General features: G+C 41.1%; 3 protein-coding genes across 5 annotated transcripts in view; 1 reads left to right on the plus strand and 2 right to left on the minus strand.

Moving 5' to 3' along the window:
- Positions 1-18,375: 18,375 nt before the first annotated feature.
- On the minus strand, positions 18,376-51,967 carry map2k6 (mitogen-activated protein kinase kinase 6). Of its 2 annotated transcripts, XM_038735290.1 has the most exons (12): positions 51,618-51,967; positions 39,272-39,335; positions 38,325-38,373; positions 37,584-37,697; positions 36,504-36,623; positions 34,573-34,689; positions 34,382-34,433; positions 32,832-32,959; positions 30,589-30,666; positions 28,655-28,794; positions 26,318-26,363; positions 18,376-26,073 (listed from the first exon to the last, which is right to left on the minus strand). In XM_038735290.1, the coding sequence occupies exons 1-12, from the start codon at positions 51,706-51,708 to the stop codon at positions 25,996-25,998; spliced, it is 1,077 nt and encodes a 358-aa protein (XP_038591218.1). In that variant the 5' UTR covers positions 51,709-51,967; the 3' UTR covers positions 18,376-25,995. The 2 variants fall into 2 exon arrangements, with proteins under 2 accessions (XP_038591218.1, XP_038591219.1); XM_038735291.1 differs by lacking the exons at positions 38,325-38,373; positions 39,272-39,335; positions 51,618-51,967 and adding an exon at positions 37,927-38,255.
- Positions 51,968-54,478: 2,511 nt separating this feature from the next.
- Positions 54,479-57,480, minus strand: LOC119915649 (BTB/POZ domain-containing protein 17). 2 transcript variants are annotated; one of them, XM_038735289.1, is made up of 3 exons: positions 57,179-57,480; positions 56,709-57,000; positions 54,479-55,575 (listed from the first exon to the last, which is right to left on the minus strand). In XM_038735289.1, the coding sequence occupies exons 2-3, from the start codon at positions 56,996-56,998 to the stop codon at positions 54,501-54,503; spliced, it is 1,365 nt and encodes a 454-aa protein (XP_038591217.1). In that variant the 5' UTR covers positions 56,999-57,000; positions 57,179-57,480; the 3' UTR covers positions 54,479-54,500. The 2 variants fall into 2 exon arrangements, with proteins under 2 accessions (XP_038591217.1, XP_038591216.1); XM_038735288.1 differs by having other exon boundaries at positions 57,116-57,479.
- A 13,420-nt stretch (positions 57,481-70,900) lies between these two features.
- The window catches only part of gpr142 (G protein-coupled receptor 142), a 3,084-nt gene continuing 1,895 nt past the window's right edge, over positions 70,901-72,089 (plus strand). Inside the window, exon 1 of the mRNA XM_038735292.1 lies at positions 70,901-71,057. Coding sequence (XP_038591220.1) covers positions 70,919-71,057 — 139 coding nt within the window. The 5' untranslated portion in view covers positions 70,901-70,918. The remainder of the gene's footprint in view (positions 71,058-72,089) is intronic.

A 72,089-nucleotide genomic window follows, 5' to 3' on the forward strand; every position in this document is an offset into this window, starting at 1 on the left:
ATCTAACAGCGATGTACAATCACCCAGCGGTAACTGGGCTCTACATGCACCCACCTCCCTGCACACCATCTCTGCTCTACTACTAACAAATACCACGGGCAGGTGTAGCTGAAACACGAGGAACAGCATAATGTGTGTGATCTTGAGGCAGCAAGTTTCCTCTCTGTCAGAATATGCTCTCCCTCATTTAACATTACGGCTAAACACGCATAAACTAGCCTCATTACGGTCGAACAACTAGACAACGTGAGCATAGCAGCTAGAGCTGACAGACGAGGAGGGTGGTTCGCTGGCACCACTGTGGTCACTAAACCTTTCAAATCACAGCCTGCAGGTGGATGCTGAGGTTGAAGGCACTGCGTGGCAGAGCCCGGCTCCTTCACTGGTTTGAATGGAACCAACAGGGTGCAAACACACAGAGCTCCCACAGAAACTAGAGCCAGTAAGATATGGGATTTATGAGATCGATACTGATGCAGATTTTAAAGGGGAAAAATTACAGACCCATTTCAGACATGACGGCTGAGATAGCCTAGTGAATATTTTTTATTTTAATAATAGACCTTTTCTATTCGGTTTTTGCACTGATATGACTACGCAAAGGTACTTTATCTTTAACATGTTAAACATTTAATTTTTTTCCATGTAAGAGTTCATTATAACTGATCATATAGTTTACATATAAAATATTGATCTGAAAAGTACAAGTCACTAAAGTTTTGGAGTAAAAAGCACAATATTTCCCTCTGAAATGTAGTAGAGTGGAAGTATAAAGCAGCAGCAAATGCCATGGAAATACCGAAACAAAGTATAAGTACCATCTTAATTGTATTATGTAAGAGGTGGTGTTATGCTAATTTTCAGGTTCAAAATCTTATTTAGGGGTTGTACCAGAACAGGTTTACATGGTTTAACTTTCAAAAAACACCATATTTTTCCTCATACTGCACATTGCTGCAGCTCCTCTTTTCACCCTGTGTGTTGAACGCTCTGCTCTTGAGCTACAGAGTGATGCATCTTACTTGTACAAAATCTTTGTTGGGAGTTGCACATGCGCAGTTCCCAGGTAAGGACTACTAGCCAATCAGAAGCAGAGAAGGGCGGGTCGTAAGAAACAAGGTAGGTAAATCAAAGCCGCTTCAGACTGCGACCGTAACCTAGCAGATGGTATAAGTTACTCACAAGTCCACAACATCATTGTTCCACATCTCACCATCAGGACTAAACGTTGAACTGTTGCAGGTGTTCTGACGATCTATGCTGCCTTGCCTTGCAAATCGATAGAGTCGACTCTACTCGGACCTGTTCCGTTTTGCATTGCAGATAGTACCCTGAGATAGAACGTAGCTTGTAATCATAGTGACGCCACACACAACTACCGCAACGTAATGTTCAATGCAACACACACACCAGCGATCCACACAGTTTCTCTTTTTTAAGTTAAAACGTTTCAACCTTCCTCAGGATGTAAAGACAGATAAGCGGTATGAAAAGCTTCCAGCTGTGTTTTCCTCTGCCGTTGTTGCTGCAGCGGTCTGTGTGACGGCGGGAGCAGAGGGCTCTGTGAGCGGGCGGCTGGCCGGCCTCACACACTCCTCCCGCGGGTTGGCGCAGGCTTCCCCCGCAGCCATCACTTCTCGTAAACTGTAAAACTTTCTGTTGCTGGCCTCGGTCTGCTGCACACAGTGATGATGCAGTGAATAGTGAATATTCTCTCTGACCAATCAGCAGTCTGTTGTGTTTTCACATTACAGTTTAGTATCCCTCAGCTCGCTTGGAACCTCGACGGAGGAAAAAGTACCCGGAAGCAGGTACAGGTGCAACATTTCTACAATGGAAAACCAAACAAAGGCGAGTCGAGCCAAAGGGCCTCCGCTCAGACTAGCTTGGTTTGAGGGCGTGCCTGACCCCCGCTAGCCGCTTGGCAAGCTTTATGACGCGGTTTCATTGTGATGTCACCAGTAAAGGAAGTGAAGGGCTGGATTACAAACGAGCTGTTTTCAAGCAGTTCAGAGCAGAGCTTTCTGTGAGAGATGGGAACTCCCTTTGGGCTGGACTTTAGGCTTTTTCACTTTGCAAACCTGTTACATGCACAAAAAAGATATATAACTCAATAAAGGAGAGGGGAAAAGCCAAAATACCAACTCTTTAAATGACAATACTTGAGTAAATGTGCTTAGTTACACTCCACCACTGCTCTCTACTAAACTATTCTCTACTCTATCAAGCTAGCCACAAGATTCAAATGCTTTTTTGTTGCTTATCAAAACATGTCATCTTTAGCAATCTTTCACTGTTAATGCACAACATTAACGAGTATGATAAGCTCGTTGTCAGAGAGCACACTTAATTCCACAAACTAGTTAGCAACTTACAGGGCTCCAGAATAACTTTTTTCCACCAGTAGCACTGGTACTCACAACTTAACATTTTTAGAACGCCAACACAAAATTTAGCACCACTTAAACTGACATGCAACTCTCTGGAGCCCTAAGCTATATTCTGCGTGTGTGGCCCTTCTACCTGACCCATGAGCCATGTAAACAATTTGCCATTGCCACACAGCTACACCTGATATCCCAGTACTCCCACTGCAGTCCTCCCTCCTTCAAAACCGCTCCATCTTACAGTCTAAGAATAAGTAGACATACCCATAGCAAAATGCAGTATAAACAAGTAGGGCTGGGCAATAAAACAATAAGGATAATTATCGCAATTTAATTTTCCTCAATAACAATATAATAAATGTTCAGTGTATCGTCAATAAATATTAGCTTTAATTCATTTGAATCAAACAAATTAGCACCTAAGATTTCTATTAAAATATTTATTTTGTTGAAAAAAGAGGCCTGAAAAAACTTTAACTAATCATATTTGTTGAAAAAGATAGTTTTGAATGTTCTACCTCAGACTTCTTAAGTGATCCACTGTTTGGCATCAAGTGTTTGTCACATTCTGACCATAAAGAAAAGTTTAACCACATTATTAACCATCTGGTTTCTTCAATTTTCACTCAGAAGCAAAAATCTGCCTATAAACTTGAAAGAAATAATGATTTGACATATATCATGATAATTATCGATATCGAATGATATGAAATGTTTTTTTCGTGATAAACAATTTTGCCATATCGCCCAGCCCTATAAACAAGCAAAATTTAATAAACAATTTTCTGTAGAATCTTAAGATAGGTAATTATTAACATTAATAAAGAGAAGAGATAAGAGATAAGTTTTAGAAAACATAAAATGCAGTAATTTAATAAAATGTAACACTAAGCGTTGGCTCTGCGGCCTGGTAATTATTCCAGTCAATCAATTCATTTTAAATATACTTAATCAATAGTCAATGTCAATCCATTGCTTTCCATCTTGCAATTAGTAATTGCTGATTCCCCACAATTCACTCTCACCTTGTTTTTTTAAATATCTTTTCGTGACCAGAAGTTTAGTTCCACCTTATCCTCTCATCAAAGTTGTAAACACTGACATGAAGCGGTTGCCATGGACAACTTGCCTACTGGGCCACAAACACACAAACAGAAAAATATTCTCCCTCCCTCCTGGTGTTTCACATGATGATGATTATAAAACAGAAGTTAACCAACAAAAAACTAAAATATTTGAAAGTCACATTGGTGCGCCGCAGTCTCCAGAAATGGTTGCTAAGTGCGACTACACGGCAGTCTGGAGCCACCATCGTCTGTTTAGCTGTCACGCACTCTGCAACACGTGCTGCAGACAGCGCTGACAGAGCTCCTTAAACAAGGGAGAACGATACATTGAGAAACTCATGGACATGTTACTAAAGCAGCCATTCTGGTTCACTGGTTACTGACTAAAAACAACAAACACCGGCCAAAGCAAGGGCTGTTTTTGATATAAATGTGCGGCATGAAATACTATTTGAGCATCAACGGTTTGCAGCAGAATTCAAGTGCAGCAACAAACAACAGGGCCAGTTTTGTCAGCTTCAATACATCATTTCTTTTAACCCGCATACACATAAGCAAACACTAAGCAAAGCAGGGCAGAGATTGGGGGCTGATGACAATAATAAATCAGAGTTGGAGTGGCTGAGAAAACCACCTGATGTCATACAAAATGCTTGGCGACATTCATGGTTACTGTGTTCATTTGAATGGCCATGATAATTTATATACTAATACATATGAACGCCTGTTTAACGTTTATATGTAAATTAATACTCTGCCAAACGTCAAATTAGAGCAAGCTTGAGTTAGACAAAATATTTAATAATCTAGATCTATAATTAAATCACACATCCTGTTGTACTACTGGCCTGTGTGTGTGTCACTGTACAGTGGCAGCAATTGCAGGTACCTTAAGAACTTTAGCTGGAGCTGGCTGGACTGAACTCTCTGTGGCCTGAAGTCTTTGGTCACTTTGATTAAGTGGGATACTCAAAACTCCCTAATCAGGTTGTTTCCCCATTATAGACTAATACATATTAATGATCAACAACAGACAAACCTCTTTCCTACCACAACTGCTTATAATGCCTGATTTTAGGGCGTGTTGCAGCCTCCTCAGCACCAGTACTTCCCACGTCAATGCCCATCTTTGTGGAATCTGCTAGCCGTTTGTCTGCTGTACAGCTCAGACAGCTGAGGTGGATAAATTTGATTGATTTTAATGCAAACAATAACAATCTCTTCACCAGTGTTGATAATCATGATCACTACATGGATGTGAGCTTCAGCTGCATCAGGAGCATTTTAATCTAAAGAAAAGTAAACCAAGATGCCACATAAATCCATCCCAATGTCCCCGATGGGTGTTTCTCTCAGCTAAAAATAAACTGTGTTGGTAAAAAGGTGAACACTTATCCTATGCATGACGAAAGCCATGTGTTTCTCCCAGAATCACAGGAAATGATCATACAAATGGGCTTTGCTAGGCAACAGTCATGTAGACATACAGCCAATAAACAACACCAGCTGATGCAACTCTGCAGCAAACCAATAGAAAACAATCTACCACAAAACCATTTCAGTCCACAACAAACAACATAGTCTAGCCAGCAGATGGTTAGACAACAAAAAAAACCTGCAGACGTTCAATCCAGCAGAGCTTACTGATAATGAAGAACACACTGCAGACAACAGGATCAGCATCTTTACCTTAAACCGTTTGGAAAGAGAAGCCCGTAGTTGGCATCCACTGCACAATCAGGAAAACGTCTGGACTGAAGTGGCGTTTGAGGCCGACAGGTGAGGCGACCTGCGGCCAGGTGAGGCGACCTGCGGCTGATGAAGAGCAGCGGCCGCAGCAGGAAGAGGCTCCAAACATCAGAGTCATTCCTCCATTAAATCGTCACATTGATAAGGGGTTTGCTTGTTTATTACATGATAGGTGTGAATCAACAAGTCTGTGTCGAGCAGCTTGAATTCAGCGGGCTAAACGAGTGGGCGGGGCGCGAGCGGGTTAAATACCGCACCTGATTCCAAAACGTGCGTTTGATTTATGTTCCGGGTACAGCAGGATGTCAAGTCGCTGGATGGGTTCACTCCATTTGTGGAGGAACAACTAATGGTTTCTGTCATCCATTCATCTGGCAATTATTTTATCGCTAAGTCGATTAGTTTATTTTTTAAGATATGAAATGTGAGCGAATAGTGAAATCAGTGCTCATGGCCAGGGGCGGACTGGTTACTGTGTACAGGGGTCAGGAGTTTTTCTATTCAGTTTTATTTTATAATCTGGTCTGTGTGTCTGACTGGGCCAAACCAATACTTTCAATAGGCTATGGAGGGGGTGTAGAGCGGCCCCTCCCAACGTGGACTGATCTTCGTTTTTGATGAAATCTGATTGGCTCAACAGGGCCGATCAAAGAAGTTTACTTTCCATTTGGAGCGAGTTTAATGTCCTAAACGTTATGTCGGGACTGAAGTCAGCTCTGGGTTGTGTGATAAGCTCAACAGAGACGGTAAAAAATGTGCCAAATTAACCCGAGGAATCTCTGTAGGTCTTTATGTATATCAGCTGTGGAGGTGATGCGCAGGGACAGGGTGATGATGACCCCAGTCATGTTGATGAAGAGGGAGAGAAGAGACAGGAGGAGCAGCAGGAGGAGGAGAAGGTAAATGGAACCAGACAAAACAGTGACAGGTACAGGGGCAGTGTGTTGTTAGAATTTGATGTATTTATAGCTGTACAATCAGTAAAAGCAGAGGGTCCAGCACAGGGGAAGCTGAGCCAGGGATAGACCTACTCAAAGATAAAGATGAGGGATTTGATTTTTATGCACACACACACACACACACTGCTCTATTTTATTGGAATGCATTGTAGTTTTTAAGTATATTTAATTATTTTAGCCCTCTGACTTGCCCCCACCTGGTCTTGTTCAGTGCAGAGCTGCCTTGCTTATACAAACTGAAGAGGCAGGTGTCATCCTGAAGTTTCTTGAAGGCCTTCAGTATAATCTGATACAACAAAAACACTAATAGGCATTAAAGTAACTGCAAAAAATATTTATGCCCGCCCCCAATAGGGCGCTCGCATTAAAGGCCTCTCCGTCTCAAAGTCCCGGGCTGAATTTCAGTCCCAGTACATCCCTGCTCATCGCAATTATTCAGTTATTATTGAAATTGCTTGTTTTGTCCGACCAACGACCAACAGTCCAAAATACAAAATTTAAAGCAGTAGCCTACGCCCTCACATTTGAGAAGCTGGAACCAGAAAAAGATCTGAAATGATAGTGATTATTTGCTGATTCATTTTGTGGATCAACTAAGTCATTGCTCTACCAGTCTAGTGGAGGCTAACTGCTACCTAAGATAGAAAAAAAGGATACAGTATTATAGCCTACTAATAAAATTCTATTTTGTAGGCTTATTCTCCATCTTAGTCGCCCCCAGGGAACAATGACCGAGCTAATTAGACACGTCCTGAATTAAATTCATGCTGGTGATGTAGGACATTCTGTAATGCTTTAATTTCGAAAATGTCTTTTCGAAATAGGGGCAGCCATATTGTTATCCAGTCTGTAGTGATGACAGAAGAGCTACTGTAACACATGTGCAGAATCTCAATGCCTTTACCTCCCAGTGCTGCAGCACATACACATGCACGTTTACTGTATGTACATAACTCACTTTTATGAATATTTTGAGGAGAGGAAAGTAAAGTGATTGCATGTGAACCCAGAGTTCTTGTTGCCCCCAGTGCGATTTCAGACAGCTGCAGCATCCAGCTACAAACTGAATGCTAAACGTGAACTAATGATTGATGATAGAGAGAAAGAGGGAACAACAGGGGGTGAACCTGGTATGTGTTGTGTGTGTGCCCTCCTCTCTCTCTTTAGGGCATGCCACAAGATGGTTAATAACAGCTGAACCCGTCAGTGCCAATTGCCCAAGCAAAAGCCACAGGGGTGGTTCCAAGGGACGTGGCCTTTGCTGGGGGTGCGGCACATGTTTGGCATCAGGACACATCACGTAGGCACAGCACCGTAGGGGCACCTACGCCTACTTTGGACCAGACAGACAGGACTGTACACGTCTGAGCCGACACTCAGGAATAGACAAGCTTAGAGGGCGGCTTTAGGATTCAAAGAGCTGAGGTATTACAGACCTGGGCCAGTATTTAATTAAACTTCTAGCAGTGAAATGTCTGCGGTTATAATATATAAAGCCGCACTCCGCTGATTTTAACCATGAAGATGATCTGACTCATCATGAGGAATAAGGTCATCACGGTTATTTCATCTTGACCTTAGAGACACCAAATAGCACAGAACTTTTTCTAAAGGAAGTCTGCATTACAAAATAGGCACATGGAGTTTGAAAGATGTGTGCATTTACCTGTAACGTCTACCCAAGGTCGACTCACACTACGAACTAAAAGTCAGGATGGCTCTGTCACCTCTGCATCAGTTTTAACCGTTCTTTCTTAAATTGTTCTTTTGCAAGAACAGAACATCTTGGAAGTGCGATACTAAATCGCTGGAATGTATGAAACTAAAATTCTGGTTATATTTTTCACATTGCATCTTTAAGGATGATGACTGTAAGTTAAAATCATTGACTTTGACTCGCAGACATCAGAGTTAGCAATCTGTTATTTAAAGCAATATTTATAACTGCTGTATGTTAGTCCAGGCTTGCCCTTCTTCTCCTTGTCATTTACAAGAAGAATGGCACGTTTTTTATTAATTTAGTAAGGGAATACCCGGTTAGCTAGACTGTGAACTGTTTGCAGTGGGTGTGCAGCACTTTTGTGTTTGCTGTGTTGTGACTGGGCTGATTTTAGTGAATGTGATGTGGTTGGTCATTATTAGGTTTGGTTTTTTTTTTAAAGCTGGTAACACAGAGACGAGGAAAGATGGATGGAAGGGAGAGAGAGAGACAGTGACATTAATAAAATTATCTTAATAATTAAATCTTGGAGTACTGTCTGTCTGATCTTACTCAGCGAGGTGCTCTACCCAAGAAACCAATTATTTCTGATTTCTCTGTTACAAAGAAAGGGTGGTGTTTTGCAGCTGCTCCTTCTTTCTTAGCTTTGGTGGGATGTTTCTTTCTTTCTTTGCAAACAATATGAATAAAGCTGGCATTGATTTTGTCTGCAATTTCTTCCCTTGCACCTTCAGCGTGGTTCTGAATTCCCCTTATTATCAGTTTGCTCTGATGTATGGTACTTTGTCCACAAACAGCAGACTTTCCTTCCCGTTCCAGATTAGTTTAGTTTTGTTTTCTTATCAGGCAATTTCCCATAATTGAATCCCTATTTCTATAATTAGGGGTTACTTGTAAATTTCATGTGATTTGTTTCGGGTGACATTAAAGATTTCACACAAATGTCTTGGAAAAATGACGATTATTTTAGGTTTCTGCAGGATGTAATCCCTCTCAGAAAGAGTAGGTTAAAGCCATGAGGTAGTGCCTCGAGACAGAAAACCAAACACAGTGAAGCTGCTTATAGCTACTTTACTGATGATTTTAAATACGTCAACATTAGTTTTATTCAAAGCTTAATTTAAAACCCTGCTGTTCTCCTGTGCCTTTGGTTGAACGGTTACTTAAATGCACTTTTATTTCCTTACTGCACCGCACGTGATTGATCATGTGATCACTTGCGAGCTGCTCTTTTAAGTTACCCATACAATTTGCTGTGAGTAAAGACCTTTTTGGCTTCTTAAATTTAATCCTTGATAAATACAGGTCATGGGGCAAAAACTGGTAACAGAGAGGTGCTCAGAGGCGCATTTGTCCAGATCTCATGAGGAATGAAATCATCCTGCACTTATTATTTCGATTTTGATGAGCCTCGTCAGATCACTGTCGAGCCTGATGTGTCCAGCCAGGGATGTGGAGGCTCAGGTGCGGCAGGCGATGAGCCAGGAACATGCCTTGTCAATCCTGCTGCCCTGTTGCATCATAGAATTTATTCAATAATTTCATATTGTGCAGTAACATGATCTTTTGAGTCTAATAAGCTATCCGTGCTGCACATCAGGAGGGGCCTCATCGTGTGTGTGTGCAGGAATGTGCCTGCTAAAATGAAAAACATGATTTTTCCGTTGAGGAGTTCGAGGGCCTCTATAGGAGCTCACTGTATAGACAGAGAGGCAGCCTTCTGGGGAGAAATTGTATTTTCCTGAGGGCACCTTATAGTTTCCACCTGTGTTTAGTTGTGGGCAGGTTCACATGTCAGAAGGGTTACATTCTCAGTTTCCCTCCATGCCCCGCTCCGCTCTCCCTGCCCTCTCTCTCTGGTTGTTTTGTGGCGTTGGGAGGCAGGAGCAGGAAGCATTTGTTGAGCACAGGATGTCCCCCAAACGCAGCGCTCCCACTCAGCTAATAACTTTAACACTTCTTCTTCCCCTCTGCCGTGCACACAAACGGGACATATTCATTTCCTCTTTGGCAGTCACTTCCTCTGTGGTCAGCAGACACACGTTTACTCCAAGTGTGTGAGGTCAGACTACTCAAGTATAGCCATGCCATCTTATGCAAGCTGTATCTCCCTGTAGACAAGAAAGTTATGTATTTTCCAACTGTGTTCTGTTTTTATTTGGATTTTATTGTTTTAACCCCCAAATATCGGAAATTTTGAGATTTCAAACATGACTTCAAAATTATATGCCAGGTATTTTCTTACACTAATTAATGGGATTCATAAGTGTGGTAATGCTCTTTTGTCTCTTTTGGAAACAAGAAATTAATAGTTTGGGAGATTGGTTGCGTCGTCAGACAAAGCCTGGTGAAGCGGGGAAGGTTGGATCAGAAGAGGGGGAGAGTTATGTATTTTTTGTGTTTGCTAAACAGAGGATGGTCTGAAAATTATTGGGAGAGTAAGGGGTCTTTATCCTTTCCCCATAAATATATTTTTATTAACCTTTTCTTGCAGAACTTACCTTAAAAAAATATTGAAAAGATACATCAAAATAATTAGATTACAAACATTACTTTTGTAGGGGCCATGGGCAGGGTCAGAAATTAGCACCTGCCACCCAGCAAATGTGGCTAAATTGTTGGCAGTGGCGGTAAAATCATCATGGCCATGTACCACTTTGGCAGACAAGGAAAACATAACAGTGGTTTGTTACTGTTCCTGGTGGCCAAATCTGAATGACCATCGTTGGTATCTTCCCCTGAGGCCAAGAGGTAACTGAACAAGCCTTTCCTCTTGGCCTCAGGGGGACCATAACGAGTGTTTCAGAACTGAAGAAGTCTCTTGGATGAGGGAGTTTCTTCAACCAAGTCCAGTTGCCCTTGACTTCTTGGGATAACTATGACCTGGATGACTGAGAACCTTCACAGACAGCTTGGCCACCTTTTGGAGGACCCATTAATTGGTTAAGCGGTTTTGAGCACTGACAATTTACACTGTGGTGATCTTCAAGTTCTTGTGTGCTTTGTGTTTTCTTTGAAACACCGGGTTGTTGGGATTGTTAAGTAAGGTGGAGTGATTGTCATGTGCTGAAAGACATGGCTTCTTTGTGCACGCAAACATGCATGTTATGTTGAACATTGAATGACAACATTATTTACACTAAATGATGCCTAACTGAGCTGAATGTTAACCCTTCATTTAGTGTATACATTTTAAAAGAGGCAGATAAAACTTCTGAGAGGCAAGACGATATAAATGACTTGCCTGCCACAGTAGCAGGTAGTGAAAAAAGTTAATTTCAGATCCTGGCCGTGGGTCATGAAGGACAACAATCACGTCTCTGTCTCAGGGCTTCATTTTCTAGATGCTAGTTGGAACAATATCTCAGTTTTGATAAACAGCAAAGGTTGATCTTTAGAGTTAGTCATCTCTCATGTTGAGATAACCTATAACATAGTTCAACAATAAGCCAATCTGTTCTAATGGGCGAAGTGAAAATATTGCTGAAGCCCCTTAGGAGCCACAGAGCTGCCGCCTGTGTCCTACTCACTTGTTCAGTGACAACGGTAATAACAATTACCACGGTCACTGAATAAGTTCATTAGTAGCTCTTTGTTCAAAAATAGAGAGCAGCTGGAATGCTCCGTAAACAGGATGCACTTTTTGTTGTGTTTATATAATTTTGGCAGTTGCTAATTCCACTCCTGGGATTTTTGCACAGTCCCTAATGAGGGACATTGCCTCTTTTGTATCTCTGATCACAAGGACTAATAACTGTTCTTTAGGTGTAAGAAAAGTGGATAAAACAACTGAAGAAATACATGACATGAATGAATGCACGCACGCTGTGTTTGAATGAGCAGCTGGTTTTTTTCCCCCACTTCTTTGTAGGCTTAATCACATGAAGGAAGGAATAAAACAAACTGTAGCAGGAAGCATGTGAGCCACTGTACGTGATTCCAACACTACAATATTATGGGATTTTTTTAGTTTTTATTCTAGGGATTTCCCACTCTTTCAGAACTTCCCAAAAGGGAGCGGCATAACTATACTAGAACATGACATAAATCTTAGCCAGAGTCAGCAGTTATATTTTCACATTCAAGACAGAATAAGATGTGTTACAGGATCTGATAAGCTCCCAGAGCGACAGTTTGAATAAAGAGGATGAATGAATGGGAAATGACTTGTATGTAGATGAGCAGAGGCGAACGACAAGGAAATACCCCTCACCCGCCTCCCGCTCTTGGTCCCCCAGTCCTATCACACAGGCATGATTCATCTCTTTCCCACTTTCTACAGAGAGCAGCAGGAAAACAGCATAAACACTTCTGGTATGGGGGGAGGAGGGGGGTTAACAGGATGTTGTTTGAGTTTTAGATCCTGTTTTCTTCCCTTTTCCCAAGAAGCTACTCTAACGCAGGTGCGCACGCAGCCCCCCCTCCTCATCTCCACCTTCACGCCTGCCCTCCTGTGCTCTCGCCCCCTCCACACGTCTGCCCAAATAAGTATATCCCTTCCTCCTGTTGGTGGCAGCTCTGACCCTCACAAAGCCTTTTATTGTTGCCAGGACTTTTTGGCTTTGCTGACCTATTAGCAGCCTGAGGAGCTTAAGAGAGCTCAGAGATTTTCGTGAGGACTTTTTCTCTTTTAACAGGATGAAAACATCCACATGTCAGTCATGTCACACAGTTGCAAAGCCTGAGGCCTGAGTGGCTTGCTATCATGCTCCAAAGCTGTGATCCCAGAGAAGAAAGTAAGGGTCAAGTAAGGCTTTGCAGAATGATATTTACAGTTAGAAGCTGCGGGGCTCCAGAGGTAAAATATGCATTGAGGCCCCACATGTCTGCAGGCACTCCCTTTTTTTCTCAATAAAGTATATCAACATAAAGATTGTGTTGCTGGACATGACAGGATGTAGTGGCTGGTTTTGGTTACTCAGAAGCATAAATGTCAAAAGTTTAATGAACATAAAAACTCCCTGCTCGAGAAAGTCCAGTGCTGAACCCAAACCTCACATCCCCCCCTGAACAAACTGCGGGGCTGCATTTCATTATAAATCATTCTCCAGTTTTTAAGTGCGCTGCTCAGAAGAGTTTCCATGAGATCATCAGCTGTCAGTATGGGAAGCCAGTCGCTTATATTCTGAAATTCAAACCAGTGCACACGGCAGCAACATGGCAGGAATATCCCGCTGGGGTCGAAACCTGCACAGGAATACTATGTCTGTGAACAGCGAAAGAGGCTTCATGGGGAAAAAATATAAAGTGTGTGTGAAGGTGGAGTCAAGAAGTTTTTTTTTACCTTGAGGGGAAAAATGCTTAAAAAGGAAGTCACAGCAGCAGGAAAGCAACACATCCCCACAGCAAATGTTTATTGAATTAACAGGTGTGGCTGCTGTTTGTTCACGAAGGCCCAATCTGTAACCAAACATCAAAAGCTGAGTGTGAAGTTAATTTTACCAATTTTTTTTCACATGAATGAAAACAGAACGTATCTTTTCTAGTGATCATGTTGTACAAATACAGTACAATCAATCTGCACGTAAACTGGATGTCTTCATGACACCAATGATACAGACTAAATGTTCACTGTGACAAATTAAACTACCCAAGCATGAGTGGAAGCCCACGGCTCCCCGGAAAGGCTGGAAAAAAACATTTTAAAATATTAAACTGTACAGCATGCATTTGAAAATGGTTGGCAAAAAGTTTGTAGTTAAGCTCACAACTTGCTAAAAACGTGAAAAGTATCAAAATGAACAGAAATTAAATAATTAAATGGATATCTAAAAATGTGTCTCCCTTTTGCTTGATCTGTGATTTAAAGTTATTGGTCGAAGATGTGAGTTTTTGTCTATATTTACATGGTTTTAATGCACAGAAATGTGTTTTCATGTAAGGTCTTAAGAATATCAAACAAAATTTTGCCTTTAATATAACTTATAGCTTTTAGACCCTTTTCTGAAGATGTGGCGACCTGTCCAGGGTGTACCCCGCCTTTCACCCGATGTCAGCTGGGATTGGCTCCAGTCCCCCGCGGCCCTGTACACAGAATAAGCGGTTGACGATGGATGGATGGATACAACCTTTAATGTAAATAACTGTCAAAACATAATCTTTTCACTCACTGGAAAACAGCTAAAAGTAATTTGTGTGCAGCGGCAATCGTGCAACCATGCTACATATATCATTCATATGTTGACATGTTCTGAATTTGACACAGTTTTCTGCATTTTCTTAAAATGTGCATTTATTTGCATGTTTAATGAGAAATCCAAGAAAATCCAATGTTCTCACTCCCGACTCTACACAAATTGACGCTTGGTCAAGGCCCTTTGGCGTCGCTTTTTAATGACCTGGGTATCCCTTTTTTGCGTCATTTATTGATGTTTAGGGCTCCGTAGTCAAGTTAGCAATACTTAGCAACAATAAATATACAACTCTCCGGTAAAGTTAGCAACAATAAATATACAGCTCTCCGGTAAAGTTAGCTACAATAAATATGCAAGGTCAGGTTAGACTTTCAAAATAAAACGCCAGCGTTTTGAAACATTGCCATTTTGAAACGTTTGGCGCGTTATTAAAGTCGTGAAATGTTGCAGTTTGGTTATGTTTAGACACAAAATGTACTTGGTTGGGTTTATCATGGTTTGGGTTAAAATAACTATGTACGTCAGTTAACACATAAGTTAACTAACATCACGTCAATTTACGTTACTTTAACTAATAACCTAAATAAAAATATTTAATGTTAACTTTTTGTTTCATACGGGACACGAACCCCGGGCTTCTGGTTCAAAGTCGGGGGTTCTGTCCCTCCATCCACTCCAACCACCTCCTTCCTTAGTCTTTTCTGTTAAATATATACCTGTCTTTACCGTCAAAAACTGACACCACAGGGTTTCCCCCTCTACGTTGAACTATGACGGTAAAGGGATCCCCAATGACGACTATAGCTCTTGACCATGCGTCTGGAACGTCTCAGAGAAGCTCATCTGCATGCTCGTCGTCCTCATCGGGGTCTCGACCTGACTGCAACTTCGCACAGCCATTGAAGAGGAGTGGACCAACACTCCACAGGGCACAATCACCAACCTGATCAACTCTATGCGAAGGGGATGTGTTGCACTACATGAGGCAAATGGTGGTCACACCAGATACTGACTGGTTTCCGGACCCTCCCGGACCCCCATCAATACAGTGAAACTGCACATTTTCGAGTGGCCTTTTATTGTGGCCAGCCTAAGGCCTTTTATTGTGGCCAGCCTAAGGCACACCTGTGCAATACCCATGCTGTCTGATCAGCATCTTGATATGCCACACCTGTGAGGAGAATGGATTATCTGGGCAAAGGAGAAGTGATCACTAACACAGATTTAGACAGATTTGTGAACAATATTTGAGAGAAATGGGCCTTTTGTGTACATAGAGAAAGTCTTAGATCTTTTGTGTACATAGAGAAAGTCTTAGATCTTTGAGGTCAGCTCATGATGAATGGGGGCAAAACCAAAAGTGTTAAGTTTATAATTTTATTTAGTGTAGAAAGGATTAGAAACACAAAATGATGACTTAAATTAAGTTACATCTGTGAATACTCCTACTGTGGGCCTTTAGTACACAAATTAAAGTGTTTAACAGTGTGACAGACTTCCCCTGCTCACGCTAAGGTAAAGGCATCTCTGAAAGCGCTCTGCAGTGAAAGAGGAAACCCAAATAACGTTGGTGGACCAAGGAGAAAACACATTGTTGGAAGAAAAGCAACCAGTTGCAGTGTTGTTAAAAATAAACAGAACAGCATTCCAGTGACACCGGATAGCGTTGGGCATTTGGAAGAAGCCTGGAATCTCCTTGAGAGGTGGCCTGATTTACACAAATTTACCAAGTTCAGGGAGTGTGAAGTTGGCTGATGGACGATCCTTCAGTCCTCGTATATAATAAACACAAAGGTGTCACATGTCGGGACTTTACTCTCTAAGAATGCAGGATGGGGTTTTCCTAACTGTAGGATGACCTTTGCTCCCCGAGGTCAGAGAGATGGTTGTGAAAGGAAGGAAGACGGTGTGTGGTTTTAAAAGTCTAAGAACTGACTTCAGGGGAGGAGGGATGTGCGTCAAAACACGCTGTATGTCAGAGCAGGTGGTGTGAGAGAAACGAGGGGTAACAGGTAATTTGCTTTGTTGTGCGTCTCCTCACACACTCGTCCAATCATCTCTTAGCACACTGTTTAGGTTTTCTTGGGTTTGTTTTGCTTTTCTTAGCCCCTCTCTCATCTTGCTTTTGTTTGCCAGAGCACGCAGGAGATTCTGTGTTTTTATTGTCTATTATTTTGCACGCGACATCCTCACACTGTACGTGCACGGAAGTTCAACGGGTCCAGTTCCCAGTTCCCTGCTCTACGTGACATTTCTCTGGGCTCCAAAGGAGAATTTACTACCCAAACACATCAGCCCCAGGCCATGAATGCAATGAAAAGACAGAAAGACAAACACGAAGAAAAAAGAAAGAAAAAGAGAGAACTCAGCCACTCGATATGGTGATTCGCAGAGACGCCTAGACAAGCTTCGAACGGGCTGAATTTGGTTAAAAAAACAACTTCAATGACGTGTTGCTAGGACCTGCTTCACATTAAAATATAGCCATTTAAATGTTAAGTTAAGAATGAAAACAATGTAGCTTCCTAATACAAAAAAAGTAGACTCTCAATGCTTCAGTTTCTAAATGAAGTGGATCCTTGGTATCTTCTACCAAGGAACATTTTGAAACATAAAAATCAAACAATCACGCCACTTCACACGGTGATTGGCCAGTTGTGTGCTGAGGTGGGAAAGTAGGCAGGGTTTGACATCTTCTCTCACATTTACATTTTTCACCAAACTATTCTGTCACTTTTCACTTGCACAGCCAAGGGGGTAAGCCACAGTTGGAACAGTGAAGCCGACCAAAGCCTGCATTGAGGGCTCCATCCAGAATTTGACATACAGTACATGACAACAATGACGACAACATCGATTAAAAATACAGGGTCAGACACATGGGTAAATAAATACCACAACATTAAAAGTTCAAGTTCAAGTACGCCTTATGTGCAGACGTTACCTATTCTTTACAGAGTTAAGCAGAGAAATAGCAGAGGGTACGAAGGACAGTTTAACCAGAAAGGCAGCATCTTAAATTCTGCATACAGGGGGGTGAAGACTATCAGACATGATGCATTCTGCCTTTTTAAGCACGTTTGTTGTACAGTTCAGTTAGTTTAATCTGCTGAATCCCGATGATTTTGCTGTTAACTTTATTTACCATAAGTAATGTGTTTTTCCGTTTTAAACTAAGAGAAGCACACCAGCAAATACATGAAAAAGTAAAGGACTCAATAAAAGATTTATAAAACAATGTCATCAGGGATGTTTAGATTATAAACTCTGTTAAGAGTTTAATAAAAACTATCCGGCTATCGGTGACGTTAGGCGGGCTGATTAAACAGTGATGATCCGAGTCAGACAAACACACTGAGCCAAGAAACTTTTTGTTGGTGTAGTTATGCAATTACGGTGTTTCTGCGGTTGCTAAACGTTATTAAACTATAGACAGTATATTACTGGACAAAGCCACCTCGCTGATTTGAATGGAGAGCAGTGAAGCCAGTTTTGGACCAATAAAAATACTACTACAGGGCTACTTCTAAAACTGGCTTCACTGCTCTCCATTCAAATCTGCGGGGTGGCTTTGTCCAGTAATATACTGTCTATGTGCACAACGATGGAGTGTAATGCTACATTCATGTGCAATACACTCCATCCGTCATTGCCCGAGTTCGGAAGTCGTTTTTCCAACTTCGGTGTGTTCATGTGCTTTAAGACAGAATATGGAAATAACTTGGATGCTACTGTAAAGATGTGTTGGATTAGCATTATCATTGTCATCCAACTACGCTGAAACAGTTTAAAGCTTTCTATCACAAAGTTATCAGAGTGATTTTTTTGTCCCACAGTTGTTTCTGCACCAGTACATTACCTGATGCCACTAAAATATTGCTTGTACTGCTAATAAATAACTTTTCTAAGTAATCTACTTCACTCTACATGGACAGCAAACTAACAGTTATAACCTAATATCATATTACAAATTACACCTTAGCAAATATGTATGTACAATATGTGATTTTGCACCATTTTGCAACTCGTGTAGCAGAATTTTCTCCAACTTTCCGAGTTGTTGTTCCCGCTTCAGGGGCTGTATATGTGAATTTTCCAATTATTCTGACACCACATGAATGCATCAACACCTTTGAGGCCTGTTAGAAAATGTGGTGCTGTAATCCTCATTTGAGTGTTTGAGTCAAAAACACAGAGACATTCAAAGAGTTCTTTCATCTTTAGACATAGTTGGACGCCATCTTGTACGTCCCACTTCATTTAAAGCTTACTGAACCCTTTAGTCTTTTTACCCTTTGGTCTCCTCCCTCTTAAAAAAAAAAAAAAAGACAAGCTGAAACAACAGAGCAGACACGGACCTTATTGTGTAAAAATACCTCTTTTTTTATTGAATTTCCATCATTACAATTGCACATAATCAGTTTGAGCAATCTAAAATATTTATAGAAATTCAGTGAGCTCTAAATGAACAGTCATCAGTCTTTAGCAGAGGCTTTAGAGATGTGTAAATATACTGAGAACTTCACTTCCCATGGGGCAAGGAGCTGTAGCCAAGGTAACCCCCCACCCCCACCCTCCAAACCCACCCAAAAGCAATGAAAGACCCTCTTCCATGTACAGTAGCATCTCTGGATACGTCTTATTCTGGGGGGAAAAAAAAGGTGCTGCCCTGACGCAAATCCCCACCCCGAATAAAAGAACACAACACGGCAACATCAGAAGTCACATACAGCTGTGTATACCAGCAGTTTACCACCTGCAACAGAGAAACAGAAAGCTCCACGGTTCACAAGTTATGTCGTAGTATTCACTCTCCAGAAGTGCGATAGATGGGGAAAAACAAAGAAACCTCAGCAAGGTACACACAAACAACAGCGTCACACTCAATATAATCAGTTTTTTAAAGGGCTGGAAGTGATATACATGGGCTTATTGATATTTTTCATTCATCCGCTGACACATTTTGAGTATGAGGAAGAAGATGAGCAATATTTCCTCCGATTCTCTCCCAGCATCAAATCTGTAAAACTTTTTTAAAAAATAGTGGCGTCTTGTTCCAGTAAAAGCTGCTCGCCTACTGGATGTTACCAACGAATCATCCAGAAATACCAGCCTGTTGTTGGGCGCTCAGATAAACGTAGAGGTTAAGAGGGGAATCATGATGGGATGTGACAATAATCACCCTCGAAAGACAGTTTCCACTCGGACGTCCTGCCCCCGTTAAACCCCAGCGACAGAATTTTACTCAGCAGGTGAGCACGAGCCACAAATAGACAAGAGGACGGGAATTCCCACATGCAAGCAGACAGACAATATGCGAATGCTCATCCAGAAAACTCAAAGTCGGATTCGTATGAAAAGCAGACACCCCCCACAAAAAAAGAAAAGACCTCATCTTGATGCAGGTTTAGAGGAGGAAGGAGGCTGATGACTGTTTTATCTGTGTGAGGGATGTGACCTGCTTCATTATCTCCCCAGAGAGGAACAGCAGGTTAAAGATAGCACTGCCGTCTGGACAGCACACTGACTGGGACAGACAAGTGCACACATACACACACGTAATGTGATGAGTGATTGGACTCAACTATTTCCTCATTACAGCTTACTGAAATCTGAATATGAGTCACCTGTGACCAGAAGTATCAGTGCTTTTTGCTGAGCAGAAGAAATAAACAACAGGTGTGGAGTTATGAGGTTCTGAGTGCAGCTTTGGGATACTGAGCATTCAATATTTAGTGAGTTACTACCTGACGTAATGACACTAGGAAATGGTTTTCCAAGGAGGAAAAAAAAAATACTCCTTTAAAAAAATATTACTTACAGAACCATTAATCGGTGGATACTGTAAATTCTCAAACAACAGCATGTTGGTGGGTACTGGATAACAGCCAGGAAAAAACTACACTAACAACCCCTTTACTAATAGCTTTCTACATTTAGCACAAACAGCATTAGTACCCTCAGTAGGGAGTAGTGGCAGTAATATTATATATATATTTATTCATTAAGTTCGTATACGAGATATTAATGTACTTCTTCAAAGGTTTCTATGTTCTCTGAAGTTTTCCTGGAGCTACCTCACAGTCATCCTCCATTTTTGATTTTGTCCAGCTGTGAGTAGCTCCTCTATCTCCCCTGCGGATTACACTGTCAGAGAATAGTGTCATCAAACTACACTCAAAAGCTACGATAAATGTATAAACAAGCTGACATCTCTGAGTACACTTAATTTTCTCACTTCTTCAGTGTGGTTGCAAAATAAAATAAAAAATGACTACAAAACCTTTCAGTATGTTACCATGTGCAGTCGACTGATGTAAATCAAACTGCGAATTGGGAGAGTTGCTGCCAATTAAACAAATTCAAATTCATAAGAGAAACCAAACTGTCCCAAATTGTTTATATATTATCTTTTTGTTTAGTGTTATAAAGTAGAAGTAGTAGAGATACTTTCAATCTGAGTAGCTCATGCTCCTCCTCTACGCACTGCCACGTGGGACAACATATATTTACCTTTATCCGTTTTCTGAAATAAAATAAACCTTCTTAAACCTACTTAAAAAGAGTATGTACTGGAGGATGAAACTGACACAGCTACTGATTCTTTCATGCTGATGGATTCAGCATTGCAGCACCTTCATGTTCAAGGTACCCGGTGGAGTTTTGAGCAATGTATTTAGTGCTTCCCAGTTTTGTTTGAACCTTGTGTGCACAAAAACATGACGAGATGAAAGTAAACATGAATGCAAACTATACGATTTTTCAAATCAAAAAAATAAATAAAATCGGTAAATGTTTTATGAGGAAAAAAATGCACTAAACGCGCTCGTTAAACCTAAAGGATGCACACAATGTGTTTTGGTGACAGACACTCCAGGGGCTTCCTTTAAACTGCTGTTAGTGGACACTTCCAGCAAATGTTTCACAATAAAAGCTTAAATGAGAAGTTTACGGACTCTGGCCTCTAAACCTTTGGAAGGTAAATGGCATCAACAAACTAATGCAAATAAACTTAAATATAACCTGTGTCAAATAAAAAGCCTCTTCAGGTGAGGAAAATACAGCTACTTTTTGAGAATTTACAGTACTGCGATTTTATTAACGAGTCAGAACCTCATAATTGCAGTCAGTCTCAGGACAGTGCAAAACATCACAGCACCGTGCAGTGTGTCCCAGAACAAAAACAGCGTTTAAGCATCATTGATAAAGACAGAGATGTGTTTAAATGTAAATGTTCACCACAGAAATGCTACAAAAGCACTGCTACTACACCATGCATGTGATAATGAATGAAAGCGGAGCATGCAGTTATTTTTAACAGGTGGGATGTCAGAGTGTCTGGACTAGTTCTCTCCTGGATGCTCATCAAGCAGCAGGAGGTCTGCACACACTGTCCCCCGCCTCTAAGACTCCCCGTCCCCGGGTCCACCTGAGCCCACGCTCTTTTGCTCCGGCTCTTTGATCACATTCGCTAAATTGGTGAAAATTGTGCTCATTATCTGATGAACAAAGAGGACTCCTCAGGGACTCGCCAGCGTCTTTTCTAGAGAAAGAACTGAGCACGCCGGACGAACACAATAGATCAGGACAGACCTGTGACAGGCCACGCTGCACGTAAACAACATTTTCACCCTGCAGGAGAAAAGTGTGAATTTGAATTTGGCCAATTTCATCAGGCAATAAAACACGGAGGGCAATTAGAGTTTCTCAAGAGTATACTTCCGTCCTTGGCACAGAGATGTACTAATGAGGGAGCTCTTAATGTCGTCATTATAGTGGCTGGCAGTGTGTTTTGTCTTCCACCTAGCCTCTGACTCACCTTCATTACAAAGGAAGAGTTAGGTAAGTGGCAAATGAGAAGCAAGTAGGAGTAAAAATTCAATTTTATCCACCGTGTGTCACCTGCTTTCAACAGAGCAGGCTGCGGTGAAATTTTTGGTCACTGTGATGAGAGGAACTAATGGAGGAGAGGGACAGTTTAGTGCAGCAAATAAAGAGAGGACAAAGCTGTATGAGTCGCACCTTTGGCTGTTAGTAGCACTTTTAAAAGAATCTATCTGGAGGACAGTAAGCTAAAGGCTGGGTGACTTGAGCCCAGCAAGGAGCAGATAATGGTGTGAAGGGTGCTACAAAACAGGAAACTCCCTGGTTTAAATGAGAGACTGGACTGTACTGGACTAAGTAAAGCGGCAGACAAACAAAATCAGCCAGTAGCTGGTTAACATAGATGAACATTTTGAAGCCGAAGAGCCAGATTTTTTTCTCAGCAGTTGATGAAGACCAAACAGAGCAACAAAAAAAAGAGACTGAATATTGGATTAACATTCAGGCAGCCAGAAACAGGACCCAAATTCAATGCTAACCTTATATTCTGGATGTGTAAATAGGCATATATAACAATTTTATACGTTGCTAATAAGGTAATTATGTGTTTACAGCTTGTTCCGCTGCTCCCAAGTGGCCAAAAACAATTAATTCAGATTTAAATGCTCGCATCTTGCGCGTGTTCTGACTGAACTAAACTAAACTGACCTTGTTATTTAACCCTTGTGATAAATTTGAACATATTGTTTTCAAGGAATTGAATGATTTTCCCCAGTGCTTGCAGTTCATCAAAGTCATGTGGGCTTCACAGTGGGTACCAAAGGTTAAAAAGAAGTACTGTCAATTAATGCCACAGCAGATTCCAGTCCTTTTTGTCTTCAAGAGGTGGTATTATGCTTTTTGCACAGTTATAACTTTATGGATGAAAGATACTTTTGTTACAGATTAATAACTCACCACTCTGAAACTCCAGTCCATGTACGAATTTGAACCTGAAAATGAGCATAATACCACCTCTTTAGATCACAGATTGTGCCTTAAAGCAACAATCAAACAATCTGAGCACAGCTAAAGCCACTGAAACTGAGCTAAGATAGACTGAAGACGGACACAAATACAAAAAATATCAAGTCATTACCCTGCAACAAAACATTTATAGGCAAGAAGATGATGTAAATTCTCCAACTGTAACAATATCCCGCCATCCTGCCACATACAGTATTTCAAGTTTCCCATTTTGTCATTAGAGCAGTACTTGCATTACAACTAAAGGTGTCAGCTGAGCTCTATGTAGGCACCCCGAAGCCATCAGAAACCACCACGTGAAAAAAAAAAGAACCAAGGCAACAAGAGAGATGAGTACAAACGTGTAGAAGGAAAATACCGACGATCTGGAGCTCCATCTACAATGAGAAACACAAAACAATGAAGGCAAACAGGAAGTGGAATTATGATGCCATGCAGAGTGTGAAGAGGGAGGAAGCTGGTATGATGGGAGAGGCAGAGATCCCTGCATCATCATCATCACTACAACATCTTATTATCCTTAGTTGTTTTTCTATAGAGAGGCACACAGAAGGCTTGCAAGTTACAGTTCAAAAGCATTTACGTGTTTGAGCCAAGAAGAACACGACAAAAAACATCCACAGCCCACACACAAGAAAAGTCTCTAATGCATCGCTCAAGTTTTCAGAGGGAAAACAGCAGTTATAATAAATAAGAAAAACTGCAGTAAATATGTCTGGGGAAAAAACCCTGGATCTAAATAATAACAATAATTAATATAATAATAGTAATAATAATAGTAATAATATCCAGTTCTTTTCATGTTGAACATGGAGTGGAGAGGGTTGTGATTGGCTCAGTATAGACAACTAGGAGAATATGGGCAATCTTCTCCCACAACTGACCATAATGTCAAAACATACCTCACTTAAAAAGGTTTGTGTCAAGTAAGGCTGCAGGATTGAGCGGATTTAAATTGCCATTTTCGCCTCATACCTCTGTGCAATCTCATTACACTTGTGTATTTGCAGGGCGGCCTGCTGCATCAAACTAAGCGCTTCTAATTTTTCCACATGATGGACTTTCTGTGAAACACAAAGTCAATCAAAAGTAATGTCCAGACAGATGAGTAAATCTGCGACTGCATCTGTGACTTCCCGAAAGAGAAAATCCAACAATCACACCCACTTCACTCTGTCATAGGCCAGGACTCTCTTTTCATTCTTCACAAATACTCCCTCCACCATTCATGTGAACGAGTGTAGCATTTTTTAATGCCTTTGAGGAGACACTGTCCGTAAGCGTATGCCATTAGCAATTCAGCCAAGCAATTCGCCTTCTTGCCTTCAAGCGTGGCTGTTTGAGACAGCTATAAACACTTTTGTCTTCGGACGTTGCCAGATAACATGTTGGCCTGGTCACGCCACAATTAATTTGCTCACCAAATATGTGGTGGCTTTGACGGTCAAGACAGTTTGCATGTTGGTCTACGGCACAAATCAAATCAAAGTTCAACAGGGTTGAACACTGCAGGCAAATCTACTGATTGCTGTGAAAATCTCAATGTCTGAAATGCTGGTGTGATCGAGTCCTAAAGGGACAACACGCAGTTCTGTTTATACCACGCTGGGGTCTGCAGTGGTGGATGTGGATATTTGTTGCCACATTCGTTGTACAGTGACCATAATGGCCCTGGACAAACACAGATGAATATTTATTATTGTTAGAATCTAGGAATATAAAAAATAAATAAATGTATCTAACCAAAGTTACCCATCTGAAACACAAAATACAATTTTATGGTACCAAGGCTACGAAAACTACAGGAAAACCCCTGCCTGTGAGCCACAAACCACTGGGAGGCAGGAGGTTGTGATTCGATTGTCTGTTTGACCGGGCCCTAACATGCTGACAACATAAGCCAGACAAACAACAATCCAATAGACAAACAAAAAGAAAAAGAAATTAATGTCCCCAACCAAGACAAAAACTTTATAACCATTTGAAAAAAAAACAAAAAAAGCCTCACGTTCCTTTGTGAGGAACTGTTTCAGGTGAGCACATGCATGTGTCAAGCAGTGTTCGGACAAAGTACATACTGCATCCAAACACTACAATTAAGTACAAAACGAAGGTACCAAGGCCACGAAATCTACCCGATAATCCTGCCGCCTGACCACGTGAAATATAAATAACGGGAGGTTCATTCAGAGCATCACTATAACTGAACAAAGCTCTCACAGGCACAATGAGACTGCACAGGAAAAAATCCTAAGAATCACGAGAGAAAATCATTGTCTCTGAACACAAAAATTGCAATTCTCATTTCATCCAAAATCGTGCAGCCCTACGAACACACACATATCATGCACCAGCTCACACACACAGTACAAACGCACTTACACACACTCACAGGCAGCCAGAGCCCAAAACGCGTAGTAGACCTCTGTTGTGATCAAGGGAAAGCAGTTGAAGTGCGGTACCTATTTCTGACCACTAGGAGGGCCTTAAAGCGAGGCCCTACATATGCAGGACTACAACTGTTCCTCTCTGGCCATCTGAGCCCGTTTTCACCTCAGTGATATATTCTGTACATGCAATCAATTAATAAACCGATGCAACACTTGCTTTGAGTATACAAACATTTAGATTACACATATATAGCATTACATCATTCATCTGTTTATATAATCTGCACCTCTTTTCACTTCTGGCTTTCAGCAAAAAGAAAAAAAAAAAACACCTTGAGTTTGACCATCATGACAGGTTTCACGTCACACACGGTCAACTCGCTGACTAGTGAAAACCATGTTTGAGAAGTAGGCGGCGCACAGAGGTTGGACTAACCAAAGGGAGTTTTTGCATACAGACATCTTAAATTATTCCAGATTATTTGTGAGGCAGCCGTCTCCCCCACCCCTCCCATGTCAGGTACTATACAGGGGACATGGAGGCCAGGTGGGGGTGGGGACAAACTCCCCCGTCCTGCTTCCTCAGCTTCTCCTCTGGGCTCCGTCTGTCTGTTTCTGGAGGGACAGGTGTGTGTGTGTGTGTGTGTGTAGGGGGGGGGGGGGGGGGGCTGCGATTGGTGCTTTTTGTTTGTTGTATATTTCTTTCCTTTTTAACGGATCTCCCCTCCCTCTCAGCCACTCAGTCCCCCAAGATGACTTTCACAAAGCTAGCCACGTCGGTTTCTTTGGCCTCATGGGAGGTGAAGAAGGGATGTTGCTGAGGAGGAAAATGACATGCAAATACAAATCATTAGAACAACCGATTGATGTACTGAAGCATCACAGCTTATCTACTCATCTGTGATGGAGAAGACTTTCAGCCCAATGGAAATAATGGTGTTAGTGCGCCCTCCAGTGTCTGATTGACAGTATTACAAGGTGCATGCAGGTAATGCTTCTAATCTGAAGAAAACAGTAATGATTTATAAGTAAATGAAGAATTTAAGAAATTCAACACCCACCATGAGTTCTGTGTAAGTCGGCCGCTCTTTGGAAACTTTCTTTAAGCTGCAGAAGCAAAAAGCAACACGAACATGAATTCACAACAAATGTATTCACTCTTCATGTACTGGACTGATTTCCCAAGCCTTCGGTCCCAAAGCTCGGCTTTTCTTTCAGCAATTGCTTCACCGGGTTTAACAGATCAGTGACTTTGATATGAGATTCGTTTTATTTCTCAGGAAGAACATCAAACAACGAAAGCACGAGTGGACTTGCAGTAACTGAAAAAACACACAGCCAAACATCATACCATGCAACAAAAAAAAAAAGAAGCCATTCATATCAGATATGTGTCTGCAAAAAACAGCGCCGTTACCTGTGAAATATTGGCTCTCAGGTAACCAAATGCGTTCATTTGACAATATTTCGATCCCAACAGCCTGGTTTTCCCACCATACAACAGTCATAACATCACAGATATACTTGTACAGCTACAGTCTGAGCTGGGGGTCTCAGTACAGGTCCGCTGGAGCAGATGGGGGCACCTGAACAGTCTAGTTACTCCTGCCGAGTTCAGGATGGAAACTCAAACTTTCACAAGTGAGTTCTCACAAGTCTGAATCTAAAAGCAGTCTGGAGTTTTTACTTTTTCCTCATTACAGCTGGAGTAGGTAATGTGTCTGTGTCTGTCACAGGTCTACCTGTGCACACTCTGCCGTGCACTCACCGTGCATGAACATGTGTTTTGGGCGAGTGGCTCTGGAGGGAGGCCTGAAGGGAGGGGTGGGATTTTTAAATGTTTTTTAATTTTCTAAATCTAGCTGTATCTTGCTGCTTTCTCTAACGTTGCCTGCCCCAGCTTTAAGAACACTCAAAGTTCTCAGAATCTGTGGAGAAAGCAACTCACAACAATGTGCTTTAACCATGCTGATGGGACATAAAAAACACTCCCTTACCACAAGATGAATTTCTGCATGGGTAAGTAGGCAACTGCCACTTCAGTACAAAACTAAAACAAGCAGCAGGAAATGAAACCTGACATAAAGGCTCCCTCAGAAACACCGGCCCCATTTAAAGTAACTTGACCAGATATAATTTACGCTTGATAATTGCTAAAAATAACTTTTATATATAACTGTTTATTTTCAACAATAACAGCTAAGCTAGGTCACTAACAGCACAAACAAAATGATTCCTCGCATGGCCGGAGAATGAGCGACTTTTATTAAACTTTTTATTGTCTTCATCTCACGCCGCTCCCTCACCCATCCAGATCCTTCAATTGTGGAACTAATCAGGGATCAGATAAAAGCTATGACGGCATGTTACGCCTTCTGAATGATAGTATGTGATGAAACTGGTGAAGCTGCTTTCTTCCTGTCACTTTTCTCACGCTACACTTTTCAGTGTAGTTTCAGCTGCCGTTACAACAGGACCCTGTGAGTGACTTCCACAGACCGCTATCTAACGTGGTTACACTTGGCAGGAGTAAAGATGCATCCTGGATCTAGACATCTTGGTGAGATAAAAGCATTTACATCAGTTTTCTGTTTGTCTCAATGCTTCTAGGTTGCCTTTACGTGTGGCTTTTATGATCCCAGACAGAAAACAGTAAACGCAGTTACACACTGAGAGCTGACCTGAAGGCTTGAGCTACAACGTGTGGTATTAAATACTGAACACAACAGGCGCGCTGAAACAATTAAATCAATTAATCGATAATTTATTCAACAGAAAATTACAATTTCGATGACTTTAATCACGCCAGTTTATCTTCTCAAATCGGAAAATTTGCTACGATTAAAATCACTGTAAACTGAAAACCTCTGGATCTGAACAAAGTCATGTGCTGAGGAAGACCGTGAGATGAAAGCTGGGGGAAAAAAACTAGTGACCTAATTTAGGATTGTTTGTAAGTGAATATCTTTGTGCTTTGAATTGTTGGTCTGACAAAACAAGCAATTTTAAGATTTCGCCTTGGACTCTAGGATCAATTTTAAAAAGTTTGTTATTTTAACCATTCTTTATGAATCAATTTTAGAATAAAGAGTCCCTGTGCATCCTGACAGAACAGGCCTTTGTCCTCGCAACAACAGCGACAACAAAAGAATGCCGTAAAGAACTTAATCTGATAAAGGGGGAAATTAACTGAAGCCCACTCCGCTGGGATCAACACACACTTTTGTCAGATTTACTGTGGGCACAGCCAGTCTGCTGGCTTCTCGCCTGAAGACATCAGACTTGAGTGGGTTATTTGAGTGGAGAAAATAAAAACAGCAACAATGTGGAACTGAACATTTTCTGAGTTGTTGTTCTGGCTGGCGAAAATGGGACAAAACAACAGAAAAAATACGTACCACAGAGAGGAGAAGTCCACAAACTCTGGGGAGAAGTTGTCGGCAGGAAGCTGGGGTGAAGGTTCTTCCACCACCTGCTTCAGCTGCTGGAAGGGCGTGCCCCATGAGTCGTACGGGAAGCGCAGGATGGCGAGCTCGATCTGACACACAGAGATAGAGGTCACTGGTATCTAATCCCATCATGTTTTCATGGAACATGACAGACGTGGTATTCACCACCCTGTATATGTGACACTAACACTATCCAGGTTTTGATCACTTCCAACGTGCAGACACGTCTTTCACTCGCTGTCGTTTCTGTACAGAGTTACCTGCAGTAGCACATAAATCCACTTTGTCATATGGGCGCCTGGATTTAATTTCTCCATCTGATCACCAGCAAAGAAGGACGAGTGTAACAGTACAATTTATCCTCTGCATTACAGCTGAGAGACTTTCATTTTCCTTTCAGCTCGTAGATCATTCCCGTATTTATCCTCATATTTTTTGCTTTACTTACAAACATCTCACATAACGCGACTCACCTGCACAGCTATCAGAAACCTGGATAGGAGTAAATCAGTCGAGTAACTAATCAGCAATTTTGAAAATCAATTAATCTTTTAAGTCATTTATAAAAGCAAAAACACATCTTCTCCAACGTGAGGATGTGCTGCTTTTCTCTGACGCCGCTGTAAATTAAATATCTTTGACATTTGGACTGTTGGTCGAACAAAACAACACATTTGAAGTCACGTTCGGCTTTGGGAATGTGTAATGATCATTTTCACTACTCTTTGGACATTTTATTGACTTAATTAATTAAAAATAATCCGTCCCACGTCCTCAAACGCATACTGTACATAGTCTTTCTCCACTAATCCACCAGATGCGACACCCAACTGCACCTGTCTTACCTCATCTGCTCTGCAGTTACCTGGACTACTCCGCCCACTGTCCCATCTGTTACCACTTTCCCTGCAGATACTGGACCATTTCCACTGGGCTTATTCTACAGTAGCTGAGTGAGCAAATAAAATGATGTTTATTTTGATGTTTTCATCCTGATTGCATAATTCCAAAATTATTCCAAATAGATATTTTCTCTACGGCTAACATTAGCCTTATGTTAGGCTTGATTGGTGCAGTGTGTAGTTCTCCCGGCCCGCAGTCTTATTCACGTTTCTGAAATCAGAATATATTTACATTAACATAACTCACAACCTGCATACGAGTCCTCATGTACACCCGCTCAGCGACTTCAAAATGTCTTTTGATGTTTCACCTATTGCCCTTTCACAAATGATTAATTTATTGTAATCGATGTTACTGCAAAACCCAAGACATTAATGATAACAGCTGACGTTACAGACCAAAATCTCATCAAACTGCAGTTATTTCAGCCTCCGTTGTTCAGGTGGCACTTAAGTAGAGCTCTTGAGGAGTAACAGATACTCCAAAAATCAACCCAAATTCACCCAGAGTGAGTTTTATTCGACACACTGATTGCTCACTCTGTCTTTGTTCAGTTCAGTTAAAACTCCCTCACACAGAATTCATAACGCAACGGTTTCAAAATCTGAACTTTCCCTTTCACCTTTATGATTTACAACCCTCTCTTCTACCCACCATTATCATTCAAATTAGACTTGGAACATTTGCTTCTCATCTGAATGATGCCACAGATTGCTGAATCACTGAAGCCAAAATATTCTCTGATCTGAGTTGAAAATGTGCAAAGAGAAAGCTATGAATAATTAACAACTCATAATAAACGTCTAGACACTAATTTGTCTAGAGCCATGCCTCATAAAACGCCAGATTTCTTTTTTCATTATGAATCATTTTTACCCCTCAGGAACTTTTATGTTTTGAGACATTTAGAAAAACTTTTAAGATATAAAGTTTGCAATATAAATTCACACTGAAATGAGGAGCAATTGAAGCTGATTTACCATTGTGATTCCTAAACTCCAGATGTCAGACTTGACGTTGTAGCCCTTCTGGTTCGTCTCGGGGTTGATCCTCTCCGGCTGCGGGACAGAAGGCCAGACGATGTCACTTATAACAGCGGTTGTCAAGGACGACCTGCATCGCAAACGTCTTGTGCACACACAGACCGCTATGTTCCGTGAACGCTAACCTGGCCCTAAAAGTCATTCAGCCAATCAGCAGCGGCAGCAGCAGAGCAGACGTGGTTAAACTGTAGCCGGCTCGTTAAATGTGTGGATGATAATGAGAAACAGAGAGGTGAACCTGTTCAGCCGTCTACTGATGAGCAGAATACTCAGATATAAAAAGGCTTTTCATGTACAGTGTGTGTGGCGGCTGCACTAATCAGAAGGTCGGTGGTTCGATCCCCGGCTCCTTCAGTCTGCATGACAAAGTGCTCTCGGGCAAAACACTGAACGGCTGTGATTGTAAATGTTATTTTCTTGGCACTTTGCAATGACATGTAGTGTAAAGTGCTTTGAGTAGAAACTACAAAAGTACAGTTCATTTACCATTTATACTCGTGGTCTAATCAAAAACAGAGCTGTGATGTGCAAACTGGATCTTGGACCACATTCCAAGGTTAAACTACTGCCTTTTACCGTCCTATTATCTGAATAAAAAGGTAAAGAACTCTTTAAGTCAAACTGAAATTACATTGCATGTTTTCCGTCTGCTAAAACTAATGAAACATCTCTTTAATGACATGTCTTCTGCTCTCTTTTGAGAAAAAACACTAAGATTCTACAGTCATGAGCTGTGAAATCAACACACAGAGTAAACAAACAGTTGATTATTTTGCAGATAAGGAGCAAATTAGCATTTCATTTGGACTTCTCTGTCCATCCAATTTAAGTCCAACATTCAGTCTCTGAATTAGCTCAGATTTTTTATCTCTACCAGCTGCTGGTAGAAATATTGTCTCTTTAGCTGCTTAATGCTTCACTATGTTCACCACCAGCTTTTTGTTTTGTCTTTTCAGAAAACAGCTGCTGCAGCCAAAAACAACCACAATTCATCCAGTAAAGTTATTCCTTGAGGTATTTATTTCTGTACTGATGTAGTGGACCGACCTACTGACAGTTGTTTCTCAAGATGGAAAAGTTATTTGACTATAGCCACCCACATGAGCTTTTGAATTACATTTACATTTGTTTATTTAGCCGACGCTTTTATCCAAAGCGACTTACAATTGCTATACATGTAAGAGGTTGCACGCCTCTGGAGCAAAGAGGGGTTAAGTGTCTTGCTCAGGGACACATTGGTGGATGGGTCATGAACCCAGGTCCCTCACGCCAAAGGCATGTGTCTTATCCATTGTTCCATCGTCACCTGAATGAATGTCTCAAGCGCAACCAGCTTGAGGTTGTACCGCATAGTCCTGACTGGAACTTGCGACCTCGGGTATGGGAGGTGGACCCGCTAACAGGGAGGCTAAAACCCATGGGGGCTGGCGACAGTCTTGTGTTGCCCCTTAGCTTGCTGAACGAGCCGCAAGGGCTGGACGATATGGCCAAAAATGTTATCACGATAAAAAAGTTTAATATCTTCCGATATCGATAATTATCACGATAAGTATCAAATCTTTATTTCTTTCGAGAAAGAAGAAACCTGATGGTTAATTGTGGTTTAAACTCTTTTTTTATGGTCAACACTTGGAGTTCACTTCATAAATCTGAGGTAGAACATGCACGAGTAAAAGCTTTTAAATAAAACCTTTTTCAGTCCTTTTTCCTCAACAAAATAAACATCTTAATAAAAAAAAAAAAAAGTCCTAATTCGTGAATGATTCAAGTGAATAAAATCAAACATTTGTTGAATATTTTTTGAACATCTGTTATTTTGTTATTGAAAAAAAGTTTCTCACAACAATTTTTGTTATTGTTTTATTGTCCAGCCGTACGAGCTACCAAACAAAAACCCACCAGGTGAAAACTGCACTGCTAGATAGGTAATTAGCTAGTTAGTACAGCGAGTATCTTAAAAACGCACCCACTTATCTAAAACAACTGATAAGTCAGTTTAGATGCCAGATGGGTCGTCATTCTTTAGCCGGTAAGTTGGAAGTGTGAGTAAGTTGCTAAAGACCTTGTTTTTTCCTTTCACTTCAGTTTTGTCATTTCAGTTTCAGGGTGGTCAGTTTAATGACAACACACTGAATCCCATAAGCACTTCAAATCTTCGCATTTAGTCACTTCCTGCTTACCGCCATGTAGGGTTTGCAGCCGGCGTCCATGGTTTTAGCCACGGAGTCGACCAGGTAGCCGCTGATGCCAAAGTCGCACATCTTCACCTGGCCCTGAGTGTTGATCAGCACGTTGGAGGGCTTCACATCTAAACCAAAAGAGAAAGATGACACGACATTCAGCTGTTTTAGCATGTGTGCAGACAACTTCTTGGTTTTCCTCAGTCATACTTATGAAACGGCGCTGTGGTCGCTGGTGAAGACAGATGGTGTGAATCTTTGTATTACAACGGTCACATGAAGCGTTGATGCAACAAGAGCCGCACAGTGGTCATAGCCAGGCCACAGACGTTTGACACAGGAAGGATTAACCCTTTCAAGATCATAACAGTGTGTATAGTAGTTTAGATTTCTGGATGTATTTATTTCTATCTAGGTAGTTATTTATTTCTATATGGTATGTAAATCGGCCCTGCGATGGACTTGCGACCTGTCCAGGGTGGACCCCGCCTTTCGCCAGATGTAAGCTAGGATTGGCTCCAGCCCCCCACTACCCTGTACGCAGGATAAGCGGTTGACGATGGATGGATGGTATGTAAATCAATAAGTAAGTTGCTTGAGTTGTGAACCCCAAATCTGCATTAAATGTCAATGTCACATTTTCACTGGTTGATTATGCCACTTAAAGGAAAATTTAAGGACAGCGAATTACAATTGAGTCTGATTTTCGTAGGTTTGACCATAATTTCTATCAGCTGTGATTAAATTGTGCTCACCAAGCTTAATTTAGACGTAAAATGGAAAGAAAAACTGTGTGCACAGCTTCAGTCAGTAGAGGCCAAGGAGACAGTCTGTAAATTGTATTAATACTCTTTTTAGAGTGCAGCAGTATAAACTGTAACCCATTGGCATATTATCGCCTTTAAACTTTGGTTTCTTTAGTAAGAAAAAAAAAAAATATCTCTTTTATTTTATCTTGACATTTTATCCTCTTATTAAGTTGATACCAAACAGCTGCCTATTTACATCTCCAGCAGACACAGACTAACATTCGTCGGGAGTCATGTTTCTGTCCACGTGATGAATGTCCAATATTCACTCTATTTTAGTTCTGGTTTAGTTTCCACCAACTCACACAATTCACAAAATATCTGCTTTTTAAACTGATAAGATCGCTGAGAGAGAACCAAAACAAGGCGGGAAAGAAGGTCAAAAAAATGAGCTGAAAGACTCTAAAACAGGTAGAGCTGGAGGGGACTGCAGAGTCGGATGCTTATAACCCGTGAATTCATCACACTGTTCATTCAAACCTACATTGCACAGCTTTAAATGGAGATTAATGTGAAAAATCTGCACTGCTTAACATCTAAACACCAATGTTACAGACAAAAATAAATGCAGGCTTGATGTTCACTGTAGATTTTAACATCATAAGCAAACGGAAAGGAAACCAATGGCTGTCAGAAAGAAAGAAAGAAAGAAACTCAGTGCAGCTGAGTGATGATGCATCACAGTAGTGGATATTGACACTGTCTCTGAGAGGTTTAATGGGTTTCCACTCAGGCTCTTACCTCTGTGTATGACTTGCAGATTGCTGTGCAGATGCTCCAAAGCTTTTACTATCTGTAATAACATAGGCCATTAATAAGCAAATGAGAGTTACATAACAAATATCTGTCATTAAGCTAACACGAGCTTAGCATTCACAGGAAGTATGTCGTTTGGAACTGATTTCTAATTGTTCACATTATGCTGAACCCACCGAGACGGCGATCTTTCCCAGGATGTCCTCGGGGATGACCATGCCCTTCTCGATCACCTGCTTGTAGAACTTGTCGAGGGAGGTGTCCATCAGCTCCATGCAGATCCAGACGTCGCCCTGGCAACAGACAGCCCGAATTTGGAAAGAGATCAGGAAAAATGGCAACAAACAAAGCACCAGGACGCATTCCAGACAGACAGGAAGCGGCAGATTTTCCAGCGTTTGAGCCACGACGAGGAAATCCTGAACATCCACTCACTGCTGTAGGAAGTTATCTGCATCCGTAAATCTTCACAAGTGTTTGTCGTTAGGACACACTGGTGGTTCTAGTTTTGCTGCACGTGAACAATGGGTGCAGATTTGGACGATTTAGTCTAACTGATCCGGCTTGTCACAGATACATCAGTCTAATGAAATATATCTAATATATGTGGCAATAGATGCTCTTTAGGCTGCGTTTTCACACACCGTCAGGAGGGTTGGACATCATTCGACATCTCTTTCAACAAAACTAAATGTTTCTGAAAAAAAACGATTTAAATTAGAATCTGTCTGATCCAAGAAAGCTAACTTTTAGTACTTGAGAGTACCGATTTCAGCCGGTACTAAAATGTATTGAGGTTTGATTCACCATCGGCATTGCTCACAGCTTCAGGGCTTTTTATGCAACAACTGAAAGGTGCCTAACAAAACTGTAATCAAAACATTTAAATACTGTATAAAGTTAATGAGGTTCGGGAGCAGGGACACACCTCTACCACACCTCCAATCACCTGTCAAGGCTACATACACCACTCCGCTCAGCCTGCCCTGCTTGTTTTAGATTACTCGATGCAAGACAGACAACGATCCACGCTCAGCAGCACACGCTTAACAGCACGCTTGTTTCAGATCGCTCGACAAGTAGTGCGAGAATAACATGACCGCGACACAGACACCTGTCGCTCTCTCTGCTGTCTCTGTCCTCATCGCTCAGAGACACTTTGCTCTGTTTGACTGTCTCTCTGCTGCAGGATGCATAATTCCCTCTGAAGCGGCTGTGAGCTGCACTTTATCAGAGGTGCTGTAGTTTAGATTTGTGTGGATATGTGGTGAGATTTATTTCTGATCACAAGTGTTTGCAGTTTTTCTACCTCTGATGAAGAGCAGTGCTCTCAACTCATCCAGTACAGCCCCAGATGGGCTCTGTGTCTGTCAGACGGTCTAAAGGGGATAACCACTAGCATATCAGCAGAGCAATATTGCAGCGTAATGCACAGCAGAGGGGCAGCTAGATTTTGTTCAAATATAATGACTTCATTCTCATCAGATAACAATTTTATTCTCGTAATATTTCGACTTTAGTCTCAAAACATTATTCTGCCAATGTCAGAGATCACAGATCTGTGCGAGAGATTCTGAATGTGCAGAAAGTTTTGGACATGAGCAGAAAACCTGCTGAAACACAGGAGCTGTTAAAATACAGTCGCTTCTAACTGAATTCAAATTGATTAAGCTAATTTATCACTGAGGCGAAAAGGTGCCACATGCACATGTAAGAGGTTACTTCAGGCATGCCTGCATGTACAGGAATGTATACTCAGCAGGGATGAAATTAAATGTGAAAAGTTGATATACAGGAGAAACATATCTGACAGCAATACAAAATGCCTGAGAGCCTTACTGCATCCTGACTTTTGTGTTTCCTTTTATATAAATAAAGACATTCCATCAATAAATTGGTGCAGAAATTACCAGAATGCAGGAAATTAAGTGTTTAAAGCCCAAATTCTGAAAGCAGGTGAAAATATTCAACTAGATTTCTGGGCTGGGCTAAACCCCCAGTGTTTCAAGAGCCTGGAAAGGCCCCTGTGATTCACAGCCCTCTAGTTCAGGCTCTAGTTAGACTAGTTGGCCCGTACCTGTGCAGCCTTGTAAGTGTAACTTGTTACCTCTCTGAATAGTGCTCCGTAGAAAGTGACTGTGTAGAAACAGTCCACCGTCCTCATGGAGATGTCCAGGTCCATGAGCAGCCTCTTCTGCTCCTGCGTGTTCACTGTGGCCCGAATCCGCTGATCGAGGACGACAGGAAATGAAAAGGTTTGAAACAATAGAGATGACAATAGATGACACGCATCCTCATTCATGTGGATGCTTCTTATTGATGGTTTGTAGCGCTAATGTGAAGGAAAACTGAATATGTGCCGATGTACAGAGTGGGTCAATGTTGCTCTGAAATTAAGATTTCTCTGTACATGATAATGAAGTAATCTACCTGGGACACTGGCTTGTACAGTGCTCGACTGGCCAGTGACAATCAGATTTGCATTACTGCAAAGGTTAAACTTTTTCTGCCAAACAGCTGTGTTGTTCCAGCCTCTGTGCCAAAACAGTGGCGTCATTCAGTGCGTTCACATGCACCTATTAAACCAGGACACAGCCAGCTTTCTGCAGTAAGCTTATTTCTCAAATAAATAATAATAATTCGAAATTTAGCTGGCGCTTTTATCCAAAGTGAAAATTGCTGAAAGAGTCTTGCTCAGGGACACACTGGTGGATGTTGCAGTGGGGAAAGATCCGAGGTCTCCGAAACCACAGACATGTGTCTTATCCACTGTTCCACCTCTAAATTAAACCAAAAAATGTTCTTGTATTTTAAATAATTTCATCCAAAATACGACTGAAACTTGCACACAAAGCAGTTTCCACCGCATGACCTGGTTTCTCTGAGAAGTCAGCTAGTAGGTACGTTTGCGTGCATATACGGCCGATTGTCCAACCAAACTGCTGAGCTGCATTGTGGGTAAGAAAAATTTATGGAATAACAAACAAAATATCCCTGTTTTTTTACTGTACATTGTGAATCCGACATTGATGGAGGACTATCTTAAGTGCATGTAAATGTACTGACTGAAAAGATCGCGGAGGCAGTGCTAAAGTTCATCTGATTCTGTCGTTCATGCACTGAGTGAAAGCACGAGAGGTTCTGGAAAAGCAGAAGTCGACCGTCCTCTGGTCCGCCTTTCCCTCACCTTCACAGCCATGATCAGGCCGCTGGGCACGTGCCTCATCTTGTCCACAACGCCGTACGCTCCACGGCCGAGCTCGCCGATCTGTTCCAGGTCATCTGCCTTCACTTCGAAATTCTATTCCAGAAACAATGAGGAAACAAGGCCAGGTGAGAGGCGGGTACAGACACACAGGAAGAACAGGTCGGTGGCCTGCTGGTACCTCTCATCTCTGTTTTAAAGAACATGTACAGCTACTCTGCAAAATGTCTGAATCACTGCGCACTGTCTCCCTCACAGTGCAGCAAGATGCAAAACACCTTTTCACATTCAAGCTAAATAATAAATAAAAAAATCATTCACTGACTTCTGGCCAACTGGAGAAGAGAAAAAGCAGGCACCTCTGCCAATGGAAAATTCCACTTATTTGATGAGTTTAAAATAAATATTTTTACTGCCTGATGGTCAATAAAAGGCATTCCAGTCTCCCCACAATCAGAAGTGTTCAATTCGGCTGTAATGTTCATCGGGGCGTTCTTTACAGCCAACAGACCCTTTATTAAGGCAGCCTCCGTGGCTTGAGAGAAAACCAAAAATACACTGGGAGAAGGGAAAAAAAGTAAACAGTGGAGCGTTATGTAAGAGTCCAAGGTAAGAGAAAAAATACATAAACCTTGAACGGGATTAGGAAAGGTGCAAAGATGAAAGTAAATATGTCCCGATCCAAAAATGAGTCCAAGAAATGAGCCAAAGAAATAAAAGTACCTTCTCTCCGATGGTTACACAAGCTTTTGAATCCAAATCTCTGGGGGGTCTGAAACACACAGACAGACTTTTTATTACATACAAACTGGTTAAATAACAATAATACAGAAAAGCAGAAAGTACATGTCAGAAAAATCTCAGGGGAAAAATGCAGGACGAGCGTGACGTTAAAGATCTGTCAACGCTGTCCACCAGCCTGACAGACAAACAAAATGCAAACAAACAAAATGCAATAGATAGAATACAATAGAATAGACCAACAAATAAATTTAAAAAAACATTGTTTTTGAAAAGATTTTTTTTTAAACCTTGGTAAGAATAATGTGAACAAACTCAAGGTTCACTTCCCAGGGTTTTCAGGAGCTTTCAGCCTTCTCTCAAGGTCGTCAACATTATAAAATAATAAATAAATAAATAAATAAAGTTTTAAAACAAATGAGAAAAATGTTTAAAAATAACAAACTTTAAACTATATATTAAGAAAATAAATACTAATGTAATTGTAACTAATAAAATCAACAAAGTGAATGCAATAAAAGCACAGATTTACGATTTGTTTTAATATGGCTGAAAGTCTGACCCTGACATTTCATTTCAAAGTTGGCTAGAAACCAAAACGCCTCTGCTGCTGCAGGTTTCTCAATGAAGAGGATTCACTTTAAGGCAAGACTGAACATTTCGTTTTTCTGCAGCGCAGAATGATTTTTGGCCTCAGCTGCTCCACAAGCATCAGCAAGTATTCTGTATGAAGTCTTCTCGTGCATTACCATCGTTTAAATTTCCTTCTCCTGTTAACTGCTCTTTGTGAGATTTAACACACTCAGCATTCTGATTTGGTTTAAAAGCAATCGGGTCTAGCGTAAGTGCAAAACAGGATATGACGATCAATAGAAAACCTTTGCATGGATTTAAGCATTGGACGTGATGAAGCATGATTGTAAACTTACACTGCGGCGGGAGGAGGCTGCTCAAACACCTCCTTGGAGAGCTTGAGCACCGGCTTCCTCTTACCTGCAAACACACAAAATACAACAAACCACATTAGAGAACTGAGGTCAGAGACAAAAACCTTCAAGGGTTCTATGGTTTATGTCACGGTAAAGATCCTTTAATATCTTTCTGAGTAATGTTACAAATCAGTGCTGGATTGACAGTATCTTGACTTATTTTCCACAAATGTTTAAATATACAAAGACTATATAAGCATTTAGGACGGCAACTAACGATTATTTTCTTTATCGATTCATCTGTAGATTTGTTTTCATTAATTCACCAAGTCATCATTTAGTTTCCAGAGCCAAGGGGACATATTTAATTTAATTTAATTTACCTTTAAAGCAAACTTTATTCAGTTTACAAAGATATTTAGAAAAACAGCAAATTTCTTCAAATTCTAACAACTGAATTTACATCCTAAAGCATGATTTTTTTCCCCCCCGATTAAAGACTTTCTGTTGATGAATTGACACGGTTATCTTTTTAATGAAAATTGTTTTGTTTAGACATAATGAAGAAGGCTGCAGCAGTGCCAAAGGTGATATCTTCACAACTGGTTCTCAACTCAAATACACTCCAAGGATTAATCGATTATCCAATAGTTTTATTCGTTTTCTGTAAATGAATTCTCTCAGCTCTAGTCCAATGCCAATTTTGTAATAGTTTAGTCTGAGTGAAGTAAAAGCAGAAGGATGCAGACTGATGCGACTCCAGAGGGGCTGGTCCCACTGGCGGCCGAGCATACCAGGAGATGAAAGCATACTCAATTCTTAACATAGCTCAGGAAGAGAGAGCGGTTGATCAGACTTCATCCTCTTAAACCTTTTACTCTCAGCAAGAGTGTGCAGCCTGTAAATCTTATCGTATGAACGTTCTATCAATGTACAACTGAAATGACAACTAAAGCAAATTCATTTTAAGATTTAAGAAGAAGGAAACTTCAATCAAACCTCAATAACATTTAGAGTGACTCAGTGCTACTTGTGATTCTCTATGACGCAGATTTGTGCTGAATAACCGAATCCACGTATCTCTACTCCAGGAAGATTCAATGTGAAAACACTGACGAGTCGCTGCTTCTGTCCAGAGCTTAGCCATCAGGCACTTCAGAACTCCCACTGATGCAAAATGACTCAAACTTCCTGCAGCCATCTCTCTAAACAAAGACCAACACAAAATGCTTCGTCTGTGTTACATCCAGTCTAGAGCTGTTTTTTTTTTTTTAAATGTCCTGTTGATATAGCAACTGCAGCAACGACCTCAACGAAGCTCCATCTCATCATCGACACTTACGGTTGGATGCAGTGAGTGACTCCAGATCCTAATTGAATGAAACAGGGGTTGAAAGCAAGAAGAAGAAGAAGAAGAAGAAGAAGAAGAAGAGGAGGCGGTCTGGCAGCCCAGGTGTGCTCGCTCCATCTGGAGATGCTGCACTGATGGTTTAACGTCTGGGCGCCTTGTTAACAGGACGTCACAGGTTCATAAGGGTGTGACCGTGTGTGGGTGGTTGCCTGACTTGTCTTTCATACAGGCTCTGGCTCAAACCTCCCCAGACTGGCTTATAGCAGTTGAACCCAGTCAGAGTGTCTCCTGCTCTGGACAAAGGTGACTCCAGGCGATGCCTCTGATGCATCATGCCTTTTTTTACCCCCTGCGAACGCTTGGGAACGTGTGTGAAGCTCTGAGCAGCTGACGCACAAAGCTTTAAAACAATATTTAAAGTCACAGCGGTGTGTAACGCCCCCTGATGTCATAATGAGCTATTAAAAGTAAAACTGAAGGTGTGTCTCTTCAAAAGAGGAACAACAGGGCAGGAGGAATAACTGAAATTTCTCACATTGCTGTCTTGTGAGAAAATACAAAACACATGTAGCTGTGGACAGATGTGACATTCAAAACACAGCCCTGAATGCGTATCACTCAAACACACACTCACACACACACAAACACACACATATACCACCAGTGTGTCCTGTTTTGTTGAAACAGGGTGTGACACTGCTGTGCTATGCGGCCCTCCACCGGCGGCCTCTTGCTGCCTGCCTCCTGGTCTCCACTTTCCAAAGCAGCTTTGTTGCACTAAAATGTCAGTTTCAGCCCCTCCTACATGCATTTACGCAGAATGTACACAGACAACAATAGTAACTGGAAACCGACACTCTGCTAACAGGTACTAGAAAAAAACAACCAGAGAGGGAACAACTGCAGCAAGTCTGCACAATCCTCTCAATGTGTTACTTTAATGCTATTAAGTTTTTTAGAGTTAGCTAAAATATCTGGCATTAAGCATTTCTGATTTTGAGATTTCTGTTTTTTTTCATTTAGAGTTCATGTGCGTGTGCGCGTCTAACAGTTTTTGTCAATTAGGCCACAGCTGCAAGGATTTGACATAATGACCAAATGAATAATCTTAATTTCAGGCGCTGGAGTAATTAGTTGATCAATCGATTAACAGAAATTGAATCATCCACAATTCTGATAATCAACTAATCTCTTAAGTCAATAAATTCTCTCTCAGTTTTCTGTCCATTTCATGGACCAAACAATGAACCAGTTATTCGTGAAACTAATCATCAGATTGATGGATTATACAAGTTATCATCAGGCGTTTTCTACCAGATGTGGTGGTGAATGGATGGAATTTGTACAAAGGCTGAGAAACAACTTTTGCAGAAACAACAAATAGCAGCGCATCAGATTTGGACTTTCTGCACTCCTCAGCATATGTTTAAAGGAGGACGAAAGATAACACAGTGAGCAAAATCCAAAGTATAACCACATTATAGCAGGACCAACCAATTCTGGGCATTTTAATTAATATCAATATTTGTTTAAAAATAACTCTTTCTTTGTTAGTGGGAGAATTACAGTTAAAAATGGTTGTCAATGTTTTGATTAGGACACTTTGTGAATGCCTTTAGAAATGCAGTGTCTTTAGCACTGATTATTTTTACTGATGATTATTAGCTGACATTTACATAAATTCTGAAACAGCTGCAATAAACTAATATCTGCCTATACTGAGTCTAAACTACCAGGGACAAGGACAAATGTCCTGGAGTAGATTTACTAAGACATTACTAAGTAGACATTAATAGGAAGGAAGAAATTCAATATTTGTAGGTACTTGAAACACAGCTGCTAGCCTGCTGCTAACACTGCTCGCTAATCTTAAAATGTCAACAACACTGTAAGTTCTGTTAATCGGTGTGCACAAATTATGAATTTAAGAGTACAAGTAGGCCTTTTAGGCCTTTTCTCTGCACTAATGGATCCAGATGCACATCAAAAACTAATAATGGTCTAACATTCTTCCACATTTCACTGACATTGGATTTATGTGATAACAGGATGGAAAGCAATAACTACAGGTTCCACATGAAGAGGATCAATACATACTTTCATCTCCATTAGATCAGATGATTGACCTCAAACAATGTTAGAACAAAAGATTCACTGTGTGATTACAGTGAAGCGACATCATCCTTTTTCTTTCACCACGAGTGTGAACACTGACTGAAAAATCTTCTGCCTTATAGCCTTCAGCACTGAGATCATGAGACAAGAGGCAGCATGCTCAAAGGAAGAAGATTTATTCTCCAAAACCTCTGCACGCATATTAAGCTCAATGCATCGCAGTCCCTTATACACACACACATGCGAGACACACCATCCCAACATGAATAATGTGGCTGCAGAAACAGATTTGTATGTAAAGAGCAGTAAGTCATAAGAGGCAGGTATTGGCGGGCTGCGTCTGGTGGTGGCGATCCAGCAGCCACGCATGCAAATCAAACTGACAGGCAGCTCAGTGCTGCATGTACAATGACATGTCTGAACCAACAGGAACGCTGGATTCTGTGTTTGCAGGGCGGCACTGCTCGAAATCCTGCTGCCACTGACCGAGAAGAATAGAAAAGAGTAGAGTGAACAGAAGTGTAAGAAAGAGAGAGGAGGTGGGGGGGTCGGAGGATCAGAGGATTATGTAATCTATGTGGCTGTCGAGAATAAGCATGTGCTCTGCTTTGCTTCATTATACAAACGGGGAAAAGTATTCAAGTAGCAATTGGAAAGTAGCAATCAGTGACTTTATTGATTCATTGATCAACAATTCATCAATTAATGAGTTCAGTCATTATTTATGTAAAAAGGCCCAAGACGTCACTTGGGGGTGTAGGGACATTTCAATACATTTATAGAGAAATGAGTTATCGATTAATCTTAAAAAATATTAATTGATAATGAAAATCGTTTTTTGCAGCTCTGGTAGCAAAAATACTCACTTAGGTCAAACATTCACTATTGCACATTATTAAAAGTACACAAGTATTAGTAGAAACATGTACTTAAGTATAAAAAGTATGCAGAATGTCTCATTTCTGTGTGTTACATATAGTCAAAAAATATAAGACTGCATGTAAGGATTATTTTCATCATTAATTCATCTGCCAAATATGGTGGACCTCTTTGGTCCACACAGAAATATCTAACAACTACTAAAAGGTTTGACATGAACAAGTCTAGTGTCAATACTTTGATGCATGACCAAATCCCTACAAAGCTAATAACATTCCCATCATCCTCAGCTGCACTTTGTGTTTACTGCTAAATCAGCCAAAAAAAGTTAAACTAAGACACGGTAAACAAATCATCATGTAACGATTGTCGCTGTGAGCATGTTAACACGCAGACGTTAGCATTTAGCTCAAAGCATCACTGTGTCGTTACAGTACAGCTTCACAGACTCGCTAGCGTGTTTCAGCACTAACACTATGTACAGTGGGGAGGCACCACAATGAAAACTCTTGGCCGAAGCCAAAACCGAATATAATGAAAAACTTTCCCAAATACTGAACAAGGTTTTTCAAATTTTTTTTGCCATTTTTTACCATTGCATAAATTAAACAGTCAAAATGTGCTTTTTCCTCCCCCTCAGTGTTTCCCACAGGATGTGGAGAGACTATTTACTAAAGTAAATTACATGTGTCCATTTACTTTTAATGGTAATATAATCCAATTAATCTTATTTCCATCCTGTATAGACGCCTTATTTTGAAAACCGGACGTTGTCACCTCGCACTAAATTCATCAAGTCCGACTGTTGATAAATAATGTTGTATGTGGTTCTTGCGTAACATGAAGACTTGACAGCCTCTCTTCAGGTAGGACTCTCATACTATAACACTCGCCTTTGTAAAGAGACAAACTGACAGGATAAAGTCTCTAACCTGCCTGTCAGCTCGCTCTGGGCTGTTTCAGTTACCATAAAGGCTTGAATACGTGTGCACTCCAAATTTAGGTGCGGCTAGCTTAACTGCCTTCTCACAGATAAGTGACAGAAACACTCAAAGCGGTTCAGACCGTTTGTTGCCTTTTTCTAAGAAGTCAGTCACAGATGGAGTGGATGTGCCAGAGACAGTTCAGCAGAACAGCATCTGCAAACGGCGATTATTGCTTCTTTCTCAGACACTTTAAAATGCTTCCACACTGCCAACAAGTCAACCTAATTGTTCGGTAAAATTTATTTGGTCTTTATTAGGCCTAGCCCTGAAAGATTAATTTCAGTTGCCGAACATTTGTGCATCCCTAATGTACAGTATACTATCATTACTGATGCATTAACATGTAAGGAGCATTTTAATGATGTATGTGGTGGAGGTGGAGCAGATTTACTACTTGTAACTACTTGTTTTTTTATGAGTAAAAAGCTACAATATTTCCCTCTGAAGCCGTGAAGTAAAAGTATTAAGCAGTATAAAATGGAATTACCTCCGGCTGACTTTAATACAGTTAACGTACCTAAATACGCTCCACCAAGCTGAATAGGAAACATGGTGAGCAAGCTAAAAATATCCCATTTCAGATGTTCTCCAGATTTGGTTGCGTAACTCAAATACACAATTCATTCCTTTATTCTTGCTGAGCTCAGCATCAAACTTGCATACTGTGGTAGGCAATGTGGGTTAATTAAAAGCAGCAGTACATATCATTGCCAGTGATTTGCAGCACATGAGCTCAAGTATGCAGTAAAATGCCAGATTGAGGCCACAGGAGATGGGTGTCTGTGCTCCCAGTTTCTGCCACACCCGGCATGAGCATGCGATCAGCCTTGTCATGCACGCGTGTCAGTTTGTGAGCAGTGAAAGCAAAAAATAATGCTGACTGGAAGGTTTGCAGGCCAGAAACAGAGACCGGGTGCACGCGGAAAGCCTCGGTGCGTAAGGGCAGGTGATGGCCGGCCTGCGTGATAATGAGCCCTGGATCACGTGGACACGCGGGCCCCGCTGCTAACCCACACATGCACTCCGGCTGGAATTCCAACAATCCCAAACGTTCCTCAATGGAATTCCACAGAGCCAAGAGACGACAGATCAATCACAGGAGGGTGGAAGGCAGTGAAAAGTGACATAAAGGAAGGACACGAAGAGACAGAGAGCAGAACACAGGGAGGGAGGGGGGCCGGCTGGTAGCAGAAAGAGGTTTGAAAATAACTCCAGCCGGAGCCCAGGGCTGTTTGGCCCGCTCTAAGCACCCTGGCAGTTTTTGAGATACTCTACACTTCCAAAGATGGCAGCTCCTTTAAGTTACAGCTGTTGGAAGCTCCTTTGGGTATCATGCCGTCATCGGCTCACGCTACACTTCCTGTGCAGTCGCAGAAAGAGGAGAGTGTCCGAGTATCAGCTTCAGGTCGCCTCAATGCGAGAACGCTGCCTCCACTGACTGAATCCAGGGCAAACACCTGAGACCACAGAGGCACGGACGCGACATGTACCTCGAGGCCCAAATAAAGTGAGAGATAACAGAGATGTTGCAGGTGCATCTTGCAAATGAAGGCCGTAGCAGCAGTGGATCAGAAGCACCGCTTTAACATGAAGATGTCGCCAAGCTCTTGCCTGGATAAAATAGCTTCATATTCTTGTTTAGAACTTTATGTATATTGAGAGCTAATATAAACTGGAGTCAATGTCTTCTATGTTTCAACATACATACTGAGAACGCACAATGTAACGGAGCCCTACGACCATGTTTGTCCATATCCGAGCACTGCACACATTCTACCGCTCACCTAGGGCTGGACAATAAAACAACAACAATAATTATCACAATGTAATTTTTTCCAATAACAATAAAACAAATGTTCAAAAGACTTTCAATAAATGTTTGATTTTATTCACTTCAATCATACATCATAAAAACGTTGTATTAAGATGTTGAAAAAAGACCTAATTTTACAAAGATTTTATCATAATTGTTTTGAATTTTCTACCTCAGATTTGTGAAGTGATCCACCGTTTGGCCTCAAGTGTTGACCATAAAGAAGAGTTTAAACCACGACTGACCATCAGGTTTCTTCAACTTTCACTTAGGAGCAAAAATCAGCCTTTCAACTTGAAAGAAATAAAGATTTGATACATATCGTGATAATTATCGACATTGAAAGGTATGAAACTTTTTTGGCCATATTGGCCAGCCCTATGTTCACCTAATCTACTGCCAGGAAACATGTGGAAATCAAGAATGAGTTCAGGAAACTTAAAGAGAGCCAAACTTTAAATCTCATTATGGTTTTACAATCAAGTATTGTTCTGTTTTGGCCCCATTCAGACACGCACTACATTCTGTGACTGCATGTCAGTCAGCACCCAATTTACTTTTCTGTAAAAGCCACAACAGCGAACTGACTGGGTCAAACGTAGTAACATTTGTAAAACTTCCAACACAGCTCAAGCCCGAAATGCATGCAGTCCCATTAAGAGGCTACATGATGCACATGGTTCATTTATTATAGGATCCACCAGTGAGAAACAGAGTGGAGCGTCCCTTCCACTCAGGATGGCCAACAAACAGGCTTTCTACTGCAAAATACTTAAAAGACGGAGTCACTGATAAAACCTCTAACAGACATCTGCTCAAATTATGCTTTCCACATCCACGCAGCCCTGAGGGTCTGTGTCACGTATATCATCATTGTAAATTTAATATAAGACAGATCAAGCATTCATCCCCAATTTGCTGAAATACAATTTCTGGCCAATGAATGCGGCGCTGCTGGTGGGAGCTGGTGATGAGTTGTTTTATTCAACACAAACAAAACACAAGTGCTTTGGAAAAAAACAACAAAAGCAAACAAGCGTTAAAACTGCTATCAGCTCAGAGAAAATAGCTGCCTGCAACCGCTTTCTAAATCACCATCCACATGTGGAGTGAAATATTTTGGAATAACTAAATTCACGTTGGGCTGAGACGCATGTGCAAACACATTTCCCTCCACAGTCATTTTAGCTTCAATCTTTCTATATATTTTTCAGACAAGGTTGTATCAGTTGCAGTGAAGGCCACTGGTGATAAAAGAAACATAGTATACATGCACCGTGCAGTTAGAGGGAGCAGATCGATCTGCACCTGAAATAAATAACGTAATAAGTTGCGTTCACTATCTTGATTTGCAAGGCTGTGCTACGGTGCACCACCTGCTGCCATCATGACCTTTTTAAGCTTTATTGCAAAAAGCAGAGTCACAGTAATATCTCCCAATTGCATTATACACCTCTGCTTGCACACACACCTGTGACAAAGTGGGAAAATAAAACAGGAATAGTTTGAAATATCCTAAATATTGTCACTAACTCTTGCCATCAGAGAAGTTTTTGCGGTCTGAATGCATGCATGCTTAGTCAGTCCCTCAACCCCCCCACCCCAAAATGCTCTGAACAATTCTGTTATTGCAGCGAAAAGGCCGCTATAGGCCTGGAACTGGACCAACAATTGGCCCGTTGAAACAGCAAATTTAGTATCTGTGCAGCTGAAAACACGGCCTCCATTTGCATGACAAACGGGACGTTTGTGGAGGGGTGTGAGGGCCGGCCGAGGCTGCAGGGGGACACGAGCTGGGAGGACCGCTGTCACTCTGCCATCGGCCAGCCGAGCACACTACAGCACTCAGCACAGTACAGCGCACAATAATGAGGGCAAAAACTGTCTGGGCCTCACAGGGCAGCGATCGAGGAGGAGACACAAGACTTAACATGCATCTGTGCCAAATGATATGAGAAGGAAACCAACTGCAGGATGAAGTGACTTAGTTCGGTCTGGCATCGTTTGATTTAAACACAAGGACAAGTGCTAATTTTAGGTTTGCAGATTTGTACTCATTTCCTTCAAGTTATTATGAACCACTCAACAAAACAATCTCAAGTGTTGTGTGTTGGTAATAAATGGTAAGGTTTCATGTTTACTTATTCTTTGATCAGAGAGCTCCGGATTTTATTCAAAATTAAAAACTTTTTAACCAATTTTACACTATTTCATTTAGGCAAAGTTCTGCTTCCTGTGTTCAGACAAAACTGAGGGGGGGGGGGGGGTTGTAATAAGCAGAAATTCTAGCGTATTCATCCAACAGTCACGAAGCAACATTTATTTGGAGTCATGTTTCTGTCCTTTTAGCTCTGGTTTGGTCTCCACCAACTCCTGAGAAAAATGTCTTTAGCTGTTAAACGCCTCACTTACTTCACCAGCCACTCGCTAACTTGGTCTGTCTGCTGTTTGGTGCTAAGCAGGTAGAGTACAGAGAGTTTATCAGTGCTTTTTCATTTAAAAAAATCAGGGGACATAAAAACAAAACAACAATAAAAGACACTAAAATGCTCCATAGAGCTGACAGGAACTGCAGAGCTGGATGATCATTTTCTGTGGGTTCATAACTACGAGCAGCCTCACATTAAATCCACTGTCAATGTGAAAATATTAGTAACTGCTGCTTTAAAGTAGGCTACGGTATTGAAATGCATATTTTTTAGTGGTACCAAAACTCTGGAACCAAAGGCCGTTACCTTTATTTTAAAGTAAAACTATTACTTACACGTGAACACAATTTAATTGTCTATATTAAACAATCTTAATTAATTTGCATTTAAGTGCAAACAGGTGGTGCCCTGTACTCCAGGGAGCATTCGTAAAAAGCACTATGCCCTGTTGTCCCGTCAGTAAAACTGGACCATTGTTGTTGGTTTCTTTGCTAACACAAACTGGAGGAAAAAAGTGAGCCGTGCTGAACAGATAATCACAACAAACCATCTGAGAAGTAACGTGTAGCACCATATATTGTGAGTTAAGGCAAGTTGGTTTGCTGCCACAAATCCGAATCAACTGTTAGCAGCCAGCAGCCTGATAATCAGACTGAAATGCCATTTTGTTTCACTTCATAATACTCAACATACCGGACTTGTTGCAGAAAAAAAGTGGTTAAAAAAGGGAACCTGAGCTAACCAGGCCTTTTCCTTGCAACTCAAATGAGGCAGAGGTACTTTAACTTAATAATTCAAATTAGTCTATAGTATGCGTTATATCTCATATGTTCAAAGGTGAGTTTTTGAAAAACAGACAGCTGTAGCAATGACAATTCTTCTTCTAATCAAGAAATCTGAAGATTTTGTTTCCCGAATTAATCATTTAGTCAGACAAAAATGAAAAAAGTCCACCACAATCTCCCACATCCCAAGGTGACATCTTCCAAATTTCTTGTTTTGTCTGAACAACAGTCCAAAACCCCAAAATATTCAATCTCCAGTGATATGAAGTTGAAAAAAAGCATCCTCACACTGGAGAATCTAAAAACCAACAAATGTTCAACAAGCATTGTTGCTTGGTAAATAAATTATTTTTTTTTTACTTTAGGGATGCAAATATGTGCTGATTATTTTTTCAATTAACTGTTCTGGTCTATAAAATACCAGACAACACTTTCCTGATGCTCAAGGCCATGTCTGTTTTGACTTTACTGTCACATCAGCAGCAGAAAAGCAACAAATCCTCACAAATGACGAGCTGGAACTGAGAACGTTTGGCATTTTTACCTTGAGAATGACTTTATGATTAATTGATTATCAAAACAGTACTGGTTATTTTTCCTTTCTATTTACTAATCATTGCAGCTGTAATTAGTTATTTGTTTCAACATTACTAAAGAGTCATGCTTTCACACAGCTGCCGCAGAGCCACATCTTCGGCCTAGAGATGACCGACAGGTAACGTCAGTGGTAAAGTCAAGACAAAAACTTAATAATAAGTGACTTATCAACCAATCGATTAATCGACTATTCATCTCAGCACTATGTATGTACATGTGCGTTTTTTTTGCACCGTACAACTTCAATGAATGACAACAGGAACCTACTTTTGCTCTCAGGAAAGTCCCAAAGCGACTCATTCATCTACAATAAAAAAAAGGTGCATTATTCATCACAAGATTATCTGACTGCAACAAAACAGTTCCTCTGTGGGTGGACAACTGACTGTACCAAATAAACTCTGAGGCTCTGACCATCAGGGGCTCTCTCTCTTACCTGTTCATGTCTTGTACAGCCTCTGAGTGTGTGTGTGTGTGTGCTCTACATGTTGTGCAATGAACCAGCCTCACTTTGGACTTCTTGGAAAACACGCAAAGGGGAGGAAAGAACGCCTGAGCTGCTTTCACTGCAGCTGTTTTTTCTTTGCAAAGCTGCATTCACTGATGAAGATAAGAAGCTCTCAGGCTGCAGGAACGCCACTCCACAGCTCCTCCTTTGCTGCACGGCGATAAGTTGGGGTCAAAGTGTGACATGCATGCTATTGTATGCATGCTGAGGAAAAAGCCGAACATCAGTGGACAAGCACCCAGGGGTTCGACACATATCCAGTTGCCTGGACAAAAGCAGCAGCTGACAGAATGGGACTTTTTGCTCGGAGACTTGTATTTTAATAACCTAAACCCCTAAAGCCCCTTGTACTTGAACTCACCACCACTTAAATGCTCACAACAGATTCTATTATTAGATTTCCATTTTCTACCCCATAAGCAGAAACAAATCTGCTACCAATAAACACTCAAACTTGACCACTGACAGCTGCATGTGTGTCACGTCATGTTGCCGTCCTGCGCCAAACTACGCATATCTGTAGCACTGCACGCGATACGGCTTTCATTATTTACCTTGAACAATGTGCATGAGCCAATCATCAACTCGGGCAGAGTTTATTATAAAGAGTTGTAGTGTCCATGTCTGTCTCGTGACTATTAAAGGCGCCCTGTACCCAACATCCCTTCCAGTACGCTGCAAACATGAGTGAGTACATACACAGCATCGTCTTACCAGGAACTGTGCAAGGGGAAGATCTTAAACAGGAAATGCAACTGACCCTTCTAAATCATCTAACTTTAAAATGCACCGGCCGTGCTCGACGTGCAGCGGTGCATGTTGCAAACCCTGCAGCAGTGATTGCATATCGGTAGTTTTGCACAGATCGGTTTAATATTCTTACCTCCCTTTGGCTGAGACATTTCCCCTTTGCTTTGATGAGGGGGAGGGGAAGCACAAAAGACTTTGCCTTCTTTCTCACTCCCTCCCTCCATCGCCCTCGCACTGGCGCTTCAGCGGCTTGCTTTGCAACAAAGATGCAAAATACAAGCCTCGATCTTCATGCACTTGGAGCTTTTTTGCGTCCGAAGCGTGCGTGTCCGTGCAAAGAGCGATCTTACAATTGCACAGCCCCCACAGGCGTCGGGAAGCGAGGTAATTTTGCAATTGCACTGCAAAGAATTCTCCGCAGCACTTACATGATGGGCCAAGGCTGGCAGCTGAAAGCTCCCTAACTTGGATCAGTGTGAGCCCCTGCGAGAGAACGTTCTTCCTGCTTGGAGCGCAGAGGACACTGGGAAATGTAGTCCTAGGAGTACTACAGCGATTAGACAGCGGACTTGTTTGCATCTCAGTGCTGGTTTTGTTTTAACTGGCGCTTTGTAACGAGGTGTGAAGTGTGGTGTACAGCGGTAAAAAGTGACAGGATTATGCTTTAGGTAGGTGAGGTAGCAGCATTCAGGGAAATATTGTTCTGCACACCTATTTATCCGGCTGATGTAGTAGGGCCTACTTTGCAAATTAATGAAGATGACTAGCTCATGAAAAATAATACATTATTGTAAATTACACAACTTTCAAAAAAGAAAAACTTCATTACAAGTCCTATTTAAGTCCTGTTTTCAAAACTTGACTTCAGTGAAAGTACAAAAATCAGCTAAATGTATTTTAAATATCTAAAGTAAAAGTAATTAATATAATATACCATATTATTGGAATGCTATTAATTATTACTAATATTATTCATTTGGTCAAGGTGTAGCTGAAAATAAGGAAATTATAACTATAGCTTTCAGATAAATGTAGTGAGAATATCTGTTGACATTTATTGCAAAGTACAATATTTCTGTCATGAAGTGGCACTACTTCAAAATTATACTTAAGTATTTAAATTACATTGAACCACTGCCCAACAGCAAATAAATCAATATTTTATTCATATAAGCTTCATCTCTGCTCACATGTTTGTGCAGCAATAATCCTATAATTTATACATTGTATACATTTTCCTGACAATACTACTGTAGCGTATACTTTTATTTTCTAAATGCAGGACTTTTGCTTGTAATGCATGGTGCTATTGCTCGTTTGCTTCTTAAATAACATATTGTTTGTCCATAAAGTCTTTTTATTATTTCATAGTTCCTGGAGTAGAGATCTCTTCTCTGTTTTTCTTCCATCCCAATCAAAGGTTTTTGTGGAGAAGTTTTTCCTGACATGTATCCATCATCTAGGCATAGAGCATGTCACATGTTGTACAGATTATTAAGCTTCCTTACACAAACTAGTACTTTTGGGCTGTATACAAAACATTGACTTAACTTAAGTAAAAGACCTGAATACGTATTGCTAATGAATTATTTTTGCTTCTGATGGAGAAGTGATGAAAACCTGAATTCACACGACAATCAGGACGATTCTCACTTTACTTTTAAAACTTTCGTAAAAATCTTTATTATCAGATAACATTGATTAATGAAACAGTGAATCTAGATAACGACTTCAATCACATTGACGAACTAATGACAAGGTAATGTGACATCTACAGTGGTGGCTTACAAGAGTGGTTTTATAAATATATGATCACTAAAGTAAAAGAAAAAAATGTGCCCTTTGGAGCACCTTGAGTGCAATCGCTGGTTTAGTGATTGGAAGTTTAAACTTTGCTAGATTTGGTTGAAATTGTAATTGCTATATTTCACTTTAAAGCAAGTCCTAACAACATGTAGTCATAAAAAATGCTGTTGAAAAAAAGGTTATATGTATCTTAGACTTTAGTCCAATTTTAGACTAGACATATAAATATAGTTTGACCTGCAAATCACCAAATCAGTGCTTACTGATTGATGAAAGACAACAGTCACCCCTTAAGTGTAAATGGGGTATAATAGCACCAATATATAAAAAATAATACAAAGAAAATGTGTCAGGAACAGAACCTCAAGCATGAAGGATAAGGCTGACAATATTCTATATTTTTCTTTTGTCAGCAAATCCCATGAAAGACCAAAACCAACAGTCTGCCTGTCCGTATTTTCTGACTTCCCCTGTGGTTCTCAGCCCCAAGCCCATTGCTTTATACTGAAGACATAAGTCTCTATAAACAGGACACAAATATATAGTGTCATCTTTACAAAATCTTTATTCATTTGCTAGAACAGCTGGTCACTGTAGTTTTTATCAAACATTACTCAAACACGAGAAAATCGTGCATTTGTTGGGGACTATTTTCAGCAGCGGATCAAGACACGTTTGGTTCTCTAATGAGTATTTGTGGCAGCAGGACAGTGTTTGTGGGACTGAGTCTAAATAAACCACAGTGTTTGTGATCATGATAATGAATGAACACATCGCCCCGAGCGCAACAGTGACGCTCACTGATGTGTGTTTTTTAATAGTTTTGGACAATAATGGAGCTCTGTGGCTAAGAGGAAGAAGAGGTATCAGACTTTGATGCACAACAGTACTTGTTAGCGTGTACCTGTTGGTCTTTTCATTGGATTTGATGACTAAAAAATATGGAATAGCACCAGACTTGTTTCATTTTACACTCAACATGATTCACAAAATGCTCTCAGACCGTCATCAGTCAGGCTTTGGTGTTTTAGTTGCCCAATGAAAACAGCAGGTGTGTGAGACAAGACAAATGATCCAAACATCACACACGCGGAGGATTCAGATCCATGACCTCATGAAGTGATATGAGCGAGATGTCGCTTCAGAGGTTTGGATTGTGTGTGGTGAGGTAAGGTGGCTCAGAAGGTGGCTCAGAGAGGAGGGTGGAGGGTCAGTTCTTGGTGGTTATGAGGGTTTGGTACAGCGGCTTCACCACAATGTGGAGGAAGAGGGAGCTATCGATGAGGTATTCAGATGTCCGCCGGTATAGGTCGGCTTCGGCCAAGAAATCACCGTTTTCCTCCGTGCTCTGGTGGAAGTTGTAGACGTGTTTCACCACCATCTTCCCCTGCTGCTGAGCCATCACAAGCACTGTCTTCTGGAAGTTCACTCCGGCGAAATCTGCACTGGATGTGGCCGGCGTGATGATGATGCGAGGGCGCCCTCCCTCCACACGTGTTGGCTGCATGGCGCCCGTCTCCGTGTACATCGGCCTCATGCTGAGGGGTAACCAGCGTGGTGAGAACAGGGCGTTCCAAGTCACCCGCTTGCTGGCGTCGTGGCCGCTGGGCCCCAGCTGGGTCTGGAAGCTGGTGCTGCGGTCGTCTCGCGTGGGGTTGTTGATGATCCAGGGTGACCCCCACACTGACGACAGGTAGTTCCTGGGCATGAAGAGGCTGCAGTTCACGTCGAAGTATTTGGCCATGTGCAGTGGCGATGCAGAGTGAAACTGGTAGGACATGTACAGTAAGTCGCGCACAGACTCCTGATAGCGAGCCAGGACTGAGGACTGGGTCTGCAGACGGAAGAGCTCCCGTGGTGGCATCATGGCGTAACGCACAGCTCTCAAGGCGTTCTCTGCTGTCAGGCCGTCTGGCTCATTATGAATAATCCAGGCCTCCAGCGCTGCAAAGAGCTCCATCTCACTTTGCAGGATGAGGTCTGAGCGCTGCAGCAGGGACATGAGCAGCTGGCTGCTGATGGTCACCCACTCACCGCTCTGCAGGAGCGACGACAGGTTCCAGGCCATATACTGAAGACAGCTGTCCCTCAGAGTCACGTCCCCGGTCTGCAGGGCGTACTCGTACCAGCCCGCCACGTGGCCTGAGGAGTAGTCTCGGGCCAGATTATGGGTCATGTACTCGGTGATGCCCTGCTGGAGACCCATCACATTGTACTTTGTGGCCAGCTTGTGTAAAGGTGTGGCCTGGTCCAGACGCAGAGAAATCTCCCCACAGTACAGATACCTGCTCAGAGACAGGAAGTAGCGGTTCAAGCATTTGAAGTACAACATTTACATTTTGAACTTACTTCCATAAAATGACAACATGCATACATAATGTGACCATTTGACCTAAAACTGCTGTTCCAAAAATGTCTCACCCACATCATGAGCCACAATTTTAAAGCAGCAATAACCTATTTTTTTGGCCACTTGGGGGCAAAAGAACGGTACAACAAGCTGAAAACAACCCTCACCTTATAAAGTTGTTGGCTAACATTATGCAGGAACAGTTGCCTATCTACACATCCAGCAGACAGAGCAACATTATCATCCCATTGTAGTCGTCTATGTCCACCCGATTCTCTCCTTTTAGCTCGGTTTTGGTCTCCACCAACTCCTGAAATAAATATCTGGCGCTAAATGCTCCACAGTGTTCATCTGCTACTTGCTAACTTTGTATACCATTTGGTACTTGGCAGGTAGTGGATAGTGGGTTTATTTGAGCTTGTTAGCTGCGAATAAACTGCCTGTTGCTTCTGGAAATTGCGCTTTTCAAGAGCAGTGAGACTTAACCAAACAGCAAATGTGCTGCAAAATCAAAACAATGACTTAAAAGAGGCTACAAAATGTCGTAGAGAGTCGTGTTTCAAATTACTTATTATTTTTAGTGTTATTGCAGGTTTAAAGAGTTGTATTTCTCTTAGACTGAATTATGTCATTGTCTGTAGTAACCAAAAAGTTACAGGTGAAATACAGTTTTATTTTTAGCATCCTGTGAAATGCAATATAAACAAGAAGGTTTTCTCAGTCTGACAAAAGGCAGGTGTACCTTTTGATCAACCTCATTAGTATCTGAGATAAAAATAGGTTTTTGTTATTGATTGTTGTTGCAGCACAGGCTCCCCAATGTCTTACTGTTACACCACAGGAGCTGTTATTGAGCAAGCCAGCAGTTCACTGATTGGTTGATTTGTTTTATGTTGAACTCATCATTGATTGCTTGTCTCAGATGTAGGGCTGCAGTTGCAAAGTTCATCCCTCTAAAGGGTGCGATGATAAATCAATCAAACTGGGAAGGCTGATGTGACGCTCAAGGACATTCAGTGTGACATCTCCCTCATGCTGAGATGAAAATATCTTCTCCTCCTGTCTCACCTGATGAACTTGTCAAACACAGCTGCACTGTCGGAGCTCTCTTTCAGGACCAGCATGCTGCTGTTGCGGTTCAGCAGCATCTCTTCGAACACGGGGCTCTGCAGGGAGAGCACCAGCGAGTGAGCCTGGATCACCTTCACTTCGTCTGCGTTGGGAGTCTCCACCCTGAGCGACACGTCACTGCCGTTCCCCTGAACCAGCAGGGCCTCCAGACGCTGCACCAGGGTCAAAGAGTGGCTGATGGTGTCCCCGCCGCTGCCACCTCCATCCTGGGCCCCGTCAACTTTCATGCCTGGTGGAGGATGAATGGAGGCGCAATATTTTGAGTTAAAAGACTTGAAAACAAGTAGATGCAGTTGGCTGGAAGTGAGAATTAGATAAAAGTAAGGCTACAAATTTTTTTATACCAGATTAACAGAATATAAAAGTTGACTTTCTTAGAGGAATGTACAGAAGTTTAATGTCAGTACTTTACTGGGACAGATAGTAGGGCACTATCATCCCAATCCATGCCATTGATCAGTCCAGCTGCACACGCTGTCTGGATAATGAAGGATTGTGGGTCACGTTTAATTAAAGCTTTGTCTCAGCTGAGGTGGTTGTAGCACACCACCCCTCCTCCACCTCCTCTCCTCTGCAGAGTAACTGGAACTGCTGGGATCTGAGCTTTGGGTTATATCAGCAAAGTATGGTTCCTCTTTCTGATTCATGATAAGCACAGGCTGGACTAAAAGCACAGTTTCCCGTAAAGCCTGTTCACATAGAAGTAGTCAGCAGCAGTAGAGAGTGACTCAGAAATTTCCTTTGTTTGGGTGCAGGAAAAATGTTTTCACCAAGGTCGAAAGCCTAAAGGAAGGAAGATGTTAAAAATATTGGTTGACCCAAGAGAATAAAGTTTAAATATTTTGAGAATAAAGTTATAATATTTAGAGATTTTAATACTTTGTCGTAGTAAACAGGCGAGCCGTCTGATGGTTGAATGATATTTTATGTTTTACTTTATTTTAAAGGCTCTGCCCAGCAATATTAACATTTTATTTTGACTGCTATGTCCTCTCCCTAACATCACAATAATTCAACAGCAAACTGTAAAAGTCATTTATACCTGCCACATTAGTTAACAAGTTAAATCGGATCTGTGTGGCAAACACAACAAAATATAATACATTATATTCCAGCCACTCCCTCCTCTCTAAATTCACGTGTTGGTTCTGTTAGCACTTGATATATTGGGTATAATAAAAGCCAAATACAGGAGACTGGACTGTTCTCCTCTCCATATGGCAAATTCAGCTATTAGTAGATATAATGTGACTATAAACTATATAAGAGTAGGATTGGAACTGAAGAAGGATGAGGGACGAGACGTCTTCAAGTATCTTCAACAAAGTCCAGTTGCCCTTGACTTTAACCTTCCTTGGATAACTATGATCTGAAAGACTGAGAACCTTCACAGACAACGGTGGGATTAATTAAAATATAAATCCAGGGTGACTAGAAAGCAAAGACCCTCCACTGCTGTTCTCCCAAAAACAAGCTAGTAAGAAAAATCCAATAATTTTCATATAATCTCAAAAAGTAGTTCCATCCATCCATCGTCAGCCGCTCATCCTGCGTACAGGGTCGTGGGAAAAGTAGTTCCAATAAAAAACTATTTTTTTGTAATTTGAGTGACCAGACCATTAAAAGCACTACCAAAAAAATCCCCTTCACATTTATTTTCTTGAAGAGAAATCCATCCACACTTACTAGTAGTCTGAAAGCCACCGGCACACACACCCAGAGTTCTTAGAAATGAATCATCTCAAATTATAACTAAATCAGGCTACACATTATTCCACACCACAGCATCCTGTTTAATGATATATGAGGCTTTACTAACTTACCTGCAGCAGCTGCCCCCAAGTGCAGACAGAGAGCCAAAAACAGCATCCCAACATGAACAACTTGTTTCACCATCTTTTCTCTGTCCGTCCTCTCTGTGACTGGATTCCTGTTTCTGCCGACCTTGCTGTGGAGGACGAGGGGGTCTGTGTCTGAATGTGGGATAGGGGGTTCTCCTCGCCACATCCGGCGCCCACCACACACACACACAGACACACACACACACACACACACACACACACACACACACACACACACACACACACACACACACACACACACACACAGAACCTCATCGATTGGCGGGTGGAAACAGGCCTGGGTTGTTTCCATGACTACCACTTTGATTCTGACTTTCCTATCCTTGGGTATTAACGCTTGCTGCCTGACATTGATTCGGTGAGGAGGCCGCGGGGACTCTCAGACAGCTGTGGACTGGGAGATGCAGAACATCTGCGATGTTCAGGGTTCAACCGAGTACAAACACTTTTGATCTTACTGCAGGTCTGCAGGTGAAAACTAATCTGTACAAAGATAGACTTGATCACAGGTTTTATTTGGATCCTTTTAGCTGTTGTGATCTGCAATATCTGCAAGCACTGATCATGAACCACCAGTATTAAGTTTGAGTTTGGGCAGCAGTTACAGATGCACATGCAGTTATGTGTGTCACCCAGTTCAGTCGATGTGCGTGACACAGCAACACGAGCAATTTATTCACAGCTTCAGGCTACAGCACGTTTTATTGGAGGGGTAAGTTGTACGATCAATATTTCTCTTTTAATGATTTTGACTAAAATCCTCATAACTTTTTTAAAAAAGTATCACAAATCAAAAAGCTCAAACTCTGTTCAAGAAAATAAATCAGCAAGAATGACCCTACAGCTGATTTCTATGATGTGTATGTTTATGTGATCTTTATGGATGTGTTTCGTGGTGTCATGTCAGTGGTTGTTGACCCCGGTGTGTGTGCATGGATCACATGTGTCAGAGTCGATGGTGCCTGCCAGCAGGTCAGTCGTTCAATTAGTGGCCCCACTGTGATCATGCATAATGAGTGTTTGTTCTTTCTGTAAAAGGTTTACACTACTTACTAAAAGTTTACCGTGAAAAACCTGAACTTTTTAATTTCCTTCCACATTTTGGGGCAGTAATAGTTGTTCAGTGTTGTGACCTTTCCTTCCTTTAAGGGCTGTTTGACCCAAATAACAAAAGAACACATTAAACGTTTGCTCCTTCACCTCTGGCGGTAACTAGTCACGGCAGTTTTCGGTCCAGGTTTGTGTCCACATGTTGACTCCTGTGTCAACAGAAGGAACAGAGATGAATTTTGTTTGTGGCGCTCACAGGATTATAAAATTACATTTTACTGACTTTAACAACCACAAAACAAACAACCTGAGCCATTTGTTCCTGGAAGTCTAAGCATTGTCTGAGAGATGAAATCCCAGTACAATCTGGCCAAGTTCTGTGAAATAATTCTATTATACTACTATCAGCACTGACTGACTGTTCTTCAGTCTAAAAGTAATGAAGGAATCTTAACTGTCAACTATCAATGTGGTAACTTTGCAACGTGTCCTTCAAGTTCTACCCAACATGACAACAGCAATGACCCTATACTTTTATATACTATATACTTGTATTTTATTTATATTTTTACTTCCTCTGTTTATCTGTACTTACTTATGTCCATGTGCTTCTCCAACACCTGGATTTTGGATTTCCCCTCTTACTTTCATTGAAACTTCTCTACAGAGGAAATAGTCCCTATAAAAACTGTTGACAGTGTGTGCTGTGAGAATCTCAGATATCTCACAACATGGACAAATAAAACCACTTCTGCCTGACTAGAGGTTAATTAGAAAATGTGTTTTGTTTTTTGTAATTCAGGTGAACCCAGCGTTTAGAATTGCATCATGGCCATGGTTGGACTGGGCAACATCCATGCCTGTGAGTGCAGCACCAGTCATGGCGTATGGTGGTGTATCTCATACCTCCTGTATAAGATACACCACTGGAGGGCAGACAAGCTGTATCTCACCAGCAGTCAAGTGATGAACATTATTCATATTATTCAATACGAACCATCAAGACTGCTCTTTCACTGTACATATCTGTCCTGCAATGTTATGGTTTTAAGTTCAAAATAACACAACAAAGAAATATACGTAACATGAAATGGTGACTTCACATCTACAGCATGTGATCACATTAAAGCAAAAGAAAGAATGAACATTTGTAAAAAGTGGATAGTGTTAGTGAAAAGTGGTGTTTGGTTGGGGTAGAATGAGGTGTTAGACATTTAAAAAGCTGGCACACTAAAAATCGCCATAATAAAAGTTGTCGTAGGAGGGGAAAACGGAGGCAAAAGGAAAGATTGAATTGGTAAATTAATAAATATGGATGGAAAGTTAGATCCCAGTTGTCAGCGCAGTGGGTTCAAAACCATCTACTGCTAGTGAGGAAACCTGTGGCCCCAGAAACTAAAACACATTCAAGGATAGGGCCCAAATTATTGTCATTTTTGAATAATTAAGTCACCAATAATATTTAATGGTGAAGGTGAGTGAAGATAAAAAAACAAACAAACAATTACATAAAACAATAATAAGCAAGACAATCAGTTAAAAAGTTAAAGAGTTGTAAAGATCTTTCATTTCTTGTACATGATCTGGTAATGTGTGCTGATTGTGTCGTCCACTTCTCGAACAATAACTAATGTTCTGTAATCACATGGACTCACTATTGAGGATTCATTCTTTCACATAGCTGCATAGGAGCTGACAGATTGAGGTAATTACGTAGCCATTTGTGCTTGTTTGTTTTACTGAAGAAAAAAAAAAAGCAGCTCTTTTTTGAGTGAATAATGCAGAATCTGTGCCAGATGGAGTCACTGCCTTTGGACAAATAACATAAACCTATGTGATATCAGTCAACAAGATAACCAGAAGATATTTCATGGCAGGGCACAGAGTTTTAGGTTATTGCTGAAGTTACCATGAGAGCAAGCTGTAGCCAATCTAACAGTCCTGCCGTATGATCAATATATATATTTACATTTAAAGTCAAGTTTATTGTCATGTGCATAAGAAGCAGTGCAATAAAAAGCATGAACTCTAAAGACAGAAAACACAAGTAAATGTACAATAAATACATAAATACATGTATTGTTTATTACTTATTGATGATTGTATAGTTTGTGTTTGTGTTAACATGATTTGAAAACTGGCACCAATAAAGAATTGAATTGAATTTAAAGATTTATATTTCAACCTTTATTTGCCCTCAAAACACACATCACAAGTGTGCAGAGTTTATACTTTAAAAACAGAAAAACTTTGTCATTGAGTGAAGCATGAACCAAAAAATAAAGATTCTGAGATTTTTTCGGCAGGATTAGCCCGTTATATAGAGAGCATGAAGTCATGACGAGTGTGTGTCTGAGCGCGGATGAGATGACAGTGTCGGCTGTAGAGCTTCTAATGTTACAGCCACTGAGAGTCTTAATGCTTGAAAGCTGCACAGAGTGACAGTTTGGAAAGCTGAGGTTATGGCAGCGGTCCAGACCGAGGTGACCTGCGTGAAGAGCTCTGCCTGAGCATCAGTTTATCTCACTGCAGCAGCCCCATTAGCTCTTCCTTTCTGTTTTTTCCCCTTGCGACAGCACTCCAGCTGCAGAGGTTTCAGGGTTGTTTGCGAGGGATGAGCTGAATAGAGGCAGACAGAAACTTACTATTAATCTGAGCCGCCAATAGATTCTGCAGGTGTGAAATTGGCTCCATGAGATATACATCCAGAGATGGTCATTATGGATTTCAACATGGCCTCCTGGTGTAAATCCACAATTGTGTAAGAAGCGTGAAGCAAATAAGTACATTTACTTTTAATATAGAACATATTTGAAATGCAACTTTCCAGCATTATATTTATCTGATGGCTGGAGTTCAGCGTTTGAGAGGCTCAGAAAGAGTTTCAGGTAAAAATGTCAGAAAACTGGATTTTATACTGAAGAGTTTGACATTTTAGCTTTTCCTGCATGTAATGAAGTGTCTTTCACAAATGTGTCATTACATTTATTTAGTTAAAAATTTTTTAAAAAGGAAATCTTTTTCTAATCTGGCCACTCTAGTTTTAAATCAAATGTGATTAAAACAGGAGGAAATCATTGCTTATGAGTGTCAAACTGCAGAGATACTGGTCAGACGTGCTGAAGGAAATTGGGAGGAGTACCCAATTGGAAATGGACCCAGTGTCCTTAGTATTAGGGCTTCCAAATAAGAATATAACTACGGCAACCAACAAGAGACTGTATAATATGTTGACATTTGCTACTGGAAAAGAATATATTATTGCAGTGGATCTCGGATGCCAGCCCCTCTATTCAGGGCTGGCTTTGAGTTTTATTTCAATTGATTCCATTGGAGCATCTTAGGGTTTCCTCCACTCCAGGTCGAATCAGTTTCTTGGAGTTTGGGGGCCCTACCTTAGGTCTCTGGAGCCTGGCCTGGCAAATGCTGTGTGGCGGGGAGTCTGATTGGATGTGTCTGGATTTGTCTAGGTTGTTGCTTTAGCTATTGTTGATTGTTTCTTTAGTTTTTGCTTGTTTGTTTTGTTGGTTGTGTTTTGTTTTGTATTTGTTTATTTATTTTATTTGTGTTTGTTTGTTTTTTCTCTTATTTGTGAATTGGAGTTATTGTTTGTTTTTGCTTAAGTTAATGTCTGTGTGATTGTCTGTGGTAAAAATCCATTAAAAATAGGAAGAAAAAAAACCAGCAGGGGATTAATCCACCTTTGGCGTCAAGTGAGCATTCTCATCTCAGAGCGTCATTACAGACGCTTTCAGACAGCGTGACAAAGCGTAATTATTTAAACGCTAAAAAAACTTTCAGCATCCGTATGAAACGTCGCAATTTGCGACGTCGCAGCAACACAAAGGAGGCTAAACCTACAGCTGTGACTTGCAGGCCGGTCGACATGCGTAAAGTCGCTGACTTAGGTTTAGGCCCAAACATTTCTGATGGTTATGGTAAGGGTAGGGAGCTTTGGGGAGCTGTCAACTGAAGACGGTGATAACAAGCTTCTAGCAGGTTCATAAAACATACTATATAAAACTCAACAATCCAGCAGGGACTGGCTGTGAAGCTCGGTTCTTAAAGGGAGGCTGATTGGCTTGATGACGGCCAGGTGTGCTGATTGCTGACAGCAGGCAGGTGAGGAAAAGAAAGCCAGAGGTAACGCCCACAGCCACCGACTGAGAGAAAGGGAGCGAGGGAGACAGAGGACAGACAGACAAAAACCAAAACCCACCAAGCACATATTCACCCAAAAGGAAAAAATACTCCCCAAACCAGGTGTCACGAGCAGGAATCACGAGCAGGAATCACAGCAGGGGGGTCGAGACAGTGTGTGGGACTGAGTCAAAATAAACTACAGTGAGTGTGTTCATGGTGATGAAGGAACATGTCACCCAGTGCAACAGTGAGGCTCACTGATGTGTTTTTAATAGTTCTGGGACAACAATGGAGCTCTACGGCTCAGAGGAAGACGAGATATCAGGCAGTGATACACACAATGTACTTTTTTGAAGGAAACATTAATTGTTGCTTTTGATCTCTTCATTTTTTGACATTAAGAAAAAAATAATATCACCAGATGTATCCTTCATCCATGTGAAAGGAACCGTTCTTCAGTAGACCTGTTTACTGCTGCTGAAGTAAATCTTTGTATTATTGGAACAGTATTGCCTGTACAATTGTTTGAGCACACGTTACTGTTTGGTACTTATTGTCATCTTTGTTCATGTCACCCTTTGCTTGGTTTAGAAATTAAAATATGCCGTTTTGTTCCCATTCCAAAATACCATTTGACCCAGAACTGGCAGAGAAGATGTACTTAAATGTGACCTTGAGTTGTGACCAGCCATTACAAGGACAGGAATGAACTCTTCTTATGTACCTTTAGGGAGTATTTTAAACCAAGTTGTGCATGTGACCTCTTCTGTAAGACAAAAACAGACCCAACAACAGGCTGTGGAATCTATTTTCTAAATATGTAATGAAGAGAAAATTTTTAAAAAGATGTTTTGTGATTCATGCTATCAGGCACATTAAATAAATTTAATAAAAAATGAAATGATTTCTGTTGACCGTGTGATGAATATCAACTGCTGCATCCCAGTAAGCAATACAGAAAACATTCAGCTTAACCCCCAGTAATTTCTGCCTCCAATCTAACAGGCCTGATCAATATCGAGTCATGTCTGAGCATGACCGTAGACTGCCAAGGTTCATTATTTGCTTGAGTGACCCCTGAGAGCAGTGTAAAGTCAGGGGTATAACACCGCATGTCAAATAAACACATTAAATGATGTGCAGCTGCAGGGCAAGGGAAGCCAAGCTGAGTCAAAAGGAGCTCACGTAGGCCTCAGATTTGCAAATGGTTCGTCAACAGCCTGAACTGATGGATGAATTAGTTCTTCAAATGAGCTCCTTTAATGCACTGTTTGCTTTGGAGCCTTGCTATCGTCAACAATTTGCAGTCGTGAGACGTGCATTCTCAGTGGGTTTAGCTAAATTAAGGACACATTTGTCTTGTACAAAACTGATCTCTGCGATTTCCTCGCTTGTAATTGTGTTAGTTTCAACTGCTGTTAAGAATGCGTTCATAAAATTAGGAAGCTGCTGCTGCTGCTGCTGCTGGGTGTTGTTAGTCTTTAGTCCATGCCTGTTGTTGGTGTGAGTGTGTGTGTGTTCTCCCCTCTTGATTGTGTTTTGTGCATCAGATGTTGTGCATACAAAAATGACATATAAAGAAATGGGAAATGGTTCATGGTGTGCCATCAAATGTCATTAAAACTGCAACTTTACAGGGCTGCAGTTAATCAAACTTAATGAAAAAGGTTCCTGCTGGAACTATAACACCACCATCTGCAAACTGTTTTGACGTTTTCTGGCTGTAGCTTAATCTTCAATCTCCTTTGTGCATTGCATTGTGGGATGACAAGTCAAAGTTCAACATGGATGTTGATCAAACTGCATTTTGACAGTTTACTTATTTCTCGCCATGCTAGCGGTGTGGCTCTCGGGAGGGCAATGTCGATCCACCACTCTTGTCCAGAATGAAATACTGCCATTAAATTTGGTGCAGACATCCACGGCCCCCCAGAGTACGCATACTAATGATTTTTATGATCTTCTGACCTTCCATCTAGCCCTAAGGTGAAATATTTATCCAGTAAAATATCTCAACGCCTACAGGATGGATTGGCACCACATTTGGTAGACATTCATGTTTTCCAGAAGATGAATACTCGTGACTTTGGTGATGCCCTGACTTTTCCTCTAGCGCCACCATGAGGTTGACATTTGTGGTTTTTAGTGAAATGCTTCAACAATTATTGTATAGATTACCATATATTTGTGTTTTAAACGTTATACCCGCCACATCAGCATGAGAGCATTGTCATTGTGAGCGCATTAGCATGCTGATGTTAGCATTCAGCTCAAAGCACAGCATCACTGCGCTGCTAGCGTGGTTGTACACTCTTAGTCTTGTTTTGACTTTTCCAGTGTGAACACAAAGTCACACACACATTTAAAACCTGTATAAATTAGTAAGCAACTGGGACACAAATTAAGTCAAATCTTAAGAAACAACATTTTGCTTGTTAAGTATAATTGGACTTTTAACGGGTTATATCATTACCGTTATTACAATGTATTAAAATATGCAGTTTGGACACTGCATTAGTCTGCGTACTGACCGTTTTGTGTGTATTAACTGTCTCTTTTCCAGTGTGAATACTGATTTGGATCACAGTCAATACAGAAACATTTCTTTTTATTCCCTGTCAGATTTATTGTAGTTTTCCATCAGTTTTTCCTGTACATGATTTCTCTCTTTTGCACTCTTTTCCTCGTCTCTTTCTATTTCATTTGATCTTTTCCCTCCCTAATCCACAGATCAATCCCTCCTCTCTCTCTCTCTCTCTCATTCCCCTCCATCACCCTCCCGTCATTATAACTCTCCTCTGCCTCAATTCTCCCCTCTCCCTCTCTTCACTCGTTGCACTGATGTGCCGGCTGCCTGGACTCCACTTCTCCTCCTCCCCCTCCCCCTCCTCCTCCTTCCCCTCCTCCTCCTCCTCCCCCTCTTCTCTGTCCTCCTCTTCTCTGTCCTCCTTCATATCTCCTCAGCTGGTGTCCAGCTACAATGTCAAGGATTGTGTAGGAGCATAGGATCGGCTGTTACCCAGGTGGAGAGTCGCTGTGAAAACTGGATGTGAAGGTAAGTAACTAAGACTTGCCATAAAAGGGCAAACAAACCCAAAGAAAAGTCTCTCCGTTCACTGTTTATGCTTGAGTGTCCGAGCTTCTCTGTTGTAAAAGGATGAAATGTTTCTGTTTCTTGTGCAATCAGCGCTGTTATACATCATTGACTTCAAATGTTTGTACAAGGTACAGTCTTATTATGAAAGTTATTTAGGGGAGCAGGGAGTGAATCTGGATTGTCTCACTCCCAATTGTTTCATGATTGACATTGTCGTGAACTCAGTTTTCATATTGACAGAATTGGCTTGAAGTGTTTTCTTGTTATTTCACACCCTAAATCGTATCTGAGAAATCTGAGAAAGAGACATTTGTCATCATATAAGCCTGTAATTTCTGGTGCCAAAACAACTTCTGGATTCTGTCTTCCTAACAACACTGTCAACGGGTCATGAATGAACTTTGAACAGCAGTGCAGCTCACAATCTGCATGATGAGGAGATTTATTTGAAGCCAGATTCTAGCTTCGCGTGTCAGCCATCGCTTTGTTCCATCCAACGAGCTGGGTTAAGATACAGCAAAACCAGCATTGCCAGCTTCCAATTTCAAACCTGAAGTAACTCTTACTTTCCTCCTAAACACCAAAATGCAGCCCCCGTGCTCTCGTGTGAAACAGTACGTTTGCTGTACAGTAATGCTGGCAGCACCCTTTATCTCCCAGCGCTGTTGTTTCAGGTGCACCGTCTCTTGATGAATAATTAAGAGGACTCAGTGGAGTGTAGATAAAGTTCAGATCAGCTTCCTGGGCAGTGAACCCCCTGCAGAGCCACGTCATATATCCTCCAGCTGCATCTCAACCCTCAGAAGAACATCCAATAAAAAAAGAGTCTTAATGAGAAACATGCCTGAGCTTCTGATCTTCACAGACCAGTCGCTCGGCTTGCCTGGTTAAAGGCAATGTTTTGTTAGGGATTCTTCAGAGGATACTATCTGCTGACACTTCACTGGAGTACAAACAACCTATTCGTCAATATACCTTATTTCCCTTGTGTAAGAAGACTGTCTGAACGTGGATTTTATATCTGAAGTAAGAAACGGCTTCATTCCCACATACAATCTGTAGCACCCGAGGGGATCAACGTGATGATTACTCTGCAGAGGACATTTACCCTAGAATACAAATGTGATGAAGAGCACGTAGCGAAAAGCGAGAACTCTCCAAGCTCCAAGATTTCATTTGCTGCTTTCAGGATTAAAGAGGACCTCGGCCGGTGTAAAAGAAGTGGCTGCTGGGATATTGATTGGTCAGTGTAATTACTGGTCCCCTGTGCCATGTTTTGCTGGCAACCTCACAACCCTCTCATTCATAACGATCATCTTTCTCACTGCTGGTCCTGGGATGAGGCTCGGGAGGAAACAGATCAGGTGTCTGAGAGAGGCAGTAATGTCACCTGTGCAGGTCTGCAGAAGCCATTTTAACCTGTTTTTAGAGTAACTTGATATTCGAAGTCAATCCTAGCAGAACTGCTTATTTGCAGTTTGTAGGAGCCAGTAATGTAACTCGTGCTAAAAGTTAAAACCAAACGGGATTTTTTTTACTATCAATTAATTGTTTATTAATTGTCATTTTTGGGAAGCAAAATGCAAAAAATCACTCATTTCAGCTAATATGGATTTCTTTAGTCTTAGTTGACAATTAACTAAATATATTTAGTTTTGGGATGTTCAGATATAGTTAAGCAGTTTGAAGACGTCCCTTTGGACTTTAGAAAATTGTGATTTCTAACTATTTTCTGACATTTTATCAAATAACCAATGTCATCAAATTACGGATGTTCAAATTTCACGTGCTTCTTTTCCATGTTGGCTTTCAAACTAAGTTGAAATTTTATCTTTTTATATTCTATTGCTGTTTCCAAGTTCAAGTTTCAAACTCACATTTTAACCAACAAGTCCTTAAAGAGCCAAGAAAAACAGAGATAGGAGCACACTGATTGATTTTGGATCAAATGTACACATGTGGTAGTACAATAACATAAATACCAGATAAAACCAATAAAGTCCACCATTCAGATTGGCTTGATTTTAAAGAGGGGACCAAAGATACTGAAGACCACACATTTCAGATCTTCCAGCAAGTAACCAAGAAGGTTACCTTAAGACCTTCAAGTGCCTTTGACTGGTTTTGTCAATAAAAGAGCCAATTTTGGATGACATGTGGTCGACTCCAGTGACAAACCTCTTGCTCCTGTCTGCCAACTCTAACATAAGACGACCACGATGCATCAACATCACTTAACTTCCTCATCAGTCTCAAAATACAAAGTAAAAATAAAAAATATTAAAATATTAGTAGTAAATACACAAATTTCAGGCAGCTGCCTTAACTAACGGCCAGAACGCCTGTTTGAAGGGAAATCTAATTCCAGCTATGTTTTAAGAAAGGTATGAAGCAGTGATCTCTCCCCTTTCTGCACAAGGACATACTGAATTACACCATTGATCTTGATGATCCTGATGAGCTTTTCGATCCATGCTTTTCTGCTATTTTATAGCGTTGAGGTAAATTACTGCAGCCACTCATTAAGATATTTCTCAATTTTATGATTGCATTCCTGCTACAGATCATATAATCAACCAGCCATGTAGTCCATATTCAAGGTTTTGGCACTTAAATAGCTTTTACAATGGCAGTAAATAAAATACGACCAACTATTAGAAGTAGTGATTGCCCCTCTCACATGAGGAGGCCGGTTTCACTGATTTGGAGATTGTGGCTCCATGATGATATTTATGCTGGTTAAGCATCCACAAATGGTTTGTCACTGAAAGCTTGAGAGATAACGCAGTCCAAATATGGCTTCATGGATGAATGAAGTAAATTAGGAGAGCAGGCAGAGGAGAGGCAGACTGAGAAAAACAGGATGGATAGCTCCCAGGTGAAAAGGTTAGATGGGCAGACAAGATGATAATGACTCAGGGGAGGGAGGAGGGTGACAGGGTCAGCGCTGTCAGCCCATCTGTTATTATGGAGCTGCAGTTTAATTGACTGAGTCTAAACTCTTTTTGTTTCCACAGTGTATTTTTGAAAAACAGCAAACAGCTTTGTTTTAGCAACAAAATTACATCACTCATAATAAAATACATGCTGCATCAACATAAAGCGTATCATCATCTGCATAGAAAATTAGTAATCCAACAGATGCATTGTACATTGTACATCTTTATATATTTATAAAATATTAGCCAGGTCGGTCATCTGTCACACATACTAGTTCTAATGCAAACCTACCTAAAATTATTTCATTAGTCTGAATTTCAGGTTTTTAATGAGACATACATTTTTTTTGCATTAAAACAGTTAAATTAAAAGATATTCACCTTTACCATGTAATATTCAACTTTATTCACTTAAATTAAACTGAAGTGGAGTGGAGTTAGATATGTGGAGTTTGCATGTCCTCCCCGTGTTTGCATGGGTTCTCTCCGAGTGCTCCGGCTTCCTCCCACTGTCCAAAGATTGTTTGGTGGGTGGTAGGTTGATTGGTGACCCTAAATTGTCCATGGGTTGTTTGTCTATGTGTGGCCCTGTGATGGACTGGCGACCTGTCCAGGGTGTACCCCACCTTTCGGCCAATGTCAGCTCCAGCCCCCTGCAACCCTGTACGCAGTATAAGCGGTAGAAGATGAATGAATTTATAACTGAAGTTATCTCATTTCACTTTTCATATAGAGAAGTTCCAGATCGTAGTCTTTGTAACATTATTTACACAGACCCAACGCTTCCCACCATGAGCAAGCACTTGGCCACACTTGCATGGAGAACTTTCATTTTAACAGGCAGAAACCTCGAGCAGAACCTTTGAGTCGGGCCGTTCATTCAACCTGAAGACGTAAATCTTTAAACATGTCACAAATTTATAGTTAGTTTGAATCAAAGCTGCAGCAATGAGCAGTTTTCCATTTGCTCCTTGCTTTCTTAATCAAAACACTGACTCTGAGTCCTAGAAACATTCCTCTGTCTTTCCCTTATTTTCCAGGGGAAGCTCCAAGGTCATGATCGACTGGCCCAATGTGACAGCGCCCGGCTACCAGGAGCTGGGCCTGAAACCTGAGGATCTGCAGAAGTCCAAATGTGTCCTGGGTTTCATCCCTGTCATCTACTACAGTATTCTGCTCTGTGTGGGAGTACCAGGTACACTGTCAGGATGTCATTTAGTGAGAACTGTGTGCAGGGTTGGTTCACCCAAATTGCAGATAAAGTGTTGTCTCTCGTTAATATGCCAAGGTTTTGAGATTTCCAAGACTTCTGTCACCGTCCCTGTACAGGAGAACTGAAATTCCTTTGTGAAGCTCAGTTAAAGAAAATACATGTGGAAAAACTCAACAGCGATGTCTGTCATCAGAAAATAATTCCTGCACGTGAGCAAAATATTACTCTGAACTACAATCAGTGTGTAAACTGAGCACAGTTTGAATCTCTGCTTTGAGATCTATTTATAAGGGAAGATGAAACTGCACAAGACTGAAGATATCATTACACACTGTGAGTTAGAGGTACATTACGCTATTGCTCTAATAGAACAGTGAGGCACTATTGTTGTAGCACATAACAAAACACTGATGGCTCTTTTCACAGGTTACAATAATCCAGTCATCTGATGGTCATTTTGTTTGCATTTATAAAAATTAATCGATCATCAGTCCTCCGGCCACTTGTCTTTGGAATCTCTCTGCATCAAAATCTATCGCCTCAATAATTCATAACCGGGAAATACTTGTCACTTAGATGAACGGCGTTCACCTCGGCATTGTTCTTATTACTGTGCTTTGTCCACAAGTCGATGGCGGTGATTTGGCAATGATCCAGCAGGGATTTAGAGAGAGTGGTGTTCAAAACAAGCGAATGTGTCACCAGAGCATTCAGATCTCATCACGTAATTGCCCCAAAGGGAAATAAATGTTGACAGCTGCATGCCTGAAGGGGTCTTAAGACTGGTGCTGTTATCCAAATAGCGACAGTGAAAATATCCTGCTGCTGACAAATGTAAAAAAAAACAGACTCTGTGTATTAGATGTGCTGTAAGGAGACACATAAAATCAATGCTATGTAACATTATATATTGTTATGAATGCCCCCCCACACACACACACACACACACACACACACACACACAAATGCACCACTGCCTTAAAAATGTGGATTTACTTAACCCATTCTTCCAAC

This window comes from Micropterus salmoides, unplaced genomic scaffold (assembly GCF_014851395.1).
Source record: "Micropterus salmoides isolate LMB-PRFRI ecotype aquatic unplaced genomic scaffold, ASM1485139v1 Ms_hic_scaffold_21, whole genome shotgun sequence".
Lineage (NCBI taxonomy): Eukaryota > Metazoa > Chordata > Actinopteri > Centrarchiformes > Centrarchidae > Micropterus > Micropterus salmoides.

What these genes read in the sequence shown, in the direction of transcription:
- map2k6 (XM_038735290.1), bottom strand. Translation starts at nt 51,708, where the DNA reads ATGGAGGGAGGGAGTGAGAAAGAAGGCAAAGTCTTTTGTGCTTCCCCT. An exon ending in AATGTCTCAGCCAAAGGGAG is followed by an intron (nt 39,336 to 51,617) that starts GTAAGAATATTA and finishes GTGTGTTTGCAG; the next exon opens with GTAAGAGGAAGCCGGTGCTC. An exon ending in GTGGACTTCTCCTCTCTGTG is followed by an intron (nt 26,364 to 28,654) that starts GTACGTATTTTT and finishes TTGCTTCTGCAG; the next exon opens with CTTAAAGAAAGTTTCCAAAG.
- LOC119915649 (XM_038735289.1), bottom strand. Translation starts at nt 56,998, where the DNA reads ATGAAAGTTGACGGGGCCCAGGATGGAGGTGGCAGCGGCGGGGACACC. An exon ending in GTGTTTGACAAGTTCATCAG is followed by an intron (nt 55,576 to 56,708) that starts GTGAGACAGGAG and finishes GTCTCTGAGCAG; the next exon opens with GTATCTGTACTGTGGGGAGA.